This window comes from Dreissena polymorpha, chromosome 12 (assembly GCF_020536995.1).
Source record: "Dreissena polymorpha isolate Duluth1 chromosome 12, UMN_Dpol_1.0, whole genome shotgun sequence".
NCBI lineage: Eukaryota > Metazoa > Mollusca > Bivalvia > Myida > Dreissenidae > Dreissena > Dreissena polymorpha.
Genome location: NC_068366.1, coordinates 48,162,153 through 48,234,241, shown reverse-complemented (window position 1 = coordinate 48,234,241; position 72,089 = coordinate 48,162,153). Strand labels below are relative to the sequence as shown.

Below are 72,089 nucleotides of genomic sequence, written 5' to 3'. Positions count from 1 at the left end.
TCTAATCATGTCAGTAAAAATGCCACCGAAATTACCAAAGCCACTAGCCGTCGTGCTGATGAAAATGTTTCATGAACTTGGCAGTTATACCTTTTTAGTTGCAAGCGGCACTAGTCAACGAAGTCCAATAATGTATCTTGTGTTTGCTTAAAACGAACATAATTGCGCTGATGTTGGAAAATACCGCACCGAAATACCCAGATGTAAACGTACACGTGTAAGGTATTTTGTTTTCTCTATCAGCATTACATTACGCGCGACGCACGTTTTTTTAATTTGCCTAAAAGTTTCCAAACTATGATTAATAACGAAAAAATGATGTATTTTGTATTCTATTGAATACATGGGTCGATTAATATATGTTGCTTCGCTTTGTAGAAAAACATTTCGAATTACACTCCCTAATTGTCGCTCTTTCTAAAAAGGGGGATCCAAACATCGAAATTTCAGGAAAAAATTCAAAACTAGTACACTTCAATTTCCATGTGCTCACGCCCACATGGTGATAAATATTACTCACTTTTTGAGTTACCCGAACCATTTTATGACGGAACGACGGACATTTCCAAACCTTAATGACCCGTCTAAAGAAAGCATATACACATCAGGGGAGAAATGAAAGCTGTTCCAATCTTAGATAAACCATCAACAAATATTCTTATATTGATAGCCATTATGCTCAACATTAAACTAAAGGTATAAGGGAAAGATCTAGCGCGAAATAGCCGCGCCGTGCTCTTCTGGCTCCCCCTTCTTCCCCTCTGAAATTGCCAACATTGAAAGTATTACAATATTTATAAATGAAATGTATTGTTGCGACTTCTCAATGAACAATGGAAATCATTTAAGACATAGTAAGGTCAACCTTGGATTCCGCAATTCAAACATACTCGAAACTGTCACAAGACTGGTGTAGCTGTCCACGCTGCACAGTCTAGAAGCAACCTGTATCCTTTTTCGATTGAAGATCATCCCGTATGCATGTCTACATTTGGGTCACTGTTATACGGATTGGTGCCTCTAACCTGTTCACTTATGTTGTGAAATATATCCAGGACACTTCACTTTTGATTAAACGATGCTTGAGATCAAACTAACAACATGTTATATATCATGTCAATATCCGCTTCAGATATCAGCCGAGATTTATTAGTCATATCCCGTTGTGTTCTACTTTAACTATACGGCTGTACAGTCTAGAAGGCTTTTTCAATGATGTGTTAAGGAAAGCGGTTGTTGGTAAAAGTTCAACAAAACGTCACGATCTCGTGTTTTTAATCGGATGATTTATCGGCTGTGGTGACTTGATATGAGCATTTACGAATTTAGGTGAAAGGGTTATCGATTGTAAATGGTATATAAGCTCATAGTTACCAACTGCAGAGGACGTATTCATGAAACATTGATGCACTTTAAACATTTCCATGAATTAATTAAAAACGATTTTCTTATATACTTAGCATGCAAGATTGTATAAGTACGTATAATAAATTCATACGATGCGGATACTAACGACTCTCATAGCATTGATTGGAATACTTGCTGGATATGTTGGTAAGAATTTTTATTATTTTTGAGACTGAAGATTTATTGACAAGAGCATAACGTGCAGAATCTGAATAATTAATTATATAAATTCTAGTTTTATCCCATCACAAAGCCTGCATTTATGAGAAACAACACAATTGTATTTACTCAGCTTTATGTAAGGAGCAGATGAGCACAATGTTATTGTTCAGCATTGTTGTTTATTTTCGCGACGTATGGTGTTTTTGCAACCATTTTCATCATTGCAAATCATATGTTGATTCTAGTCATCAAGAGCCAGAGCTTCGTACGATTGTTACACTATGACTGCATTTTAATATCATAAAGGTGTTTTTTAAAACTTAGGTCTATAAGAGTTGTTTTAACATTATAGTCGCGCATTAGCAATCAGGACAATTTCTTTATAGTCTTAACAAACAATCATGAAAAGACTTGCATTCCATTCCGAAATATTAGTGGTCGATCACACGATTTTCTATCCTGGTAATGTGTTTAAAATTCCTTAAATCTCATTTAAAGACTATTTCAGACACTTCCTTGTGCATTTCAGCGGTTTCCACCTCGAAGTATGACGTCATCGGCCAACATATAAACAAGCATGTACACCGCCGCGTCCGGAGATTCGACTACAATATGTTCGGTTGCGGGGGTGAGTGTCGACCTTTCATGGAGTGCTTCAGCGACGCCATGTGCCGCATGATGAAGCATGATGTCCAATACGAGTGCCAGAAACATTGTTGCGCGGTGCTTTGTGTCTTGCGAACACGCACAGACGAAAGTGACACAGGCACAATCGTAAACAGTGGTGTTCATGTGTCGCAAACTGGTTCAGAGACTGGTTTGAGTTCTAGATATCCGTCTCCATCCTTAAACAATCGGATAAATATATCGACCTCGTTGAATACTACTTCGTCTCAGTCTAGCGGATATGTTGGTACCAACACTAGCGTCAACACATCAACATGGCATACGCATGGTTTATCAATGCCTCATAATACTAGCAAATCAACAAGCAACGATACCGTAACGCGAACGAATGAGACAATGTGGCACACGTGGTTCCGATCTCTCATGGAAACGTACGTTCATGAGTCAAATTTCGGCAGCATTTTTGACGATGTCTTCAATGATGTTCCAAATGTTGTTGATGGCGATGAGAATTCGCAAACAACGCATCAAACAATTGGAGGTATAGATGCCCAAAATGGGACCGATAAAGACAGCAATGACAAACCAAAGAATCCTAAGCGGGGCCATGAGAATAATAAAGGCGGAAACAACAAAGCGAGAGCTAGGAATGGGGGCCATTAAGCAAGGGGCATAATATGCCAGTCAGGAGCCTGGCAAGCTAAATGTTGCCTAATCAGTTTGTGTATGGTTCTTAGTACAGACGTGAAATTAGCTTGTGCAACCGTTCTCACTACAGCATGGTAGTCATAAAATATTATTTGTTGTATGTAAATAAATATATTGTTCAATCATTATTAACATTTTGTTCTTGCATCTAATGGAACTGTGTGTATCCGTCCATTATCATTGTTTGTTTTAATAAAATGCAAAATATAAAATGATATAATTAATGATATAGTGCATTATAATTTGCAGTATTAATGGATAATGAAATTATATTGATGATACATCTCTACATCTCCAATGCAAGAGAAACCCCCTCCAAAGGCCGATAAATACAATGCAACCAATGCTTGTGTTATGCTCTATAATGTTTACAGTAACACAAACTGAAGTATCCGTAAGTTTCTCTAATATTAAACGTACTCTTTCTTAACGCTCCGAAATGCCAAACCTCAAGGAAACAACCGGAACGATACCGGTCAGAAAGAGATTCAAGGTACAGGTTGTACACGACACTTATACTTGTTGTGCTTAAGTCAGTGGGAGGTAAATATATCAATACGATCAATAATGGGCATTTATTTAAAGAATTGTTTGATCAATTGTAATATAAATATAAATTGTATTTACATGAATTATGTATTCAGTTGTAAAACTATATATAGTACGCGCTTAAATTATATTCGTTCATATCTTGTAATTTATTCTAGAAAAATGGTGAGGATCGATTTGTTTTTAATCGTTAAAAGACAACAACTTGCAGCATTGTTACGTGGCGAACAAAATTTTAATAATGATTACAATTGTTGTTTTGTTCTTCTCTCAAATTATTGGCGTCGCTCTGGGGAGCGGCGACTAGTATGTAATGCATTTTTTTCGCTTATGGAAGGAGAAGTTACTTTAAGGGTCAACGTATATATTTTTGTTTTAAGAATATCTTGCATAGTGGTGATTTTTTGTGTAAATTAGTGTACATAAGTACTGCATTTGTGCATATTACATTTATTACAACATTTATTGCCAATAATGCAAAGCTCATTGTTTAAATTAATAACTTATCCACAACTGATCACAGGGGAAAGATCACAGGGACTGGGCAAATACGCGAAACTTTCTGGTTTTGAATAAAAACAAAACATAATCAACATATATTTATTTTGTGGTTTTTCTAATTTGCTTATTTAGTGGAGAATCAATGTAGTACGATATTTGACGACCTATCGCGCAAGCAAGTTTATTGGAAGGCGTAGTGGTACGAAAACGTACAATGTATTAGTTTATTAATAGACATATAATAACGATCGCTATACACAACTTAACCAAATAGCAGTACATAAATGATGTCAGCCGGAATAGCTAAGTTGGGAGAGCGTTGGACTGAAGTTGTTTACGCAACAATCATCTAAAGCCCCCCGGTTCAATCCCGGGTTCCGGCACGAACGGAACAGTTTGGCGGCTGACAATTTTTTCAGTCAGGTTAATAAATATAGTAAAAATTTATTTTATGTAGACATTTTAAAATCCATTTAACTACAATTAAACATTTTTATTAAAATTTATGGATACCGCGTGGTGACAACGTGAATTAAAATTTCTTACATCACTTAAATATCTTATAAAAAAATACACGTGTTTTTATATTAACAAATAGATGCAAACAACACATCTATTATCCATGTATTTTTATGGCTGTCTATCATAGGCCCTAAGTACTATCCCTAACACATATAGAGCGCGAAGCGCGACACGTATTATTGATTGTAACAATGAGTTGCGATAAAGGAAGCAGCCGCTTATCAAGGAGGAGCTGTGTCCCAGCAACCCGTTTCCCTAGAGTCAAGCATTCCTCGGAGGTTTTTTTTAAGAACCACATATAGAGAGCGAAGCGCGACACGTATTACTATCCAGGTGGTATGGGCCCTTTAGCATTATCCGACCATTACGCCTATAGTTATCTTCCTTAGAATTTGAGAAATTTTGAAATCGTTGTTCGAAGTCAAAAATTTTCATCCGATTGTTCCCAAACTTGCACAGTTTTTTTTTATCAATGAAGACCAAACCCAAACTCTATATGAGCAATATCGGACGATACGTCACGAATTATGTCTCTTTGAATTTAAAAATAAAAGTGAACAACTGCTTGGTTAGGTGATTATGTCAACATTTTTCATCAGATTCTTCCAAACTTACCGTGTCTTCATATCAATGAGCATGTTTACTTCATTCAAAATGAGAAACATCGGGACAATAATAATTTTTTCTATTAAATTTGACAAAATAAACAATTTACACTTGTTTAAAAGATTTCACAACTTTCGTCTGAATCTTTCCAAACTTGTTAAGTGTTTTTATATCAGTATTACTCGAACCCTATTGAAAATGATGAATTTAGAACTTTTACAGTGTTTTCATATCAATGCGTACTCAACCCATATCGTAAATGAGCAACGTAAGAATAAGTTCAGAATCATCTCCCCTTGAAGTTGAGAAAAATATGAAATAACGCTTACAAGATGAAGCAGATTTTTTAAAACCTACACAGTTCTGTTTCATTAATGAAAACTGCACACGGATGCCAGTAAAAAAGGGAAACCAATGTAAATAAAATGAACTATGAAATATTTGGGGCTTACAACACAAAATCATAGATAATGGTTATTTGGGAGTTACTGGTATAACACAACATCATAAATAATGATCGTTATTTGGGGGTTATAACACAAAATTATAGATAATGGTTATACCAGTATCTTTTTCTATTTTTTTTTTTAAATAATCGGACAATATAATTATATTTACAGTAGAAAAAATTCGTTCCATGTAACTTCATTGAGTGCCTTTTACACTGAAATTCCCGACGCCCTTTGATGCATTGCATCAATTCTTATCTTCTTCTTATTATGTTATTCCCATCGTAAACTGACTGTTTCCTCTTCGTTTACTAAAATGCCACCAAGTTCGTATCATAAGATTGAGAGGAGCTGTTACGTCTATTTCGGAACATTTTAAGTTACCGTTTATTCTTTTATCGTGTTTGTCTGAAATATTATAATTGCGATTAGATATCATCATCACAAGAAACACGTAATAGATATGTGTGTAAAAATTTTAAGGTCTACACTATAGAAAAAATAAATTAATTAATTAATACCCAATCACGACAATAACACCATATCACGTCTATGACTCGCGAATGCTCAGCAATTCATCAAACATTAACCGCATGAAACATATGGGCCGTGCTCTGTAAAAAGGGAGTTGAATGCATGCGCGTAAAGTTTCGTCCCAGATTAGCCTGTATAGTCCGCACAGGCTAATCATGGACGACACTTTTCGCCTATACTGAATTTTTGCTAAGAGGAGACTTTCTTGAAACGCAAAATATCATAAAAGCGGAAACGGTCGTCCCTTATTAGCCTGTGCGGACTGCACAGGCTGATCTGGGTCGACACTGTACGCACATGGATTAAACCCCTTTTCCTAGAGCACGGCCCATATACTTATGTTTAACAAAGGGTTTACGAGCAACCAAATGCATAACATTGTGCTGACAAGCTTGCATATAATAGTCAGTCTTGCTATTTATTAACCATACTGACAATATAATCGGCGTAATAACGCTCGATTCGTCATTGTCGGTTCGGGTACTTTTAAGTATACTTACATTTACCCCGGGTACGGGAAATATACTTAAACGAACCCGGGAATTTTAACGCTACATCGGTCGTTGTCAGCTTTTTTTTTTATTAAATTAATTATGTTCACATTTATGTCAAAGTTAAATGGCCTCTATCGAAACGCATACTCAAAAAGTATGTTGATGCAGTTTTTTTCTCAAAAGAGAAGTTTGTTTAAGATAAACATATCGTTTTACGGTAATCGGCGGCGCGTTTTACAACATCGGATTTTGCGCGGGAATGCAACTCGGGGACAGTCTAATATCAACCGGGTACGTTTAAGTATATTTACGATACCCGGGGTACATGTAAGTAGTACCCGAGCCGACAATGACCAATCGAGCCTTAACAACATTATGCGTGCCATCAAATGAACACTTTTCCAGTATCCGCATATGAAATTATTGTATTTAGATTGCATGTAATTACATATTTCAAATAATGTGACGTTCATTCGACTTACACGCTGAAACAATAAATGCTTATGCATCTATTTCTACTCAAAGAATATGTGTGTTTTCTATATAGAATACACGCTACTGGTTGGAAATTCTGCATTTCAGTGTAAAATGCGATTCCGTATTTAACGCTGGAAAAATTGACTTCGTACGTGTTATATATCGTATACATCCGTGACGTTCCGAGCGACATTAAGTACAACCCGTTCTATTTTATATACACTCAAGCCACTTTAGAGCATTCTTTCATAACATGTGATTTGTTTTATTTTGTGTAGATGGTTCTAATTCAATAAAATCGTTGTTATCAACAAATCCGTCGATTTGTTTCTATCGTCAGGAACTTAATAAAGTATCGCACTCGTTCGTTCCTCGCCTTGTGTTCCTCTCGCTCGGCCGGCTCGTAAATGTAACATCAAACACTCACATCGTGTGCCACAAACATCCGGACAAACCGTAGGCCGGTCATAAACCTCTATACGTCGATGTTTTGTATACGATCCACAGAGGGCAAATAACTTTGTTTACTAATGTATTCAATAATATTGCAGATCTGTTAATGACGCGAATAATTCAGCATGTTTTATCATATTTCTTGCTGTAGCATTTAGTGAAGGTAGTGAGGATTCTTAAATGAATACATTTATAAGTGTGTTTAATAATAAGAAATCCGTCACGAATTCACATATTTTAAAAAGTGAATACAATCTTAAACTATTACTTTCAATAACATTATTGTATTCACTGAATTCGGAATTAAACCTGCAACATCGTTACATCCAAACAAACACAGACCTGGCCTTATAAATGACTTCGTTCATGGTTTAACCAAGCGGGTTCACATTAAAATGTTTTATGTACTACGCGTGTTTCATCGCAGCATCTGCACATAGGTCATAGAGTAAAATGATGCCGTTCACAGGTACATTTCTACAAGTAAGTCTTCTTTATTTGAAAATAACTAAAGATACGTGTAGTATCCCTATCAGACTACCCCCTCACGTTTATATATCGACCAACGAATCATAAATGATCCAAAATCACACGATCAAAATCTTAATTTCCGATACAACCTACATTCAGATAGGTACACCTTAGGAAACGCAGCATTTATTGAACCGACAGATAAAATAAACATAATTTGCCACAACACATCAATTGGAACTAGGCATTTGGAGTTCCTGATAATCGTAGCTGATAAGTAGATGTTATCTGCTTTAAAGGGAATTGTGGCTGTGCTTATCAGGTATTCGGCACGTCGGTTACAGCTCATTTGTTCATGACGGATATAAAACAGTTTAAAGCTATGTTCGATAAACGTGTTATGGCTTTTGTATGCACGAACGCACGTTTTTGAATGAGTCTAGATGACAGAATAAAACGTGCACGAAGAATTAATGCAGCGTATTATAGAATAAACTAAGATAACGGAACTGACCATTAAACAAGTGTAAATACAATATTTCGTTCGTAGAATTTCAGACCTATTTGTATTTAAATGGTGCAAGTGTGTAACACTATAGGGGTCGAGTAATTGACTGGAAAAAATTTGACTACGGAAATCGCCATTATTTTGAAATTGCGGGATATAGCGTGTTATAATGTAACGATAACGTGTATAATTTAAGAAAGAAAGACAAGTGATGTTCGGGACTATGTGATACGCGTTCAAAATAACAACTACGAATAGTAATGTATAAATACAATTCAGGTATCACCGTTGAACAAGTAAAAACGAGTTATCGAATAACAAAAGTGTTCGTCAATAAATAGGTGTGTGCAGTGCAATTAACGGAATAATTATCGATTTATTGTCATGGCAATAAATGGAGTGAGAGGACCGCCGGGTATTCATCCTGGTCGCCTCACGGTACCGGGTCAGAAACCAAGAGCCTCGGTGTACGACAAAGAGTATAACTGTTGTCGGATAGTGCTTTTGGGAATCCCAGGGGTGGGGAAAACAGGTGAGAATATTTTGGTGTTTGATAATACAATTGTTATACATGTATAGCGAATGCCAAAAATATCTAAAACTGTTTTTAAATTTGTTTTATTACAATGCTTTTTTCTTGGTGTTTTAATTATTACGCTGTGTATACGGTTTGGTGTTACAATCAGTATTTGGGGGGGGGGCGTTTCTGTAAGGTTTTAACTAAATACAAGCAAATAATAATTTCATAATTGCGCCACGTGTAAAAAATATGTACACGGACTTTTATCACATAAATTGCATATTAAGTACAAAAACAAGAGAAGTTGAGGCTAATATAATACATGTATGCTTACCAATCATTATATTATACTTACAGTACTGCTTATAAATCAAAACAGTGTTAATTATAAAAACAAGAATGCAAAGTATGAACCGTCAGTTTCGTTAACATTAAATTATTTTTGACGAAACGCAGATGTTGGCAGGATAGTTGATGTTCGAAATTGCTTTGAGACGGAAGATAAAAACGTAATTCGGCTTGTGTCAGATCATATTATATTAGAGCATCATTTAACCACGAACTTTCAACGCATAACGAGATTAAGTATATTTGTTAAGCCACTTTCCAGAAATGAGAGGAAATTCTAAGGAATGAATTTGACGATTTTCGTCCAAGTGACCCGATTTCTTTTGTTTTTATTTTTACAGAACGTCAATATGACGATAATAGCCCTTCCGTTAAACCGCTGTACTTGGGTCTGAAAAGAATGAAAAACGGCAAATGCTTAGCGCCTTTTACGCACTTGCTAAAACAACAACGCGCAGACATTTGTTGTCTTAACAATGAAACAAAAATGACGTGATGACAGTAAAAAATTGTTAAAAAAATGACATGTTTTTGTCACATTGTCGTTAAAATCGCGGATGAAATTAAAATTATTATGAAACGCATTTACATGTTATTATTTATGAAGCTGACATGCATGTTTTTTATAACTCAAGGTATCTACCGCTAAGTTGACATGCGTGTTTTTTAAAACTCAAGGAATCTGCCGCTTCACGCATTCTTTAGAATCCAGACGATATGCTATCCTCATCGATTCTCAAGAGTATCGTCAACATTATCATTTTAGACAGGGAATTACCCAGATATGACAGATGGCATACATTCTTCCAAAGAAATAGATATATTCTGCATTCAAATAAACTAGACCAAAACACACAAAAATGGTGTTTATTCAAATTAACCTTAACGTTGGTTGCCCAATGACATGTGTCTACCTTTATTCGTACACACAGTATTTTACGATTACGCTTTATAAACATTAATGTCGACATATATATAAATGTTCGATTGTTGTTGTTTTCGTCTCTTCTTATTAAACAAAACATCGTAATTACCACAGCTTGATCATATGCACTAAATGAATGAACGTAAATACCATGTATATATAGCTGCAAGGCAGTCACCACTTTAACATAAATTACAGTCTTTAAAGGGGCCTTTTCACGTTTTGGTAAATTGACAAAATAAAAAATAAAAAAAATAATAAAAAAGTTGTTTCAGATTCGCAAATGTCCGTTTAAGTTATGATATTTGTGAGGAAATAATAATACTGAACATTTACCATGCTCTAAAATATTCATTATATGCATCTTTTGACGATTTGGAAACCTGAAAATTATAAAGCGTTTCAACGCGAAACGATTGAGTAATATAAAATAAAGTTATTTTGTTGTCGAAACTACGAGGATTGCTTATATAAGTAAAAAAATTCATCCGCACATAGCTTGTGCACGAATGGTCGAGTGGTATAATTTATCAATATAAAGCATTTAATGACAAGCTTCAATGCATGCCAAAATCTGTGAAAAGGTCCCTTTAACCTCTACGAAATAGAAACGAAAAATTGAAGAAAATTGCATCAGTACGCTTGTGAACTACAATATCTCTGAATAATTCGAGGATGTTTTTGCTTCCTATATATCGTGTTTCAACGATTGCAGTTGATAAATAATCTCATCGATATCGTTCCTTTGGTGCCTCTTTTGTGGAAGGCAAATCACGATTTACTGGGAGTTGTTATCAAAGAATCTCTGCGCCGTGATGTTATTTTTACAATTGTGTAACGTATAACAGGTGTCTTTTCATGGGGATATATCGGAAAAGTATTAATGCATATAAAGAAATAATAAAATAAATAGTGTTTGCATCATCGTTTGTAATACACATATAGTGTATTAATGTATCATTTGTTAAAGTTTGTTTTCAAACAAATTGCAATGCAAAATTTATAAAAGTATATACACGTTTAAAAGAAAATATTAATACTGCTTTCACGGCAGCAGTAAATAAAATTCCTATTTGTGACTAGTAGTAGAACGTTAGTCGATATAAAAATAACAATGTATGCAAATACGTTCATATGTAAGCACATGTTTACCATATAAGTGTAATTATTATAATTAATAGTCATAGACGTATATAACATGGGCTTTGTACCCAAAAACACTAGGTATCTAGTGCATTTATCACTGTTTCTGTTTGAAATTTTGCTCGAAAACCCTTAGTTTCATCTTACAAATAGCGTTTCCATAAAATCGTGTGCTAATCATTCTTATGATTTATTATCTGAATAATTTCACAGAAATATAACTAAACATCGTACATCGAAGCTGTGGAGTATTTGAGCTTGTCATACTAACAAAAATGTTTAGAATAGATTTTAATTGTCGATCAGTATTGAATGTATCGTTTTGAACGGTCATGCAAGTATTATGCACGGACTCAAAGTAAAAGTTGAACATGCATGAAAAGATGATGAGCACATGTATGTAGTTGAGTGCGCATTATGTCTTCTTAAACAAAATAAGTGAAACGGTTGTTTATGTTCTTAACTGACGTAACAGCAGCAGCACTATAAATAACGTATTGCATTTTGTTTATTGGAATCTTTGTATTTGTTATACAATAAATATTATTCTAACTGTGTTGATCCGCCTGGCATGTACAACAAAACAAATTTCCCCTTGATATTGCGTAGCAACAATTCAGAATAACAAACCAAGTCAATATCTGATTTGTCCATCGTCGGCTGTATACGTCATGCAATTATTATTGGAGAGACTTAACGAAGTTAAATCGTTATCCACATAAAACACATGTTTGGGTGAATTGCGTTGATTCTCTCGGTTACTGTATCACATAAGTATTTCATACTGGACTATGATACGATGTTTCAGTGATAAACAGACGAGTCTTTCGATTTCATACTCTACAAATGTAATGGAACAAATAAATATAATATAAACACATGTTATCAATACACATATGTAAAGACGGATTACTTGTATACTTTGCCGTTGATAAACAAAATGCTGTTGGCTGTGTTGTGTTACAAGCTCATGTAAAATTCGACATTACACCACCAAATAACAATCACTGAAACCAACATAAATGATTATATGATAGATGGTTATTCAAATAAGTTTTAACTCGATAGACTTAACGCATCTATTTTAGCATATATTCGTTCTTATTCTTCGAAGCTGTATGTGGAATTTTGATCATATTGCTTTTTGAGTATATTACTAGTTGTTGCACAGATCTCTATCACTTTAGAAAAATAATCTTATACGTAGGTATAAATAACGCCAACCAACTTAAGCACCAAAAGTAGTTTCAGTAAGATAATCCTGGTATTCAGCTAACGCAGTACTGCAGGGGCGGCCTCCATTTGTATGTTCAACTCATGAAAGATATGTGGCATTACTTTCATGTTTATGTCTAAACCTTTTAAAATATATCCCTTCCGTTGTCGTTCCAGTTTGTTAATATCTCGATAAGATAAACAAACTAATCGAGTTTTTATTAGCTATTGATTATTATTTATAGTTATATACTTACATATTTTACATTGCATCATATTATTTCCATCTGAAACATACCATCTGGAAAACAGAAAACTTTAGCCATGAGCGATGTACAAAGTTAAGTTTACTGTCATACGAGTTTTCACGAAAGGGGTCGACTTGCCCCATTTTAGCCAAGCCCTCGTATCCCCAGGCAACGTTTTAGTTCTCCAACAATATAGAGAATTCTGGAGTTTTGCTATTAAGGTATATCGGCCCATTTGTGCAAAAGGTACCATATGCCTTCTAATTTCAATGTCACATGGTACCTTTTTTGCACCAATGGGGCGATATAATGCTCGAACCAACTCCGAGACTTTACGCTACACATCTTATTGTGCCTGATACCAATGCTCGCATCTATAATGTCAACTGACATATTGTAACAGTGTTGTTTGAACGTTACTGTACAATTTTAAATATGATGTGATTGCACTATACGACTTTCAAAAGTCGGATATCGTATAGGACAATATATCTATGGCTCCGTTATCACTTAAACCAACCTTTATATTTAAAGTCGATATACGACAACAACACACATACTAACACTAAGATGTAACCAACAAAGCGAGAATGACTAATGTTCTTGGCACGTTTTTCTAACATCATAACGTTATACACTGTTTAAAACTCGCTTTGCTTTCATTTTAAAAACATGTGTGTGCAATATATCCATTCGTTCGTTATAGTTTATTCTGATTATGTTGCATTTCTTTGGAACATATAGCTAGTCCGTTAGAGGTTTTTTTATATCAAAAGTCCATTTTCAGTTTATTTTTAATGATACTTTCATAATCTAATTTTGACACATAATATTTGCATTTCGTTATGTTTCAGCTTTAACAGTGCGGTTCATGACTAGACGGTTTATAGGAGAATATTGTCCAACATTGGGTAAGATACCATATGCTTTCAAACCAATGTTCAAAATGTGACATAATATTTTTTTATCTAAAGTGATATATGGTATTTTGGTTTGTAATGTGGTCAGCAACCTTCACGCACAATGTCATTTTTGGTAAGTTATAATGACACATAGTACATATCATTTCTCGTCATGAATTTGTCGAAACGTTAAGTAATGAGGACTTCTTCTTTTCTAAGTTGGCTACCATGTACTTAATATAGTTTTAATTCACAATATTCTATCAAAATTTTCCATCATTATTAATATAAACAATATTATCGTAATATTACTTGAACGTATATGATCTAGAGTTATTCGGATCACCCGCGTTTGACCATGTAGCCAACACCAGGTTAGTGTTCAATATATAGAGATTATAAATATGCTATTGCCACCCGATACGACTCGAGTTAGTCTGTTCAACAGGCCTTAGGTTAACGGAGTTAGCCTGTACGGACAGGCAATGGTATTACCATCATACCATTTGGTATGGGGTTAGCCTGTAGATAACCTGGATAAAAGATCTATAAATAAATAGTTTATTTATAGATTACGAAGGAAAAGGTATTAGGGTACGGTATCTCGATCTCTCGATTATTTATTGAAAACAAAGACCTATAGCTAACAAGTTATCTATAGGTCTTTGTTGAAAATAATGAAGAAAAGCGCCTTTTTAGGTCTTAAAACAATAAAGAATGGAAATATTGGTTATAAATTTATGTTTTAATAAATGAATTTAGAACAATTTAAGATTAAATATATTGCACACTGACAGTGAATAGATTAATAATTTTGAAAACACTAGGGATTTGTTTATAGTTTAATTATATTTAAGTATGAAATACCAAAAATAATAATCAAATTATTGTAAGCAGAACAGGGTTTCATTCAATCATTTATTTATGTATTAATGTATTTATTTATGTATTAATGTATTTTTTTATGTATTTATTTATTTATTCATTCATTCACGCGTTCATTCATGCGTTTATTCATGCGTTCATGTATTTCTTTCTTACTTTCTTTATTAATTCATCTATTTATTTATTTATCTATCTATTTATCTATTTATTCCGTTTGTGCGTACGTGGGCTTGTTCATTGGTTTATTGGTTCGTTCGTTCGTTCGTAATTTCTTTCAGTCAGTCAGTCAGTCAGTCAGTCAGTCAGTCAGTCAGTCAGTCAGTCAGTCAGTCAGTCAGTCAGTCAGTCAGTCAGTCAGTCAGTCAGTCAGTCAGTCAGTCAGTCAGTCAGTCAGTCAGTCAGTCAGTCAGTCAGTCAGTCAGTCAGTCAGTCAGTCAGTCAGTCAGTCAGTCAGTCAGTCAGTCTTTTAGTCAGTCAGTCAGTCAGTCAGTCAGTCAGTCAGTCACTCAGTCACTCAGTCAGTCAGCGAGCGAGCGAGCGAGCAGGCCTGCCTGTCGGTCGGTCGTTCGTGCGCTCGTTTGTTATTTTGTTCGTTCGTTCATGCGTCCGTCAAATTGTTTGTTCGTTCGTTCGTTTGTGCGTTCGAGCTTTTCTGCGTTCGTAATCATCATCATCATCATCATCATCATCATCATCATCATCATCATCATCATCATCATCATCATCAACAACAACAACAACAACAACAACAACATCATCATCATTATCATCGTCATCATTATCATCATTTTAATTTTTTTATATTTTTTATTTCATTTCTTTATATATTTTGTATTATTTGTATTGTATTATATTAAATGCATATTATGTTAATGCTGCCACGTTATGACATATCATGCCGACAGGTGATTGATGTCGGTGTGTCATGCAACATTGTCCTGTTTATTGGACCCTTAATGCGATAAAGCCACTTGTAATAATGGTGATAACTGTTATTTCTATTGCTTAACAATACGAGACTGCGAAAACAAATGCCACAGGTTATTTATTTGACTCTTTCTTTGTTTCAATTTATATTAAAAGTATATTGATTATCTGAAGTGTGACTGTCTTTAGTTTGAAGATTTAATACGAAATTACATAAAAACTATAGTTGTTAATTTACTAAAGCAATTGACTCTTTAATATGTGTTTTTTTTTATATGAAACTACGATAATGGTAGCAAGAAGTATCCTTTTTTAACGATGCTCGGTACATATCCCGATCGTGAAAATTAAGGTTGAAATAAAACGTTATATTTAAATTTTTTACTGATTTTTTAAGTTTTAAGTCGCATATCAAACACATCAAATGTTTTATGTAGTGTATTGTATATTTACGTATGACAGTTTGAAGTCCTGCTGATATAATTTATAAATCATTAAAAAGGGAATATAATATTTCCCGTGCACTTTTATACACTTAATTATAGTATTTGCCGGAAAAGAAAACCATAGTGGAAGTATCAAGTAAATGAATGCAAAAGTGTAATCAAACTAAACACTTGTGTGCGTACATATAACTTGAACTTCATTAAGCACTGTTATATGCATCCTTATATTAGTCATATGGCATATTATGTATGAAGCATACGTCTGTTCTCAAAAATTGAACTATATGGTATTTAAGTATTTCATTTAGACGCAGTTGTCTTTCCACACATTCTAATCACCCATGTTTGACTACTCGCGTTTCTTAATTGGACAATCTAACCTGTACTTTACGACAGAAAATTTAAGTCAGACTAATATATAACGGAGCCGGTCGATGTCTGATCTATATGAATAAACTTGACGCTTAAATGGATAAGATTTAGGGATCACAACCAATTTAAGTCAGACTAATGGCCGGCCGATGTCTGATCTATATCAGATAACTTTACGCTCAAATAGATAAGAAAGGGGTCACCACAGCAGGTTGCTAATACACAGTGTAGACTTCCGCTGTTTTATTGTTGAAACATGTTTGTTTAGAAAGCATGGCCAAAATAATATGGAATCCAATTTTGAAATAAAAAATCGTCTGAAAATAGCGCCGTTGACTCGTTAATTGAAGAGTATAGATGACATCAAAGAAGTGATTTTCTAGAAACCTGGAGACAACTGAGGACGACACATACAATTAAGTAAATAATAAAACAACTAAAAAGCATCCTATGGAGGCAGATGATATCTTACTTAAAAGTCAACAGATATATTGAGGCTAAAAATCGTATTTTATAAAGGAATATAATTGCATCTCTGTCCAATTAGATGTCTTGCAAGCGATTGTTTATTTCAAATGTAGTATGTGCTGTGATAGAAACCAACTTTGCGCATAAATTATAATAACGTGCCTTGATCGTTTTCTCGTCTATGAGAGTTTAAACTTGTAATATACTGTGAAAAGCACCCATGGTACTTAACCGAAGTTATTTCTATTTAATGTTAGTAATTTACACTATTTCAATTTAGAACGTTTTTTTTTTTATAATTTTATTTTATTTTGCATGTTTGTTACAACAATATATTTAAAAAGAAAATAAATACATTTAATCAACTAAAAAAGCTAAAAGGTTGAACACAAAATAAGTAAATAAATTATTAAATACATCAAAAAATGAATGAATGAATAAATGGCTGGCATGGCTGGCTGGCTGGCTGGCTGGCTGGCTGGCTGGCTGGGGGGGAGGAAGGGAGGGAGGAAGGAAGTAAGGAATGGAGGGAGGGAGGGTGTGAGGGGGAGGGAGGGACGGAGGGAGGGACGGAGGGAGGAATGGAGGGAGGAAGGGAGGAACGGAGGGAGGAACGAGGGAGGAACGGAGGGAGGAAGGAGGGAGGAACGGAGGGAGGAACGGAGGGAGGAACGGAGGGAGGAACGAGGGACGGAGGGAGGGACGGAGGGAGGGACGGAGGGAGGGACGGAGGGAGGGGACGGAGGGAGGGACGGAGGGAGGGACGGAGGGAGGGACGGAGGGAGGGACGGAGGGAGGGACGGAGGGAGGGACGGAGGGAGGTAGAGAGAGAGGGAGGGAGGGAGGAGGGAGGAAACGGAGGGAGGAACGGAGGCAGGGACGGGAGAGAGGGACGGAGGGAGGGACGGAGGGAGGGACGGAGGGAGGGGACGGAGGGAGGGAAGGAGGGAGGGACGGAGGGAGGAGACGGAGGGAGGGAGGAGGGAGGAGTAGAGAGGGAGGGAGAGGGAGGGAGGAAAGGGGAAGGGAGGAAGGAAGGAAGGAAGGAAGGAAGGAAGGAAGGAAGAAGAAGGAAGGAAGGAAGGAAGGAAGGAAGGAAAGGGAAGGGAAGGAAGGAAGGAAGGGAAGGAAGGAAGGAAGAAGGAAGAAAGGAAGGAAGGAAGGAAGGAAGGAAGGAAGGAAGGAAGGAAGGAAGGAAAAGGAAGGAAGGAGGAAGGAAGGAAGGAAGGAAGGAAGGAAGGGAAGGGAGGGAGGGGAGGGAGGGACGGAAGGGAGGGAAGGGAGGGAGGGAGGGAGGGGACGGGGGGAAGGGAGGGAGGGAGGAGGGAAGGAGGGAGGGAGAGAGGGAGGGAGGAACGGAGGCAGGGACGGAGGGAGGGACGGAGAAGAGAGGGACGGAGGGAGGGACGGAGGGAGGGAGGAGGGAGGGACGGAGGGAGGGACGGAGGGAGGGACGGAGGGATGGACGGAGGGAGGGACGGAGGGATGGAATGAGGGAGGGACGGAGGGAGGGACGGAGGGAGGGACGGAGGGAGGGAGGGAGGGAGGGAGGAGGAGAGGAAGGAAGGAAGGAAGGAAGGAAGGAAGGAAGGAAGGAAGGAAGGAAGGAAGGAGGAGGAGGAAGGAAGGAAGGAAGGAAGGAAGGAAGGAAGGAAGGGAGGGAGGAAGGGAGGGAGGAAGGGAGGATGGAAGGGAGGGAGGGAGGGAGGGAGGGAGGTAGGGAGGGAGGGAGGGAGGGAGGGAGGGAGGGAGGGAGGGAGGGAGGGAGGGAGGGAGGGAGGGAGGGAGGGAGGGAGGGAGGGAGGGAGGGAGGGAGGGAGGGAGGGAGGGAGGGAGGGAGGGAGGGAGGGAGGGAGGGAGGGAGGGAGGGAGGGAGGAGGAAGGAAGGGAGGGAAGGAAGGAAGGAAGGATGGAAGGAAGGAAGGAAGGATGGAAGAAAGTTGGATCGATCGATGGATGGATGGATGGATGGATGGATAGATGGATGGAAGAACAAACGAACGAACTCATTAACAAACGAACGAACCAATGAACAAACGCACGAACGCACAAAGTAACGAAAAAAAACGGACGGACGAAGGGATGGAAAGATTAATGAATGAATGAACGCATAAATAATTAAATAAAACAAAAAACAAAACAAAAATGTTTAAAACATAAATACATATATGAATGAATAAATGCATGAACGAACGAACGAATGAATGATCGAACGAACGAACGAACGAACAAACGAAAAAAAGAATTAAACAAAGACCAAAATCAAAAAAGAACGAAATAACAAAAGAACAAACAAACGAACAAACAAACGAACGATCCAAGGAACGAACCAAAGAACGAACGAACCAACCAACCAACAAACAATAAACAAACGCACGAACGCACAAACGAACAAACAAACGGATGGACGAACTGACGGACGGATGGAAGGATAAATGAATGAATTAATTAATAATTAGATAAATAGATGGGTAATTTATTTTAAAAAAAATAATTAAATAAAATTACGTTCATACTTTTTGTTTGTTATTATTTTTTCTATTGCATACTTAAATATAATTTAACTACATGTATCAACAAATGCATAGTGTTTTTCAATATATTGAATCTATTGTACATTTCACATGTATTACAAATAAACCACGAGGTAACAAGATAGATTCACTTTAGCATTTATTATATTCAATCTTAAAATGTTCTAAATTCCTTGAATAAAATAAATATTTGCATTCCATATTTAACATTTTTTTTTAAAGTTCAAGACCTAAAAGGGCGTTTTTCTTCATTATTTTCAATAAATACTCGAGAGATCGAGATACCGTGACCTAATCCCTTTTCCTTCGTTATCTATAAATAAACTATTTATTTATAGATCTTTGATCCAGGTTATCTACAGGCTAACCCCATACCAAATGGTATGATGGTAATACCATTGTCTGTCCGTACAGGCTAACTCCGTTAACCTAAGGCCTGTTGAACAGACTAACTCGAGTCGTATCGGGTGCTATTGCCGTTGTGTACTTAAAATTTCCCGACGAGTTGAAGAGAGGTTGACAAAGCTCGGCTTGCCGAGCCGTGTAAGCCATTCTGAGACGAGTTGGATATATTCAAGCACACAATGGTTAAAGTACGGTATTTTCTTTGCCCTTAATTATTTATATTTATAAATCTTTGTTGATTAAACTATTAGCGTTTAATTGTTTAAAGTAATAGCCAAAACAGAATCGAAAATATTAGTTGAATGGAACCTTGCTTTATCCCCCCCCCCGATATTGTTAATTTGTGTCTGTAAGCAACTCTTCGTTTGACTCAGTTTTACTAACTGGCATAAACAATTCAAAACTCTACCGGCTAAAAATTGTGAATGAATGAAAATCACCGTGTTTATTATCGTATAGTTTTATTAGCTTTTATGATGAGTTGGCAAGCTGCATGCGATATATACTATACATTTTTTCATCTCCATCTTCCTTTTTCATTTTACAACAGTTGATGTAAGCAGACAATTCTTTGTGGATAGACATTTATTGACCAACTAACAAAAGATCGACCCATTCAGCAAAAATAATTACCATTCAAATTCTATGTTAATTTGTGTCGAAAAGTAAAAGAACAATGCACAACAATTATAATATTAAAAACTCTTTTTTAGTCGCTGCAACTGATCTCAATCCGTAGATTCTTCAGCAATAACACATGCTTTTAAAAACCGCGCTATTCGAGTGCATTCTATATTAAGAAAGGAATCTACAATCCAATCTCACCGGTTAAAGTCGAGTCATACATTCCAGAATTTGTATTCACATTTAATATAAATAATGAAATAATCAAGCACAAATACCCAATTACTGCATATATTAAAACAAAGACCTAGAATACATTCTTGGTCTTTGATTAATACAACTGCTTAAAAAAATTCAGAGACTATGTTATCCTAAAACTGAGTGAATGATGCAATCCAGTGACGTTATGTCAACAGACAAGCGCGCGCACTTAGGCGATGTGTTATGCATCTAGTTAAAACTCAGTAGAAACGCTGTATATGAATACTAACTGACGGCATTTTGTCTTATACGTAACATAAAGTTTATTTCCAGAGACCATCCATCGGTGTCAGTGTCACGTGGACAATGAGGACACGAGAACAGAGATTTTAGACACAGCAGGGCAGGTGATGACCATGGTTTTAAAAATACAAATGTCAAGTACTAGTAAACAGACCCTGAGGCCCCCCTCCCCCCTCACGCCCCCAGCTGGCTGTTGAGTTATGAATGGGCCTACTGCAAATGTTTCTCGCATGAAAGGGCCAACATTACACTTTCTCTCCATACAAAAAAGCAGATGTATCTTTATCGTCCCTGATAATCAAGGGGATAAGCCTTACTTTACTCGCCAGTGGAGATAAGCCCCTATGCAATGATTTCTTATAGCCTTGTACATACATTCCTGATCAACCCCTTGTGATCATGAATGCTTCATCTATCAATGGTTGATGTAAAACTTATTTTAATTGGCAAAAGAAAGAGAAACAGCGAACGGTAGCAATGATATTGGAGGTCGTAGGTCTGAAAATGGCTGACGTTAATAATTTGTGAAAAGCAAATAATGTTGGAAGCAAATAGATTACAATCGTCATTAATTTTAACCGGAAAGTGTTGTTTTGTCTAAGTCCAATACCCATAACTTCGCCAAAAATCAATGGACCGGAACGAAACTCATGCTTTATCTGTAAGTCATGTAGGTAGACTCACACAACAATTATCAGGTCAAAATCTTAATACGTTTTGAAAAGTTCGGAAAATGAAATGTCAGACGGACGGACAGTCCGACTGCATTATGCCACCCCTACCGGGGGCATAAAAATTAACTCAATATCTGAAATAGTTACGTAAACAAAAACTCCGGAAAACTGTTATAATAGAGAACAATGTAAGTCCAAGGCCCATAACTTCGCCAAAAAATCAATTGCCAGGAAAACATTCACACGTCATCAGAATTTCATGATGTTAGACTCACATTCCAAAAATCAGTTAAATATCTGAAAGCGTTGCGAAAACTCCAAAAACAGTTATCATAAAGAAAATGTTAAGTATAATATAATGTCGGAGTTCTAGACGATTTTGATGGTGTATCAGTGTAAAAGAGAAAATGCTAAAATGGCAGTTTTTTTTAAGCATTTAAAATCACCTTGAAAGTGCCAAATTAAAAAAAAATGCGCGAGGTGACCCGTCCCGCACCCTCTCCGGTTGCCCCCTTCCCAGTCAAAAATTCCTTGGTCCGGCCCTGGAAAATAAGTCATGTCAAGTACTAGTAAGTACATAACTAAGCAAAAACATGTAATTGGTGTACAGATTTGAAACATGTAATTGGTGTACAGATTTGAGTACAGATTTGAGTTTGTATATACATGTATATTTTCATGTGTCGTACAAAAAAAAATGAATGTGTATAAAGTTTCTTAAATAATCGAACAATATGTTATCAAAAAATCATCGTCGCAAAACATTTACGAAAATACCTTATACTTGTTAAATATAAGTGTTCAATACAACATAACATACACTATACATACCCATAACATACTATTAAACAGAATGTTTCATGTTTACAGATGTGCGCCGATGGGGGCTGGGTCTGGAAAGACTACTACGCTTTCTGGGGTGACTGCTACCTCTTCATATATTCCATCAACGACAGGCAAAGCTTCGAGCAAATAATGAACTTTAAGAGACATGTCGAGAACATTCGACAAGCGCCCGTATTCGGCCTTCTTGTAGGTAACAAAGCGGACTTGCTTCACGATAGACAAGTGCCGGAAGTTGAGGGCATTGAACTTGCGGACGAAATCGGTTGTCGCTTTTACGAAATCTCCGCCGCCGACTGGACTCAGGTGGATAAGATTGTAGATCTGTTCCACGATGCGGTCCGCGAGTACCGGCGATCACGTGGAATGCGCATGCGTCGCCCAAGTTCCTCCACACGCTTTCGTCAGGCAATACAAAAGGTGATAACAGGTAAAGGGGGAACGACAAGGCGATCACCGTCTACTACTACTTGACAGCATAACGAATTCGTCTAAACTGTGGAAAAAAATCGACTAAACACGTTGGCGTCTGAAATCGAAGTTAAAAAAATAATAAAATTAATAATATAAATGTGAATACATAGTTGTACACACGTGTACACCGAACGGGTATATATTTGCAATTAACAACATGTTCTTCAGAATCATGTGTATTTTGCATGTATATGTCGTTTCAAAATCAATAATGGGTTTGGTTGTTTTGAATTTAGTCGCATAAACGTACGGCTACGAGAGTACAGATAGTGTGCAAGTATATGAAATTGAGAATATTGATTGGATATGTGATACATGCACACCAAAGAAATATATACAGTCCACTCTCGTTATCTCGAAGTCGGCGGGAACAAGAAAAAATATCGAGATAACGAGAGTTCGAGATATCCGATTAGGCGTTTTCAAAGAAAAAATAAATACCTGCTAAGTGGTCTAACTAAAGCCGTCACCGTGTGGCATAATACTCTCGGCCTGATATACATGTATACGCGTTTTTACGAGGCACGGTTAATTTTGCTATTTAAATGCTTAAAATGACGTTTTAAGTATTACATAATTGCATGAACACATGCGGTTATAATTTTTCTAAACTGTCGAGTAAACATCTGGTAATGTTGCTATTTATAGTTATGATGCAATTGACGTCCAATCAAGACGAGGGTTTTCTATCTGAACATGCGTAAATCACGTTCCGGAATACTGAAGTGTACATGTACATTTTGTAGTTTATAATGCAAAGTTCAATCGATTATTAGTACAGGGTCAAATAAAAATGAAAAGCCATTTTGAGTCTTGACTTTATTATATATTAAAAACAATTAGTCCTTCGGCCTTCCGTCAGGCAGTGTATTAATTGCAGTTAATTCATGTTAAAGTGACAGTTAAAGTGACAGGCCTTACTCAAGTGTTAATGGCTAACGACATTACACACGTGTGATCATTGATGCAATCAACGGATCAATTTCCTACCGCACAGTATCGGGAGCAGCCGGGCGAAGCGAGACGGCAAAGTATCAAAGAAAAAATTTCTCACCTTTTGCCGACACTGGGACAGTTATTCGCACTTCGAGATAAACCACAGTAAATACATGTAAAATTGGGACTCGGGACAAAATTTTATATCGACATATCGAATTATTCGACATAACGAAAATCGAGATATGCGATGTTTATTTATATAGATAAAGAAGGAAAAAAGTTGGGACATTTAGCTTTCTTCGACATATCGAGAATATCGAGATATCCGATGTCGACATAACGAGAGTGGACTGTATTAAATTGGCTGCGCATCTTAGATTTAAATTTGGTGAAATACTGTACACCGACAATAAAGCTATTAAGACCACGTTTTGTAAGCCTCTTCGGTAATCGGAGTTTGTGTTTTTACAAGACAATCGCGCATGGAACATGATCAATATTTTTGCAATAATGATAGCATTTCTTACATAACATTTAACATTAAACTACTAAAACATTTAAATGGGAGAAATTCTTGCTTATTTACTCAGGTATTGGGCCTTGGGGCCCTCCCCCCTCACCGTTCAGCTGATTGTCGAGTAAGGATTTTTTATGATGGGCCTAGTGAATTATGAAAACGTTTAAAAATATCATTAATTATAACAGCTATTTTCACGCGCTTTATATGCATCTTGAACTTTCAAGGACAACCGGATAACCGTGTGAGTGAAAATAAATGTCGATGAACTAATGTTTTACTTTGTATTGAGTATCAGTGAGTATACCTTAAATCTACGCCAATCTTTTCTACAAGCTGTTCTAATTATCTTTAAATAATTATTGAACAGAGTGTAAAGCGACATGCTATAAATCTTCTGTCTGTAAAATTTCGACACGCACATAATTTTGTATTAATATCAGTATTGTTTCATTGAGCAATACAATAAAAAAACACATACGTTAACAACAACCATTAATTAAAACAAGGCAACAGCAACAAACTTTTCAAATGTTATCAATTTACTTCGTTTTGTTGTCTTCATTAATATTATGAAAAGAAAGTAAAGTTGGAAGATATCTCGATAACATTATGAATAATTCACCATCAAATGGCCCCACAATATACGTTGTGCATAACACGTTTCAATTGTATTAATCATTTGACTCAGAGCCTTCTTTGCATCTGGTTACTGTGGTTATTGTGGTTAACGAGTACCGGTGCATGCTAATATTAAATCACGTAAAATTCTACGCAACACTGCTATGGGTTTTTATCAAACGACGGAACACATAAGAACTGCTAATTTATGAATGGACATTAACATATACAAAGTGAAGTAACAAACATATTATTAAACACGTTGTTTTACATATACCTGTTAATACTTTTAAGAGAAAAATAGTGCGTTGCTTGCGTGATTATAATTTTGAAATGCGAAACCACTTACGAATAACGTTGACATCAAACAAACATGCTATGACGATTTAATATCTTGCAATGCAATGGTTCGATATTGAATGAACTGATGTTCACGTTCAGTGTATTCAAACAATGAAAAAAATCTGCTGTTGTTTATGATATTAGATACGCTTTATGTATAATAACTAAAACAGCTCTTGTCATGTACGTATGCAATCGAATAAAACATTGACCTTCTTGAACAGTCTATATGTTTCTGACACGAAACCTGTTGATAACCTAGTTACCAAATTAGTTTCGGGTTAAGAGAGTTTATTCGATGCCGAACAATGATAGTGCTCATTAACTTTTTATTCTAATCCATGCCACTTTATATTTATTAATTCAAGCAGGAACAAAATACACGTCGTTCATGTAACTAATTTATCAACCAAAATGAAATAGTTGACTGAAATCAACAGTTTCTATTTAATAATAGTTATAATAAAACGCGATGTCACACAGCATTAAAATGACGTTCATGCATATTTTACAAAACTATGTCAACGCCATAGTAACCTGTTTATATATATATATATATATATATATATATATATATATATATATATATATATATATATATATATATATATATATCCCTTTAAAAGAGAACAAATATCATATTGCACACATATGTAATTCAAAATGCAATGACATCACATTTCAAACCATGTCAGCTAAATCTGAAAAAAATCCGCTGATTAGTTGTATTATTGATAACGTACTACTGCATCCAGAGGAACTCATTGGATTCCTTTAAATATCCATAGAACATTTATTGTAAGTACCATTTATGTTATCTAATAACCAAGCGGATTATCTTACGAAAGTTAAATTGGTATAAACACATAGTCATGTCATGGCATATTGCAATGAGAACACACAGCATGATACCTTCATTAACATAAATCAACTGCCTGTAAAATGGTCATGCAGATTTCGTTATATCAATATAATGGACAAAAGAGTGCAAGAAACACATTTGAGTGTTTTTGCTGATGATAACTTTGGTGGCATGTTACAATGCTTGCAATATAAATAAGTGAAACTCCAGCTGCTGGAGCAGTATTGCATCGCTTGCAAAGTTATTTAATGGCAATGTTTTAAACTTATCTTTTTCTGTTCACTGTAGATCACAGTGCCAACATGATTTGTTATCGATGATTCATTTAGCGTTTGGTGTGGTTTACTAATAAGGTATTTAACTAATTTTATTGTGCCGCATTTCTTTTTTGTGTTAATGAAGATTTTCAATAATTTACCACAGTTTGACTTAGACAAATATTTCTCGTATGAATTACTTAAACATCAGTGCTTATGAAGACAGCACATACAATTTTATATTCATCTACACATTTATATAATATCCTGTAATGAACGTGTTTTTTTAATTGTAGTTGACTGAAAGTAAACAAACAAACTAACGTCTGTTTATATATGTTTAAAGAAATGGAAGACATATGACTATCTATGTATTTAAAGTAAAGGGTAAACAATAAAGGGGATAGTGAATCACTATGCACGTAAACGGGAACATGTATATAACAGACAACGAGGAATGCTATATTGCATTCTGTAAAAAGGTGCCGAGAGAAAAGCACTGATGTCTGTTCAAAAACATGCCAGCCGGAACATATGATACCACTAGTCCACATGGCCTAATTAGGTTATAATTATTTTTAAATGAATAAAACATACGTTTGTTTGCAGATACAAGAGAGTTTAATCATACTTTGACTTTCAAAACACATTTTAAAGACGCTTATTATTTTTATTTAACAAGCAGAATAATGACGTACCATTACACCTGCCAATCATTATGTTGAAGTAATTGCTTTATAATTGCCACAACGAAGTTTTTTAACTTAGGGAATTCCAATCCGAAAATTCGAGCAATTTCATATGTTTATTTATATAATTTGTTTACAAGCCATATTTTAAATCATTTGTAACAATCATGGTTTCTTACAAACGATAATGCCACCAAAACTGTTCGAAAGCGCTCTTTGTTCTTATGAACATCTGGGATATCGTGGTAAAGCCTAGAAACAAAACACATTCATTCAAGAACAAAAGATTGAGTGTCGGGTTGTGTTTTTAGCAAAGAAGTCTAATTAAAATGACATAACACTATTATATTGAAACACTTACGGTATGTTATGAAGGATTGCACTATTATATTGAAACACTTACGGTATGTTATGAAGGATTGCAACAAATCGCTCATAATGCACAGCTTTTATGAGTGCATTTTATTAGGTACTGGTGAGATTTCTTCCTCAAACTTTAAGGCAAGTTCATGTTGAAATAAAAATCAAGAGTAACGCTTTACTTTTGCGTTTCATTTATTAAATAAACATTTGTTTCACAAATGGCGTAACAAGTTTATTCCAAGAAGAGCCACTTACAACTTGTGCAATAAAACATTCAGAGCGGATGTTTTGAAAATTGATGACCAAGCAAAAGGGAATACAAAGCTACAATTCACCAATTGCGTTTTCTTTCCCATGAACAAGAGGATTGCAGAGCAGTTCGGAAACGTCATGTACACGCGGTTGTTAATTTAGACAAACATTTTTATTTTTGAAATTAATTATAAAATAATACATATAAAAATCACATCTAACTGATTTGAACGCTATATGACAGTAAAACACAGAATCCGCCATATGCATTCTTGTTGGTCGGAGATAATAGAGAAATAAAACACAATTAAACAAAAAAAACTTGTCAAAATTTATTGCCTCTTTGGAACTGAAGTAAGTGCTAAGGAAGATGGTCGATTTGTCATAATCATACATTTATGACCTGTACGAAGTCGCACGTTTGCCTGATAATCCAGTCACCAAATATGTGTTGAGGAGTGTACTCACGAACCCAAATTTTGAGATACAAAAACTACCAAACTGAGATGGCCTGTCCTAATCTATTGCAAAAATGTTCTGTCATAAGTTCCAGCAATATTGACCATTTGCATGCTGGGAAATTTGGCGTCTGCTAAAATGTCGTCTGCTGACTTTCTAAAATTAGCATTTTCTTCGATTTTTTTTTCAAACAATTCTATCAGAATAGCAAACAGTTTGGATCCTGATGAGACGCCACGTTTTGTGGCGTCTCATCTGAATCCAAACTGTATGCAAAGGTCTTCAAAATTCGGTTCCAGCACTGAAAGAGTTAATGACTTTCAAGACGACACCAGCGATTTCATATGGCAATGCATTGACTAGGAACAGCTTTTAGACAATCTTGGTAGAATGAGTATGCTCTTATGCGTAAGTTCAATTTCCGTTTTCGCATAAGGATTGGGTGTATATGTTTATTTAAAATAAATATATGTATTCGCTTCCTGATTTGTTTTCAAATTAGCAAATAAGTAATTATGAGAAATACGAAGAAGCCGATCAAATATACATCACACTGTGACATGTAAATAACCATAATTGTAACATGATATTAATATTCACATATTAACATAGAATTTGAGTTATGTGGCAGTCAGTTAACTTACTTTTGTAGATTTAAGCAGTTTACCTATACAAAAGACAGCTACAGACAACTACTTTTTTTTAAAATACGAAGATGTTATGGCTTTTTATAAACCATCGCATCTCGTATTTTTCAATCAAAGCATACACCTTATCCATCTGTCGATTTATGTAGATTTATTGTTTTGTGTAATCTTAATTTTAAAATAGTACATCGTTTTATTGGCTCGATACTGCTTAAAGATTTTGGTGTTGTTTAACCATTTTCTACACGTAAGGTGCGTGAAAATTTTATATTTCAGTCATTTGACTTATTTTGTATTACTCGTGTATATTTTATTATACCAAACTTGTATGCGCAATTCTTTGCTATGGTTAAGTCTAACACGTTAACACTGAAATGACAACATAAATATGACCATAAAGACATAAGAATGTCAATTTTTGTTTTACTAAATAAATACAAAAATCGTCAACCATCGCGGGCAGTGTTCTTCCTACATGTATCTGCTCTCTTCTCACAACCTTTTACTATCTTCATACGTCGACGCATAGGCCTTTACGCGGCGATCTTTTCTATTACAAAGGATTAACAGTTTTGGGAAGATTTAGACTTGATTGAAACGAGGATTAATAATTTGACTCTGATAGCAGCCAATAACTCGTGAAGTGTCTTTATTATAGTAGCAAGCATAGCTTTATAATATGTTTGTTTCCATTTACGCCAAAACCCTTCCATTATGAAAATTTGACTGTTCAAAGTGCACAAGCATCGAGTTGGCATGAATGAATAGTAGCCCATTCTAGTCATCGAGTTGGCATGAAAAAAAACACACTTGCAACCCCCAGCGACACGGACCAATTGCGTAATATTTCGCATAACCGAAAGCGCCATTATAATCGTTTTTATTGGCATAGTGAATATATATAAACAAAGACATATTTTTAAACCGCTATTAGCAAATACTAACCAAAATCGTATTGGTAACGTCTGGCAATTTGGAATTGAGAATCCTACTCCGTGAACTCGACACACCCGAAAACGGACCCCTTGAACGTTGTAAATATAACAATAGGCTTAACACTTTAAATCTATTGTTGATATGTTTTAAAACTCCGTTGGTATTTAAGATATGCATGTTGTCTTATTTCTCGAACAGGATAAGCGAACAGTTATCTCCATTCTCTAACTCATATACTTAGTTTTGTTGCAGGTGTTTTCAATAAACGTATTTCACATGAAGATAAACAATTCATTATCAGGTCTTGTACTTTTCAGAAACATCTTTGAAGAGGCTCATAAATCTAAATTGTTTGTGTTTCAGTTATCAAACAGACACACCGATAAGGAAACATACTTTCTGATCACTAGCATACAGAATAACTTATCTAAGCATAAGGGAGGTACAAAAAAAGTATAATGCTTTATTTACATGTATATTATGGTTAAAGTCAGGGGCGGGTTAGTCTATTGAGGATGATTTAAAAGAACACTGGTGAAAGCTCAACATGCATTCACTTTAAGAACTAATACAGGCATGTAAACTACTAATATACCGTTGGCCATGTTACAGCATTCCACTCGAAGATACTTTAAATACAAGAAGTTTCTGTTGTGTTCGTGATAATAGAACTCGTTTGTATTTATTGATATGATATTGTGTTTCCATGGCAAGTTGGGTAGTAGTTCTTCAAAGACATAATGTAATGTGTTTGTTTACAAATAAATGAACATATTTTGGATTGTGTCTGCGTTAAGAGGTCATAGATCTTTTGGACAGTTGACCTCGATTAGTCGCGATATACCCCTGTTGACTTCATATTAAAAATGACCCCGCGACGCCGCATGTCTTAAAAGGTCCTTGCAATATTTTTATGTTTAGGTTTATGTTTTACATGGTTACAATTAACAATATGTATTAACAAACCAGGTGTGCATTTGCATGCATTGAATTTATAAACAGTAACATTCTTAAAGCCATATAAATATTTCACATATGTAACCTATTACCAAAGCGGAAACCATGATTTTGATACATTCTATGGCATAAAAATATACAAAGAGTGTTGCTTGTTTTCGGATAATTTACGCGGTAAGTTATACAAGATATGAGAGACAATTTATTTTTTTCGAGCGCTTGTACAAGGAAAATCAGATAATTATTTTCCATTTACAGAGATTATATAACGCGTTACGGCGTCGAAAACTAATTATCTAGTCATTAAAACTTATTTACTGTATGAAACTGTAAATGAAACGTGGATTAATACAGCGATATGGTTAAGGCAACCCCGTGCAATAGGATTGGGACCGTCATGTATTTGGGCTGTATTTTCTCTAGATGATTATACTTGTAACAACACACCTTTAATGCGTCCATGCTTTTGTTATGGTACAATAAATCAGTTTCGTACAAATTGGACACGATGCTTTCGTTTCTCTTTTGGTTTTATTTTGGTATAACTACATATGTTTCTTTTTCCTTGCGGCACCGTGTGATTGCATAACCTCATTGATAAGCGGCTGCTTCCTTTATCAATACTCATTATTACAATTAATAATACGTGTCGCGCTTCGCGCTCTATAGCGCCTTTATTCGTAACTAGGTGATTGCTAGGATAGTGAAACAAAGAAGTTTTGTTTTATACAAAACCAGAAACTTTCACCGGTTTGCGTATTTGCCCAGTCCCTGTGATCTTTTATTATTGCCCAGTCCCTGTGATCAGTTATTAATAAGAATTAGCTTTGCATTATTGGCAATAAATATTGTAGTAAATGTAATAGGCACAAATGCAGTACTTATTTACACTAATTTACACAAAAAATCACCACTATGCAAGATATTCTGGCAACAAAAATATATACATTGATCCGTAAAATAACTTCTCCTCCCATAAGCGAAAAAAAACCCATTACGTACTAGTCGCCGCACTTCAGTGCGTCGCCAATAAAATTATTCAGGTTTCAATCAATTTGGCTTGTGGTACCTTGGTGTATAGTGCGGTAGAAATGTTTGGCAGTAATTCCGGTCGTGTGTTTGTCATATATAATATAAAGAGCACGACATAGAAGACTTTAAATTTGCAGGTGGCTTTTTACCATGATAAGGTCTGTATGACATCAAGAATGTTGACTTTAAAAGGGTAAGTATATGTCTGTATCAAAACAAACTATGTTGCGTCCCGAGGCTTGGGTTTGAAGCGTTTGGTAATTGCTTGTTACTAAATTTTCGGGAGGTTTATTTTGCACAGTATATTACTAGACTACAACACTGACATTAGTTTCACAAATCAGGAATTTACTCTTCACTATGTGGGTTAAACAAGACCAGTAAATTTTAATGCGGAATGATATATAAAAAAGTGATGGCAGGTGAATAAATAGTGTTTAGGTCAACACTGCGGATTATGTCTTAAATTGGTTAGTGGCATGTTTTTCATATATAAAAACACAAACTGTTTGGTCAGAAGTCTGTTATTACTTGTGTTGAGTATGCATGATGTTGCGATAAAAACTAAATCAAATATTGTCCAGCGATACAAAGTCTAAACAACAAGCGAAAAGTGATGTCCTTGATAAGCCTGTGTGGACTGCACAAATATGCACTTAACGTACATGGATTTAGCCCAGTTTTTCCAAAACGAGCCTTCAATGATCTTTCAGGTAAAAAAAGCCGCATTCATCATACGTATTCAATAAACAACTGTCGATACTAGCAATTTTTGTGAGAATTCGAATTTATAGGTTATCTCCGGCAAACGCCCATTAATTAATTTATGGTCTGAAACATATTTTAAAACTTAGATGCGAAGCTTAGAGATTCTCACAATGCGAATATTTCATAAGCCATCCTTTCAGACTTGCAGGACTGTTAAGTGCGTGGTATGTGATAACTTTTTGTCCATTATAGGTCAGCTAACTTGTTTAGCTTAAACCGTTTAAATCACATGTATTTGATATGCTGGCAGTATGCTGGAACTAGCATGCACTGGTGCTACTTTCTTTGTTTTACTTTCTTTTAATCTGATTTTCGTGAAACGAAAACATTATCTTTAGGAGGCCGGTAATAGGCCGGTTCAAAGGCGGTAAAATACCACGAGGTCTTTAAAACATATTTGATAATTGCAATTGCATGACCATGAAACAAGATTGACCATGGTCACCAACGCGGCAATAAACCATAGTAAGACCAAATAGCACAATTCAAAATCATGTGAAATATAAACAATAAGAACTAAAATATTTTAAATAGTTAAATCCGTTCTTGTTTTAGTGTTATAGTGTATTTAAAGTAATTAATAAATAATAGTTTAATTGTATTATGGCGAGGAGCTTAGCATGTCTCTTAACATCTGGCGCTTCGGTGTGCGGTAAAAATGCCAGAGGTAAAAATGCCATAGGTAAAAATGCCAGAGGTAAAAATGACAAAGGTAAAGTGATAAAAATGCCATTGGTAAAAATGCCAAAGGTAAAAATACCATAGGTAAGAATGCCAGATGTTATACAGTTATACAGAGTTTTGAGCAATATATTTTAAGGATATTGAGTATTGTACCATTTTCTTTGATGAATCGGTCATTAAAGACAACGTGTTAAATTCGTTGTAAAAGCTATTGGATTTTTATCTATGTAATGAGATCTTTGGATTTTAAACTAAGAGCCGATAATATTTTTAAAGTTAATTTTCTTCCAACAACTAAAATTTTGTACATTATATCTAACTGCATTTTTTTTATATCAAATGCGGATTTTAAAAATTTACTTAATTTTGTTAAAACAGAAAGAGCTTTCTCTTACATCATACATTCTCGCAAAAGTCATGTATTTGTACAAAATGCATCAACATTTTGTTGGTGTTATTTTGATGCATGTGTATTGTGTATTTATTATTATTATTGTTTGACGTTAAGCGGTATGTCGCAAATAAACTCGCTGTTCTGTAAACTTATTGTAACTTATTGTGATCCAATCAAAGTCAGGGGAAGTCTACACTGTGTATTAGCAACCTGCTGTGCCGATCCCTATCTTATTAGCTCAATACACAGGCACCTGGCTACTGTACTGGAAAAATTGGATTTATCATGTGATGTGAATATCAGTTAATAACTGTTGATACATGTCTATATATTCTAACCATAGCATACGCAATTGCATAATTGAGAACTAATATTATCACTTTTAATTGAATTTTCAGTATTCTGTTCTTGACATAGAGGCAGCCTAATTAAAGACAACGCAAAGTGTGAAAGTGGAGATTATAGCGGGATCATATGGTGCTTGAATTCAGTGGAATTGTTCACTTTTTGATAAAAGCAACAAACTTGGTACATTTGTAGATAAAAGTATTTTATTCATTTTTAGCTATGGACCCATCTCCAATTTTCAAGATAGCCGCCATTTTCAAGATGGCCGCTAAGATGGCCGCCAAAATTTAGGAAATTACATGTTTCTGCCATATCTGATTAAAATATTCTGTTTTTGGCATTGAAATTAGCTGTTTTATGTTATAAATTAATTAAAATATGTTTCTACATGAAAAAATGAATTAAATATTGCAAATAAGTCAAAATGGCTTCCAAAGTGGCCGCTTAAAGTACCAAAAATAGGATTTTCCTACTCCAATCTATAATTTCAATATTCATTGAACGTATGTTATATAAGCAAGTGTTTTCCTTTTTTGTATTTACAGATATCTTCATTTGTATTATATTCTCAACATATTGTTTCAGTCCTTAAATAAAGAAATAACTGCATTCAACGAGTTCACTCTTCCAGACCTTAAAGCTGCCTTAAAATCTAACCGCAGTCACATCCTCCACCGCATATGGTGCTTGTATTCAGTGGAATTGTTCACTTTTAGATAAAAGCAACAAACTTTGATCCTTGGTAGTTTAAAGTATTTAAGACAAAAAAGGCTATGGACCCAATTCATATTTTTCAAAATTGCCGCCATTTTCAAAATGGCCGCCAACCTATCAAAAAAAGGAGAAAATACCGAGGTGCTAATTTTTTGTTACGATCTTTTACAAATCAAATGAAATATTACAAAACTATATTTCTAATTATGCTGATAATCAAAGATCTTTGCAAGAAAAACATATATTATAAGTATTTTGTTAATTTTGTACTTTTTGTAAGGTCAAAAGGTCATTTGGGGGGGGGAATTATGCTTTTTTGGCAAATATTCATTTACTTTAATAATAAATAAATCCATAAAGCTGATTTTCATGGTCCGAGAGCGCAGGTGTTTATTGCAATTGCTGAGGCCATTTTTGTGTATATTTGAAAAGAAAATTGTATATCCTTCTAGAAAACCTATTTCTCAAGTTTCACAGCCGTGCATATCAATGATTTTTTGGGTAAAATCACTCAAAATCTAAAGTTTTCCCTCTGATTTCTGGAATTATTAAATAAATAGACATTTTCAGTCATGGGAACCCAGGGTTTCAGTTTTTGGGTATTAAATAGGTATCAAAAACCTTTCTTATAATTCAGTAAAACAAATAATTTTCCATGTATTTTTTTTAAAGGGAAAAACCACCACATTTCGCATTTTATTTTTGCAAATTCGACCATTTTTCAAATTTTAATTCTGCGAAATCTTTTACAAAGTTAACAATTTCCAACATAATTGCCTAAACATTGTTTTAAAACACACATATGGCCTCCTTGTTTCATTCCAACAACGACTTTTTTTATCAACATCTACTAGTGATTTTGGGTGGAAATGAATAAAATCACACACAAAACTGTTGATTTCTGGAATAATTTGATTAAATTAGATTAATAAGACATGTGATTATTATAATAATCAAATATTGTTCGCATATATACAATTGCATATAAGATCACTCTAAACAAACAATGCAAATCAGATCACTCTAAACAAACAATGAAATGACAGCAGTGTTATTATAGGTCAAAACCACTATTTGTTACAGTTTATGTAGGGTAAAACACACTAAATTTAACTAGTTTAGTCCATTTTTCAGGTTTTAGTTCCTCGAATTTTTACTCAACTGAAATAATTTTCAAAATAGTAGTCTAACTATTGTATTAAAAACACACAAAATGGTTTCCTGATTTAATTGAAACATGAACATTTTTGAATGACGACTTTTAGTGAGATTTCAGGAACAATATACGAAATCAAAAACAAAACTGCTGATTTCTGGAATAATTTGATATAGTTAGATTTATAACACATGTGATCACGATAATAATAACAACTGTTCGTCTTTGTACATATGCGAATAACATTCAAATATATCAAATTATTCCAGAAATCTGCAGTTTTGTGTTTGATTTCGTATATTGTTCCTGAAATCTCACTAAAAGTCGTCATTCAAAAATGTTCATGTTTCATTTAAATCAGGAGACCCTTTTGTGTGTTCTTAATACAATAGTTAGACTACTATTTTGAAAATTATTTCAGTTGAGTAAAAATTCGAGGAACTATATATGCGAACAATATTTGATTTTTATAATGATCACATGTCTTATAAATCTTATTAAATCAAATTATTCTAGAACTCAACAATTTTGTGTGTGATTTTATTCATTTCCACCCAAAATCACTAATAGATGTTGATAAAAGGTCGTTGTTGGAATGAAACAAGGAGACCATATGTGTGTTTTTAAAACACTTTAAACTACCAATGATTAAAGTGTGTTGCTTTTATCGACAAGTGAACAATTCCACTGAATACCATGTGGTGGAGGATGTGACCGCGGTTAGATTTTAAGGCAGCTGTAAGGTCTGGAAGTGTGAACTCGTTGAATGCAGTTATTTCTTTATTTAAGGGTTGACACAATATGTTGAGCATATTATACAAATGAAGATATCTGTTAATACAAAAAAAGAGAAAAACACTTGCTTACATAACATACATTCAATGAGTTATGAAATTATAGATTTGAGGTGGAAAATCCTATTTTTTTTGTTCTTTAGGCGGCCATTTTGGAAGCCATTTTGACTTATATGCAATATTTAATTCATTTTTTGTCATGTTGAAACATTTTTATTAATTAATAACATAAAACAGCTAATTTTAAAGCCAAAAACAGAATATTTTAATCAAATATGGCAGTAACATGTACTTTCCTAAATTTTGGCGGCCATCTTGGAAAATTATCGCATGACACCGGTTGTAATGCAAGTAGTTATTTTTCTCTGCAATTATCAGGTACTTGAGGGAATTCTTGTGCTCGCTGGTTTCTAATTGTTCTTTTGCAGATATCCGCGGATTGAAGTGATGCAAGCGTTTCCTGGTCGACATCTACAAGACTGGAGGTATAAACAACGCCTGGTTTGTCATGGCCCTGCTGCGCCTTTTCTTTCATGTTTGCCCTGACTTTAGCGACTTCAACTTTTAATTTGTTAGGTGGATGGTCATGCTCATTTGTTCGATGACAGGTTGTCATCTGAATGTCTGAACGGAGAGACCCCCGACAGCCCAATGTGCGATTGGTACATACCCAAAAGATGGAAGAGTTAGACGAAGATTTCTTGGTATACAAATAATGTTCATGGCACAGTTTATGTTTTCCTTTATTTGAGGGTATGAGTTCCATTTCCAATCAAGCACTTAAAATCCGTGTATACACTTAATTGTTATATCCGGTAAAACAAGAACTTAATTCGAACTACACTGACCGTAATTTACTTGATTTTTACGTATTATGTTCCATCTCTAATCAAGCACTTTAAATCATTTAAGCACAAACAATGTAATAATCCAAGGACTTAAATCGCAATACACTGAAGATAACTGAATGCATATTCATGTATCGTTTTCTCCTTATATGCACAGATGAGACTGACTTGTGAATTGTCCGGGGCCATTGGTGTAGTGTCAAACTGTCAGGAATAGCAACATGTTTTTACTACAATTACACAAGACAAAATGGGTACCCCTTATTTAGCTGTTTATTTCGATTTTGGGCGCTTTATTTGAGTAGTGTCAAACTGTGATGAATAACACCTTGTTGTTTTTACTACAATTACACAAGACAAAATGGGTACCCCTTATTTAGCTGTTTGTTGCGAGTTTGGGCGCTTTATTTGAGTAGTGTCAAACTGTGATGAATAACACCTTGTTGTTTTTATTACAATTACAGCAGAAAAGATGGGTAACACTTATTTGACTGTTGGTTGTGATAGTGGTTTATCACATTCAGAAACTGGCCATTTAACAGTTGAACAAAGTTAATTGTGTTTAAAAATTGCATCTATTAAAGAGTTTCTAAAAAACAATTATCAATTATAAATCAAATAAGTTTAGTTTCAAACCCTTAATTATTCAGTTAGAACAAAGTCAATTGCATTAAAAATACTTGTATAAACGAGTTTCTAAAAACAAGTTATTAATTACAAATCAAAGAAGAAAAATCACACGTTTTTTCTCAATTATTTTTGTTTGATGATTTGAGCACACTAAATCATAATAAATTAACAATAACCTTGTTTATCACATTGCTTAAATAATTTATTGTCCCTAAATATCAAAAGATTCCATTACATCATCACAAATCCAATAGCTTTTACATTGAATTTAACAAATTTCCTTTAATGACCGATTCATCAAAGAAACAAAAAATCCCAACATATAAACAGAATGAATAAAGCACAAAACAACAAAATGACAGTCTTAATTTATAAGTGAGACAAGAAGAACAAGTTCAATTAAAAAAATGTTCCCGTACAATACTCAATATCCTTAAAAAAATTGCTCAAAACTCTGTAATTCTGTATAACATCTGGCATTTTTACCTATGGCATTTTTACCTATGGCATTTTTACCTCTGGCATTTTTACCTACATTCGGCGCTTCTACTATTTAACCCATTTATGCCCAGCGTGTAGAAAAAAGGCCTTGGCAAACAGCGTAGAACCAGATGAGAAGCCGCTTGATGCGGCGTCTCATCTGGGCCTGCGCTGTTTGCTTAAAGGAATTTCTGTAAGAAATATTCTAATTAGACAAATAAGTATACTAGACATCCCTAATTTTGGAAATAAATTGATCCAATTTAGAATTATGGGAGAGTCCACTAGGCATAAATGGGTTAATAACAACTGATTGATGATAAAATCATAGGGAGATCACTTGTAGCTGTTACCTGTTAGTTGTCCCCGACTTCCCAGCCTGCAGCCCCATCTGGCAGTCTGTGCGCACATCAAGACGCTTACTGCTTTGTGCGCTTCCCATTTCTTTTAACTCATTTATGCCTAGTGGACTCTCCCATCCTTCTAAATTGGATCAATTTATTTCCAAACTTAGGGATGTTTAGTATATTTGTTTCTATATTAAGAATATTTCTTACATAAATTCCTTTAGGCAAACAGCGCAGACCCTGATGAGACGCCGCATCATGCGGCGTCTCATCTGGGTCTACGCTGTTTGCCAAGGCCTTTTTTTCGAGACGCTAGGCATAAATGGGTTAATTAGCGGGATTTGAAATCTCTTTCGGGAAAAGACAAATATTGCACGTGAATGCATTTTTTTATTCCATTATTTATCTATTGTGTGCAGAAACGCATTGAGTAAAATTATCTTGGCCCGAAACATTCACATTGATCGCATTGTCTTTGACATAAATTTGATTGTTTTCAAGACTACTCATCATATTATTTATTCATTTATTATGTGGCATATGTTATTGTAGGGTTATGATCTATGTTCCATAATGCGAATTTTTAGAGGCTATATAGTTGTGCACATGCGCGCGTATCCGTATTTGAATTGCAAACCCCTTTTTTCATAACCAGTAGTTAGTCTATAAAAATATATATCTCTTTTCTTAATATATTTCTTTGATTTTTTTGTTAAACGCAATAATTTCTTTGAATGGGTGGATATAAAAACAATAATAGTGAAATAACAACCTCACAAAATGTTATTAACAATAAAGCATTCGCTATGTGTGTGAATTCAAATGACTTGTACCAGTCGGATTGTATTAATGAAAATACCACACTGTCGCATTGGCTTATGATGTAAGATTGGACATGGCTCTCTATAGGTTAGGCATGTCTTTACAACACATACCGGGCCATTTAGACTGTTATCAGTCCTGCATAACCATTTTATTATTTGTATAGAGATAACTCTCTCCTACTTTTTGTACTGTACTTATACTAAAGAGTTACGTTTTCTTATCTTATTCAGCCAGAAGAAAAAAGGAGCTTTGATATTGTATTGCAATACATCTCAAGAAGTAATTGTGAAATCAGAAAAAAAATATCAGTCTGTTGACAGACCAAGGGCCATTAAGCAACTAACTGTTTTGAACGTAGAATACTAAACTCACTTTAGGGTGGCTGAATACCCCAAAGCAAAATCGACGCATAGGCCTTTACGCGGCGATCTTTTCTATTATAAAGGATTAACAGTTTTGGGAAGATTTAGACTTGATTGACACGAGGATTATTAATTTGACTCTGATAGCAGCCAATACCTCGTGAAGTGTCTTTATTATAGTAGCAAGCATAGCTTTATAATATGTTTGTTTCCATTTACGCCAAAACCCTTCCATTATGAAAATTTGACTGTTCAAAGTGCACAAGCATCGAGTTGGCATGAATGAATAGTAGCCCATTCTAGTCATCGAGTTGGCATGAAAAAAAAACACATTTGCAACCCCCAGCGACACGGACCAATTGCGTAATATTTCGCATAACCGAAAGCGCCATTATAATCGTTTTATTGGCTTAGTTAATATATAAAGAAAGACATATTTTTAAACCGCTATTAGCAAATACTAACCAAAATCGTATTGGTAACGTCTGGCTATTTGGAATTGAGAATCCTACTCCGTGAACTCGACACACCCGAAAACGGACCCCTTGAACGTTGCAAATATAACAATAGGCTTAACACTTTAAATCTATTGTTGATATGTTTTAAAACTCCGTTGGTATTTAAGATATGCATGTTGTCTTATTTCTCGAACAGGATAAGCGAACAGTTATCTCCATTCTCTAACTCATATACTTAGTTTAGTTGCAGGTGTTTTCAATAAACGTATTTCACATGAAGATAAACACTTCATTATCAGGTCTTGTACTTTTCAGGAACATCTTTGAAGAGGCTCATAAATCTAAATAGTTTGTGTTCCATTTATCAAACAGACACACAGATAAGGAAACATACCTTCTGATCACTAACATACAGAATTACTTATCTAAGCATAAGGGAGGTACAAAAAAAGTATAATGCTTTATTTACATGTATATTATGGTTAAAGTCAGGGGCGGGTTAGTCTATTGAGGATGATTTAAAAGAACACTGGTGAAAGCTCAACATGCATTCACTTTAAGAACTAATACAGGCATGTAAACTACTAATATACCGTTGGCCATGTTACAGCATTCCACTCGAAGAACTTTAAATACAAGAAGTTTCTGTTGTGTTCGTGATAATAGAACTCGTTTGTATTTATTGATATGATATTGTGTTTCCATGGCAAGTTGGGTAGTAGTTCTTCAAAAACATAGTGTAATGTGTTTGTTTTCAAATAAATACACATATTTTGGATTGTGTCTCCGTTAAGAGGTCATAGTTCTTTTGGACAGTTGACCTCGATTAGTCGCGATATACCCCTGTTGACTTCATATTTAAAATGACCCCGCGACGCCGCATGTCTTAAAAGGTCCTTGCAATATTTTTATGTTAAGGTTTATGTTTTACATGGTTACAATTAACAATATGCATTAACAAACCAGGTGTGCATTGAATTTATAAACAGTAACATTCTTAAAGCCATATAAATATTTCACATATATAACCTATTACCAAAGCATAAACCATGATTTTGATACAGTTTATGGAATAAAAATATACAAAGAGTGTTGCTTGTTTTCGGATAATTTACGCGGTAAGCCATACAAGATATGGGAGACAATTTATTTTTTACGAGCGCTTGTACAAGGAAAATCAGATTATTATTTTCCATTTACAGAGATTATATAACGCGTTAAGGCGTCAAAAACTAATTATCTAGTCATTAAAACTTATTAACTGTATGAAACTGTAAATGAAACGTGGATTAATACAGCGATATGGTTAAGGCAACCCCGTGCAATAGGACTGGGACCGTCATGTATTTTGGGATGTATTTTCTCTAGATGATTATACTTGTAACAACACACCTTTAATGCGTCCATGCTTATGTTATGGTACAATACCTCAGTTTCGTACAAATTGGACACTATGCTTTCGTTTCTCTTTTGGTTTTATTTTGGTAGAACTAAATATGTTTCTTTTTCCTTGCGGCACCGTGTGATTACATATCCTCAATGATAAGCGGCTGCTTCCTTTATCAAGACTCATTATTACAATTAATAATACGTGTCGCGCTTCGCGCTCTATAACGCCTTTATTCGTAACAAGGTAGTTGCTAGGATAGTGGAACAAAGAAGTTTTGTTTTAATACAAAACCAGAAACTTTCACCGGTCCGCGTATTTGCCCAGTCCCTGTGATCTTTTATTATTGCCCAGTCCCTGTGATCAGTTATTAATTAAAAGAATTAGCTTTGCATTATTGGCAATAAATATTGTTTAGTAAATGTAATAGGCACAAATGCAGTACTTATTTACACTAATTTGCACAAAAAATCACCACTATGCAAGATATTCTGACAACAAAAATATATACATTGATCCGTAAAATAACTTCTCCTCCCATAAGCGAAACAAAAACCTATTACATACTAGTCGCCGCACTTCAGTGCGACGCCAATAAAATTATTCAGGTATCAATTAATTTGGCTTGTGGTGCCTTGGTGTATAGTGCGGTAGAATTGTTTGGCAGTAATTCCGGTCGTGTGTTTGTCATATATAATATAAAGAGCACGACATTGAAGGCTTTATATTTGCAGGTGGCTTTTTACCATGATAAGGTCTGTATGATATCAAGAATGTTGACTTAAAAAGGGTAAGTATATGTCTGTATCAAAACAAATTATGTTGCGTCCCGAGGCTTGGGTTTAAAGCGTTTGGTAATTGCTTGTTACTAAATTTTCGGGAGGTTTATTTTGCACAGTATATTACTAGACTACAACACTGACATTAGTTTCACAAATCAGGAATTTACTCTTCAGTATGTAGGTTAAACAAGACCAGTACATTTTAATGCGGAATGATATATTAAAAACTGATGGCAGGGGAATAAATAGTGTTTCGGTCAACACTGTGGATTATGTCTTAACTTGGTTAGTGGCATGTTTTTCATATATAAATACACAAACTGTTTGGTCAGAAGTCTGTTATAACGTGTGTTGAGTATGCATGATGTTGCGATAAAAACTAAATCAAATATTGTCCACGGATACCAAGTCTAAACAACAAGCGAAAAGTGTTGTCCTTGATAAGCCTGTGTGGACTGCACAAATATGCACTTAACGTACATGGATTTAGCCCAGTTTTTCCAAAACGAGCCTCCAATGATCTTTCAGGTAAAAAAAGCCGCATTCATCATACGTATTCAATAAACAACTGTCGATACTAGCAATTTTGGAAAGAATTCGAATTTATAGGTTATCTCCGGCAAACGCCCATTAATTAATTTATGGTCGGAAACATATTTTAAAACTAAGGTGTGAAGCTTAGAGATTCTCACAATGCGAACATTTCATAAGCCATCCTTTCAGACTTGCAGGACTGTTAAGTGCGTGGTATGTGATAACTTTTTGTCCATTATAGGTCAGCTAACTTGTTTAGCTTAAACCTTTTAAATCACATGTATTTAATATGCTGGCATTCTGCTGGAACTAGCATGCACTGGTGCTACTTTCTTTGTTTTACTTTCTTTTAATCTGATTTTAGTGAAACGAAAACATTATCTTTAGGAGGCCGGTTATAGACCGGTTCAAAGGCGGTAATATACCACGAGGTCTATAATACATATTTGACAATTGCAATTGCATGACCATGAAACAAGATTGACCATGGTCACCAACGCGGCAATAAATCATAGTAAGACCAAATAGCACAATTCAAAATCATGGGAAATATAAACAATAAGAACTAAAATATTTTAAATAGTTAAATCCGTTCTTGTTTTAATGTTAAAGTGTATTTAAAGTAATTAATAAATAATATTTTAATTGTATAATGGCGAGGAGCTTAGCATGTCTCTTAACATCTGGCGCTTCTACCATTTAACCCATGTATGCCCAGCGTGTAGAAAAAAGGCCTAGGCAAACAGCGTAGACCCAGATGAGACGCCGCTTGATGCGGCGTCTCATCTGGGCCTGCGCTGTTTGCTTAAAGGAATTTCTGTAAGAAATATTCTAAATATACAAATAAGTATACTAGACATCCCTAATTTTGGAAATAAATTGATACAATTTAGAAAGATGAGTGAGTCCACTAGTCATAAATGGGTTAATTACAACTGATTGATGATAAAATCCTAGGGAGATCACTTGTAGGTGTTATCTGTTAGTTGTCCCGGACTTCCCAGCCTGCAGCCCCATCTGGCAGTCTGTGAGCACGTCAAGACGCTTACTGCTTTCGCGCTTCACATTTCTTTTAACTCATTTATGCCTAGTGGACTCTCCCATCCTTCTAAATTGGATCAATTTATTTCCAAACTTAGGGATGTTTAGTATATTTGTTTCTATATTAAGAATATTTCTTACATAAATTCCTGTAGGCAAACAGCGCAGACCCTGATGAGACGCCGCAACATGCGGCGTCTCATCTGGGTCTACGCTGTTTGCCAAGGCCTTTTTTCGAGACGCTAGGCATAAATGGGTTAATTAGCGCGATTTGAAATCTCTTTCGGGAAAAGACAAATATTGCACGTGAATGCATTTTTTTATTCCATTATTTATCTATTGTGTGCAGAAACGCATTGGGTAAAATTATCTTGGCCCGAACCATTCACATTGATCGCATTGTCTTTGACATGAATTTGATTGTTTTCAAGACTACTCATCATATTATTTATTAATTAATTATGTGACATATGTTATTGTAGGGATATTATCTATGTTCCATAATGCGCATTTTTAGAGGCTATATAGTTGTGCACATGCGCGTATCCGTATTTGAATTGAAAACCCCTTTTTCATATCCAGTAGTTAGTCTATAAAAATATATATATCTTTTCTTCATATATTTCTTTGATTTTTTGTTAAACGCAATAATTTCTTTAAATGGCTGGATATAAAAACAATAATAGTGAAATAACAACCTCTCAAAATGTTAGTAACAATAAAGCATTCGCTATGTGTGTGAATTCAAATGACTTGTACCAGTCGGATTGTATTAATGAAAATACCACATTGTCGCATTGGCTTATGATGTAAGATTGGAAATGGCTCTCTATAGGTTAGATATGTCTTTACAACACATACCGGGCCATTAAGACTGTTAACAGTCCTGCATTATCATTTTATCATTTTTATAGAGACAACTCTCTCCTACTTCTTGTACTGTACTTATACTATAAAGTGTTACGTTTTCTTATCTAATTCAGCCAGAAGAAAAAAGGAGCTTTGATATTGTATTGCAATACATCTCAAGAAGGAATTGTGAAATTAGTTTTTTTTATCAGTCTGTTGACAGACCACGAGCCATTAAGCGGCTAACTGTTTTGAACGTAGAATACTAAACTCACTTTAGGGTGGCTGAATACCCCAAAGCAAAAGGCTGTATGCCATGAAGAGAAAGTACGCCGTAAAATAGCTCAGCTAAATACTATACGCAGAGAATAAACCATGCGTCTGACCTATGCAAATAATTTATAATTCGCCATATTGGATCTTCGTTCCATTTTAATAATATCAACCACGTTTTTGTGGCATTCATATTGTACAATAGAGCATACATTTGTGTGAACTACTGTCCAAAAGAGACTTTGGAGTACCGTAGCGCATCTAAACACCGAAAAGAAAATACGGTTCTCGACGTGGTGTTCCTTATCAATTGAATGACAATTTGATTCTTCGAGTTTTAAGAAATATATTTTTATGAAACACCATTATTATATTTTTGGTGTGCGAAATAAAAAAAAGCCGATTTTCACCCAACACTAACGACTGTGCTGATTATAGTCTGCTAAGGATGACATTAGGATTACATTTATTTGGTGTACGGCGAGTCAATGTTGCAGGACCTGGGTAGGGTAGTTTATCGAGGAAAACAACATACATTTGAATCTATATTTATTTACACCGAAATATGAACATCATCAAATTAGACAAACTACACAAACTGAGACTACACATTGAACACTACAAATGCAAGCAATTCATAAAAACCAAAGTTGTACATTAAACATTATACAATAAAAGATACATATAAAATAATGCATACATACAACATAAACAACATCCATAATTTGGAGTGTCTATAACTGGCTTAGACAATACATCTTTTTATGAAACGAATGTCTTGGTAAAGTATGAATCTGGTTTACAAATGTATATATTGAATTCAACATCACTTCAAGCCCTGGAAATACAATTAATTACTTTTAATTCCGATAGTACTAGGTACACATGAAAAATATTGTTTGTTTATGTAACTACCTTAAAATTTACTTGAGAGACACCCATGCGTTCACGTTTAAAAACACTATTAAATTAATACTTCCGAATACCACTATGTGGCTTAAAACCATATCGGCACACTTAATTTCAATAGCCTGATGTGTTTTAAAATATGCAGTAATCATGGTTCCCACATGACGAAAAGTATTACATATTCACATGTAAATAGCATGAATTATTTTAAAGGGGCCTTTTCACGGTTTGGTAAATTGACACAATTTAAAAAAAAATGTTTCAGATTCGCACATTTTCGTTTTAGTTATGATATTTGAGAGGAAACAGTTATACTGAACATTTACCATGCTCTAAAATAGCCATTATATGCATCTTTTGACGATTTAAAAACCTGAAAATTACAAAACGTTGCAACGCGAAACGATTGAATAACTTGGAGAGTTCTGTTGTTGTCGTTCTATTTTGTGAAACTACGAGGATTGCTTATATAAAGTTTAAAATACATCAGTCAGTGTATGAGCACGGTCGATTCGAGTGGACTAAATGGGAGACTTTTTACACCCGGACTCCAGGGGTCAGTGGTTCGAGCCCTGTTGAGGGTTTCACTTTTTATCTTTTAAATTTTATTCTTGATTTTTTTACTGGAGATTTTTAGATCCAATTTTAAAATATATCAACATAAAGCATTTAATGACAAACTTCAATACATGCCAAAATCTGTGAAAAGGCCCCTTTAACGCGAAGATTTCATGCTACGCGCTATTAAAGTACGTCTTAGTGCGCTCTGAGCCCAATGACCTAATGGAAACGAAATAGTCTAAAGACCGACCATCAGACAAACCAACCGACGGACGTCTGCAAAGCAATATACAACAGCTTCTTAAACAAAATATGTTTATGCTTCAATATAACACTTTAACTTCACTGACATGACTCGGACATAATTGACCAAGAACATATTTCAGCAAAAAGAACACACATTGTGTACTGTAGTTCATCTGATACCAATCTCTTCATGTTAAGACATTAAATGTTGTTGTGTTAAAATTATAAAAAGGTTGACATTTAATAAAGCATATATCAAATGGTCATGCAACTGGGCAGAGGAAATAACCATAGGAAGCTTTATAGTAAACCTGTTTAGCACTGTACGCCGCCTAGCAAGTACAATCAAACAACACTACAAACTACGCGTGTTATGTTTTTAATAGGACTTTCATCGTGATTTTGGTAAACCAATCAATGTATGTACCTTGATGACATAAATAGCTTGATTAAATATAATCGGGACGAATATTATCCGTCTCACTGACAGACGGACCTACAGATTCATGGACGAAGGGTGTGAAAAGCAAAATCCAAATGTTAATATTTGCATCGTACTTGAAGCGAAGCTTTTCCTCAAGAACGCTGTTCTTGTGTACAATTAATAAACATGTTTTTCTTTGATTCTGTTGATACAACACTAAAGTATAGAAACATTAATTAAGTTTAATTCACTTGCCAATTTATCAATTTGATTGTACTTCATAATGAGCATAATTTTTGCTCTATCGTACCTTTTCACTCGCTTATGGCGTTTTCCAAGCTTTGCCAAAATACGTTTTGTGGAAAATGCTCGTCATTTGGAAAATCTAACACTGTTGCATCTTGAAGAAGTCTGCTTATTTCCTTTGGAAGAAACCTCAAAGGAATATCTTCCAGGTACACAATTACGCATACGGGGCGTTTTGTCTGTATTCCTTCCATAATTGCAATGTTCATTTCGAATTTACACCATTTGTCTTTGATGAAATGCCTGCTGAGTAGTAAAATTGTTTTTCTGCTTGCGCTGATTGCTTCCAAGATGTTCAATGCATTGACCTCCCCCAGCGGAAAGTCGCGGTCTCGAATATTTAGCCGCATTTTGCGTTCAACTTCAAGCCTATCATGCAAAGCCATAATAGTGTGACTGCTATCATTATCAGAATAGGCTACATGTGCATCATACTGAAACAGTTGTTGCCTTAAGTTCGTTTTCCGATCTCGATTCTTAACGAAGCTATGTACCGATACAAGATATGCCAGCGATATCTAAAGATAATTACCGCTATATTTAATACCAAATATAGGGTTATTATAGCCGTTAGTACTATAATTAAGGCTAAGTACTTGAAACACTCCGTTTCTAAAGCTTGCACTGTGTTTGTATTAATCAAAGATTGGCTAGAATTGCTGAAGTAACAATTATAATCATCTTTGCCTGTTACAGAAACAGTTGTATTTAAAAGCCAGTTCAAGAACTCTATATTATCACAGCTACAAATAAGTTTATTGTTTTCTAAATTTACTACAACTAAATGCTTGGATGCAATTATTGATAGATATGAGCGTACGGTCTGAGACAATGTTTGGATTCGATTATTTCGAAGATTCAGGACTGACACATTGTTTAGAGTATGAAGAATCAAATCAAAAGTATCAAGGTAATTTTCTGAGAGATCAATCGTTTTAATTGCGACGCATTTAGAGAAAATATGTTTGTTTAAGCTGTAAATCCTATTCTTTGAAAGAATAATGGTCTCCAAATTTTTTAAAGGTGCAAACATATCTGCAGCTTTTGACGAGTTTAGCCCGAATCCAAGAAGATTGTTTTGCATATCAAGATATTTTAAAGATGGAGTGTTCTTAAACAAAGAGTAAGAAAGTGTTTCTATGAAGCTGTTAGACATGTTAAGAAACATTAAATGAAATAAATTCGTCAGTTGGTTGTCAGTAAATTTTGAGATATAATTACAAGAAATGTCAATATATTCAACAAAGTTTGTTCTTCCAAAATCCGGAAGGATTAACATTTTTCTAGTTCCAGTAAATATGAATTTACGAATACTGAGCTTGCGGTGATTTAAGTATACTTCTGAGTCATGTTCCGAATTTTCTATTGTGATATTAAGAAGACTTAAAACCGTAAACTGATCTCCACAATCTAGCACTTCTATGTTGGGGTTTAAAAACAACACATTTTCAACGAACCATTCGCTATAATATAACATGTTTCGTCGAAGACTTAGTACTTTCAGTGTAGAGTGATTTGAAAATACGAAACCGTAGCCGTCTGGCGTTACGATACTATTTAAATCCATATGTAATTCCATAAGATTTAAATGACTTATGTACAAAAAGTCTTCGCTCTTTAACTTGATACCAGTTTGATGCGATACCCCGTTTAATTTGAGAATTTTAATTTTACTGTTTATCAAAGCCTTAGCAACGGGACCTAAAACTTGTTTCATGCCCAAAAGATGATTGCCTGAAATGTCAAAGTATACCAAGGACTTAAGATTTGCAAGAGCTACCGGTGAAAGCAATTTGATCTTGCACTGTTTCATCACGAGATTTTGCAGTTTGGACAAACCATCAAATGCATCATCTTCTAAAACGTCAATGTCACATCTTGACGGTTCTCCTTTTATCAGCAGTGTTGACAGATTTGTATACAGAAAATTCTTGTCGAAAGTAATGTTTTTAAATCCATCGATGGAAAGAAAAAGTAGATTTCTCAATGATCGAAATGTTTCGCCATTGAGTTTTGAGCCCGAATCAATAAGGTTGACATTTCCGTGTAGTGTAAGTACTCGCAGGTTAGTCAGGTGATCTAGCGTTCCTGTTGGAATACAATAATGCAACACAATCAAGCTGTTGTGGTCCAAGTATAATTCCGTAAGATTTGTAAGATCATTAAATGCGGTATCATCAAGATGAATTATAAGATTAAACGATAAGCTCAACACGTTTAAATGTGTCAAGCCAACGAAATTTTCAAATGACACAATTTCGATACCGTTATCACTATAATCAAGCACCAAAGTATTTGAGCGTATGGACTCGAAAGCAGTTGATAAATCTCTGTGAGCGCAATCCACATACATGTCATTATTAAGCTGCGTACAATTGCACGTGTGGCAGTAGTCAGGAATATCTGTCCCCGAGATCGCCATTTGCCCTTCAACCGCTTTCCATTTTACTGAATCTAGCCACTGTAACTCAATATCATCGTAGATATCAACAAACTTCCGGAGATTTCCATTTGCTGACCTATTTTCATATTTTGGTGTTGCTGATATCCTATTTATTTTAGAGTTGACGATAACAACACATGATAAATACGTTATAAACAAACCCATTTTAACTTCATTTAGTGTACACATTGCACGTTTGCGAACAAGATCAATGTCAGAAGGTCCTAATAATTAACCTTCTTAATGCCAAACCAACGCTTCGCTATAACAGTGTTGATTTCTTGCCTGAAATAACACATTGGATAATGGTAAAGAGGTCGAGCAATTGTATCATCTTGGTGCAAGTTCGTTAAATAAATCTTAAATAATAATAATGATGATGGTAATCATTATAATGATAGTGTTCATGATAATAATACTTATAATTATAATCATCGTCATCATCGGCATCATCGTAATCATCATCATCATCATCATCATCACCATCATCATCATCATCATCATCATCATCATAATTATCACCAACACCACCACCATCATCAGCATCATCATCATCATCATTATTCTATCAACAATAAAAATAGTATTATCACTTTTTAAAATTAAAATATTAATAATAATTCTCATAAAAATAATTCAAATATGCTCACTTGAAATGACACAGAGCCCACATACATTGTATGATGCATTTGTTTAACATCCAGTACTTTATTCAATTGTATCAGCAATGAGGCTGCTCGATAAACAATGATATAATGTCCGATCGCACTTGACAAAATTGTCGTTGTATGAACGAATCTTGCATATGTATTTCCTCTTTAAAGCATTTCTCATCCATGCAACGCCCACAAGTATATGCATTAATCTAAAGCGTTAAATGTGATTCATGTACTCGAAGTTACTTTACTTCACAAACACCATGAGGCATAAACAAAAGTGGTTTGTTTTCAACACACTGACTACACTGACCAGCCTGATAGACCTTTATTTTTGGCAGACTCTACACGTTTGTTTTTATATTTCAGGATGAATATTCGATCTTGTTTGCTAAATTTTATCATATTCACTTAAATAACTATTGAATTTACGATTAAATGTTTGCATCATGCGATCATATTCGTTTAATTGAATTAACTAAAGAATACAGATTTTACAAATTTATGAATGTCACTGTTAATCCTTATTAAATAGGAAAATAAATGGTTTGTCGTAAAAAGTAAATAAAATAAATGTATCCGATATATAAATCCAATATTTTAGATATTATTTGACACTCACAATATGTTTATTTTTGCGAAGCAGACTCTATTGAAACGTTGTCCTTGTAAAAGTAAGGATCCTTTGCGCAATACGCAGCGGAAGAATATATGACGGACGGCTTTTAACTAATTTCAATATTAATTAATGTTAACTGTTTACATGCGAATAAAACTGAATTATAAGAACTACGTGATAGTTATCCCTTATTAAAGATTTACTATTATGAAAGGCGAGCAACCACAGAATAAACTATTGTTCGTATTTTTAACAAAAAAGCTACAAAGAAAAGAAAGTATCGCGAGTTCCTGATGTTATCGCTTAGCTTTAGATAAATCGATATCAAATATTCGACAGAAACTATCATGAAGTGCGCAGACGTCACATGTGCTTATTGCTTTTTTGTTTGTATAGTGCACACAGTGTATATCATGTTACGTGACAGAATTGCAGTAGTTGACAGTACAGCGGAATGCTTTTAAACACAAAATACTATATGCTTGCCTTGACTTGAATCACATTAATGTTAGGGTGCCATTCAGCCAAAGCAATATGATTTAAATGCATGTGAAATTATAAACGATTCGTTCCGTCGTTTGTCAAAAAAAGATAATAAATAGAAAATTATACATCAGTAATTTAATAATTAGTTAGACATCGTTTTGTATACTTACAAAAGTAAATATTTCTCTACTGCATCATGTACATAAGTATCGCTCGATTGGTCATTGTCGGCTCGGGTACTACTTACATGTACCCCGGGTACTCTTAAGTATACTTATATGTACCCCGGGTATGGTAAATATACTTTAACGTACCGGGGAATTTTAACGCTAAATCGGTCGTTGTAGTCTATTTTTTTAAATTTTATTATGTTAATATTTATGTAAATTTTCTGTTAAATTATCGGACCTCATATTCAAAAAGCATGTTGATGCAGTTAAAAAAAGAAGTTTGTTTAAGATAAACAATGTCGTTTTACGGTAATCGGTAGCGCGTTTTACGACATCGGATTCTGGGCGGGAATCCAACTCGGGTACAGTCTAATATCGACCGGGTACGTTTAAGCATACTAGTATTTACCGTACATGGAGTACATGTAAGTATGCTCAAGAGTACCCGGGGTACATGTTAGTAGTACCCGAGCCGACAATGACCAATCGAGCATAAGTAACATCGCATAATAGCAGAATGCATATTCTAACAAATTTAAAGAAGTTTGCTTCGTTGCTTTAGATTATCTTATACAACATAATACGATCTTAATGTGTGTCTTGTATAAAGTTGTTATTCGTGTACGTGTTTTTTTTGTTCTGGTCTAAAATTAAATTCGTTAATCTTTTGTCTGATATAAAACTTCGAACTTGAACGTAATTTGGACATGTGATTTTGTAGTTCCCCGCGAAAATCAAAGAAATTAGTTTCCAACCAATAATATTGCTTTAACAGTATATCAAATGACATGGCCTGATGAGCCAATAACAAATGCGCCGATCTTTATGCTGAGTACACACTTTCATCATGCAGAGTGTTTTCTGAAATATAGAAGAAGGTTAAACTGCATGTCAACTACGTTGATCACTGCATATCAACGCGGCGAGAACTCTGCGCCCGCGTTTTGCTGGTTAGTATTTTTTTATCTTCATCCATATACGTTTATCTTCCAAACAAGACAAATAAATGATATTCTGACGTATAATACATATACAAAATATAAAATTAAAAAAAAATCAGAGGACCTTTAGATATGTTAACTTAACAATAATTTAACTCAGGAAAAAAAGGACAGACTCGTTTTATCATCTAGTATTTCACGACACAGAACATAACACGCAGAACTAAACATTAATGATAATAATCACTAAACATACTCGCATCGTCGTGCATCTAACAAATGTGTGAGCAAACAACAGTCAATTACTCGTAACACAAGTAATGTAGCATTAAAGCTATGAATGTAAAAAATAGTACTCCAATCAATAATTTGTTTGTGCTTAATTTCTTCACGAATGATTTGTCTTTAGCACGCTCTCCTTTGATTTCAACAGAAACAAACTGAAATAAATGGAAACAACATGTTATGGCATGCAGAAAACCAAATATATTTCTATTATGACAGTCACTTTAAATATGGATTAATTATGAGTTATAAACAATGCGTACACACATTTAATGTACACACACTTAATGTACACACACTTAATGTACACACATTTAATGTACACACACTTAATGTACACACACTTAATGTACACACACTTAATGTACACACACTTAATGTACACACACTTAATGTACACACATTTAATGTACACACACTTAATGTACACACACTTAATGTACACACACTTAATGTACACACACTTAATGTACACACACTTAATGTACACACACTTAATGTACACACACTTAATGTACACACACTTAATGTACACACACTTAATGTACACACATTTAATGTACACACACTTAATGTACACACACTTAATGTACACACACTTAATGTACACACATTTAATGTACACACACTTAATGTACACACACTTAATGTACACACACTTAATGTACACACACTTAATGTACACACACTTAATGTACACACACTTAATGTACACACACTTAATGTACACACATTTAATGTACACACACTTAATGTACACACACTTAATGTACACACACTTAATGTACACACACTTAATGTACACACATTTAATGTACACACACTTAATGACGAATTCTGTGTAAATGTAATGACCATTTTTAAAATCTACATTTATCAAAACCTATGTATCGAGAGTTCGTTAGCATACCTGAGTCAAGTTCCAATGATGTCTGTTTGCAATCACAAGAGCACGTGGTCTCAGAATATCGGTCTGCTTTCCGACGTAGAACGTCTCAAAGGCACGTAGCATCTGCGGTGAAAAAGGCCCACATAAACTTTTGTTAATCTACATTATTTTATGCAAAGAGTATGAAAACATATATTTGAATACTACTATAGCACTTTTTTTTTTTTTTTTTTTTTATTCAATATCATACATACAATGTAAACATGTATATGATCATACAACATAGTGATTGTACAAAGCAATATAGTTCAGACATGTTATACAAGATATGCTAATATATATTTATTTTTTTTTGAGAGAAAAGAAAAGAACAACAGAGGAATAGTTATGAAATATGATGAATTGTATAAAGTTGAAAGAAAAGATACTGGACTTGTGTGTTTTGTTGTATATTCACAATGATCTTGTCTGACTGAAAAAATAAGAATAAAAACAAGAGTGCCAAACTGTCACAAGATACGCCCGTTCGAAGGTTTTGGACACCATGCTCAATGCTTGAAATGCACTAAGTGACCTCAAGACCTAGTTATTGACTTGGCATGACCCATATTTGAACTTGACCTAGATATCATTTAGATGTAACATCTGACTAAATTTGGTGAAGATCAGATGAAAACTACTTCAATTAGAGAGCGGACACCATGCTAAATGCTTTAAATGCACCATGTGACCTCGTTTTTGACCGGGCATGACCCATATTCGAACTTGACCTACATATCATCTAGACACAACTTGTAACCAAATTAGGTGAAGATCAGATGAAAACTACTTCAATTAGAGAGCGGACACCATGCTAAATGCTTGAAATGCACTAAGTAACCTCGTGACCTAGTTTTTGACCCGGCATGACCCATATTTAAACCTGACCTACATATCATATAGACACAACTTTTGACCAAATTTGGTGAAGATCGGGTGAAAACTACTTCATTTAGAGAGCGGACACCATGAAATCCTTGAAATGCACTAAGTGACCCCATGACCTAGTTTTTGACCCGGCATGACCCATATTCCAACTTGGCCTAGATATTGTCAAGACTCAACTTCTGAGCAAGTTTGGTGAAGATCGGATGAAAACTATTTGAATTAGAGTCCGGACAAAGTGGCGCCGTTGAAAATGCACTAATTGACCCTTTGACCTAGTTTTTGACCCGGCATGACCCATATTCGAACTTGGCCTATATATCAACTAGATGCAACTGCTGACCAAGTTTGGTGAAGATCGGATGAATACAATTTGAAATAGAGTCCGGACAAAGTGGCCCCTTTGAAAATGCACTTATTGACCCTATGACCTAGTTTTTGACCCGGCATGACCCATATTCGAACTTGGCCTAGATATCAACTAGATGCAACTGCTGACCAAGTTTGGTGAAGATAGGATGAAAACTATTTGAATTAGAGTCCGGACAAAGTGGCGCCGTTGAAAATGCACTAATTGACCCTTTGACCTAGTTTTTGACCCGGAATGACCCATATTCGAACTTGGCCTATATATCAACTAGATGCAACTGCTGACCAAGTTTGGTGAAGATCGGATGAATACAATTTGAAATAGAGTCCGGACAAAGTGGCCCCTTTGAAAATGCACTTATTGACCCTATGACCTAGTTTTTGACCCGGCATGACCCATATTCGAACTTGGCCTAGATATCAACTAGATGCAACTGCTGACCAAGTTTGGTGAAGATCGGATGAATACAATTTGAATTAGAGTCCGGACAAAGTGATGCCTTCCGCCCGCCGCCCGCCGCCCGCCGCCAAGGGGTTTCACATAATACGTCCCGTATTTTATACGGGCGTATAAAAAATAAACAAACTATTTTAGAGAGATAGACTAACATTAGAGTGAAATGTATATAAGTGGACAAAACATTATGAGAATTTAATCCGATTCCATTTTTGTTCAAAGATGTGTAATGTGTCATTACTGAGGGCTATTTCTTTCTCAATTTGAATTTTTAGTTTAAGACTATGGACAAAACAATTAAAATTTGGTACTTGTTTTTTGTACTTCATGTTTAAGATAAAATATTTCATTAATATAACCATAAAATTCACAATATTATTACAGTCTATTGATTTCAATGAGTTAATTCCGAAACTTACATTTAAGAAAGATAGCACTTTTTAGTCAGTGTTTGTCCGTCGTCAGGTGTCGTGTATCGTGCTTGGTCATAGCTTGCAGCTACTACCGAAACCTCTGTTGTTAGGTGATGGTAGGCAAAACGCGATCAGAATGATTATTTTTAACGGGTGTAAACTTGGTCACCGGATCAAATACTAGAAAAAAGACTAACAAAGGTACTTCGTCTCTCATGTTTTTCTACATACATACACAGGAAATATGCTTCCGCTGGTAAATGGCAAGTTTTAACCCAAGGTGAATGACTGGAACAAACTCGGTAGAGGTCTACTATGCAATACCATATGCCAAACTACAAAATAGCCAATCTCTCAGCTTTGCCGTTTTTGAGAACGGTATGTTTAATCTTTTATAGATTATATGACGCATAGGTCGTGGACATTTTACACGCCAGATGTATGATTTTAAATTAAGTAGAGGACCACTTTACAATCTGACAAACCAAGTATTAAAATCATGAAAAGTGTGGTTTCTTGAAGAATTATTATTAAAATCTACATGTATTTCAGCTTTTGTGATCTACATATGAAACGGGCGTGAACGATATGAACAACTTGGAAATGACGGTCGCCCAAGGTCACTTTAATTCCTGTTAAGTTTTTTAAACCTGCCCTGGGCGGTCAAAAAATAAGTCGGTAAAAGAAAAAAAAGATAATGAACGCAGGGACGGACTTATTGGCTAATGCCGGACAACACGGTATACTAAGAGCCATCATTGAGCACTGTGATCAGGTGACTGAGTTACCACGCTAAAGGCCACACTCATTATTCAGTCTAGAAAAAAAACATGTCGGAATATTAAAGTTGACTGACAGTCGTCTAAAAGCCAAGTGCGAATAATAGCCAAGTGTTGTTAAAATATTGATCATCGGATCAATTTTTATAAGTATCTTGTTGCAATTATATAGACACCACATTGATAAAGCACATAATGTTAACCCCGACAACACCTTCGCAAAAGCTTAGAAAATAAGGTCACCCGATTAAAATCGTTTCATCGCTCTCCTTGTATATACAAAAAATGTTTAAATTATGCCTAAGATGCAAATTAATTGATAGGTTTCCGGAATCACATTTTAAACAAGAGATTGCCAAGCGATATTTTCCCCTACCGGGGCAACCACAATTTTTGCCGAAGGAACAAAATGAATTGACGTGCATAATCCCCATATTGCCATCTGTCCATGTTTCAAGTTAAAATTATCGCAGGATCCAGAAAAGTGTGACGGACTGACAGACTGACACACAGAGCGCAAACCATAAGTCCCCTCCGGTTTCACAGGTAGGGGACAATAAAGACTTATTTAGCAAAATAGCGTTTATTTTTTATCTGAGAACCACGAAGAACAGATGTTAAATATGTTTTATGTAATATCATATATCGATGACATACAATATTTGCAAAAATAACGCATTTAGGATCAAATTCGGACACGCCTAAGTTTAAAATGATAAAGACTTCATAAAGAATCTGTTCAAATCGTGCGCTAGATGTCAAAACAAGACACGCTGGCTGCGGGGTAAATATACTATTATGACCTCTTTATTACATTGTAAATATCATTAACCATACAAGTAAACGCCAGTTGAATGATTTATTCATGTTATACGACAATTTCCAAGTAAGGCCTTTTCCAATTCCATAGTTATTATATCGATTTCTCAATAAGGCAACAAATAATTTATCCCATAAATGGTTCACAACCCCAAACCACAAAAACAAACTTGTTTTATTAATTTAAATGAAATTACCGGTATAAACTCTAAAAAAGTGTAGTGATTTTGTTCGATCCCATTTAATAATTTGATTTTAAAGACTTGCTCTTTAGTTTGAGATGCTTTAGTCTCAAAAAGCGTTGCATACCTGATGAGCACAGCGGTCATGTGGCATCAACCCGATTGCGGTCCCCAGTCCCGGGCACAACACTGACCGAATGGGTTTGGGCGCTGTACGGTTGAATTTTTGTACTGAAATATGAAAACATTTAACCTCCAAATGTATCAACCGAACTTAAACTTATTAATTTAGGACAAGTGAACTTACAACACATAGCGCACACGATTTAAGACACACTATACAACAGTTGGCGGAACGGTCCTTAAGTGGATGCAAAACATTTCGGGTCGTGGCTGGTTTTATCTAACATGTAGACGATATAAATACGTATTTTGTAACAATACTTTCTAACGCCCAGTAAAACCATATAAAACCAGTGCACCTGCTAAAATGACTGCTCGAAAAGCCAAGTATGCGTTAGGTGTGTCCGATACGTCCAAAGGTACCCGCATGGTAGGCGCAGATATCAGGTATCTGATTGGCTGACCTTCGTTGAACTGTGACCAAACAACGTCGCTGTTGTTTTCAACGCTTGTGATAATGGCCGCCTGGCCCTATGACAAAACAAAAATAGTTTAGTATTGAATGGTTACCAATATGGTTAATGCATGAAGTTGGTGATTGTATTTGGCCATTGTTATTTTCAGGAACAATACAACAAACTTCTAAATATAATTGCTTCAAACTATGATTGGTAAATTAAACTTTAGAAAGAAATATGAAGGTATGATAATTTCGGCTTCTTTCAATAAAAATTCATCACATGCTGTAGCACCTTAACCATAATAAATGCATGCAAAGCAGTTATAAAATAGAGGTAACATAAAGTTAATAATGATCGTAAAATATTTATCGTAATATTAATCTATCTTATATATTTATTATATGTATTTATATACAGTATATAAATGACAAACACTTTGACTTGAAAGGTTACATACCACCAAAACTTCGCCATCAAATTCGGATCTTATTTTCTCCTGTAAGCGTTTTTGCCTAAAATAAACGTGCAATTATATTGGTTATCAGCATTATGATAAAAGCAACAACATCATCATCATCATATTCTTCGTCTTCATCATCCTTATCATCATCATGATTGCATTATCATAATCACATTTACTGCAATCTTGATCATCTTTATCATCACCATGGCCATATATAGCATCGTTAACAATACAAATTATTGTTACAATTCAAAAACAGTGTGCATGCTGTACCATTCTTTCAAACTCACATCTGCCATCCGAAGTGTAGAGAATACGCCATGTCTATACCACCATCCATAAATCCAAAGCTGTTGGCGGGAGAAACCTGTTTAATGAAAGACCCACAGCCGTATACGTGTGTTTTATCTAACGTCAGGCATCATATACAGCGAATAGGTATGCGTATGCGTTGATGCTAACTTTATAGAAAACTGATTGCATCTGAAGTACTTATATTTATATAAAATTAACTGGCCTGAGGAGCTTTTCATTCGAATGAGATTTATTTTTCAATTATCTGTCATCTAGGACACAATTTAATGACTCACAATGGCATCGGCAGCGGGTCCGTCTTTGAAAATATCTCCATGGTATACCTGCAATATAAATTGAGTTCACATATTCATACAGTTTATATATTTTTTTGTTTGTGTACATATTATTATTGGCAAAATTAAATGGAGACAACTGCAGCGCTTCAAATACCGTACTACTAGAAGCGGTTGTTTCGGTTAGTTGAAACCTTTTTATTGTAGTTGGATTGTTTAATGCCTTTGACCTGTTGAGACACTCTTGACTCCGTTTCATGAAATTATCATTACAGTCTAATTTCACGAAGTAACACTAAGCGTTGACTGGATCTGATGAAATCGGAAAGTAATAATGGTAGGATGACCGTAAAATAGCCAATAAAATCAATAAGTTTTTGTTTACTCGGAAAATATAATAATTAAAGGTCATTATCTAGCAAGATATTTCATTGTTTGAAAACCAGACACCTGCAATTTAACTGAAAGGTATACTTTATGTGACTTTTCTGTTGGATGTCTTCAGATTGTAACAGCGTCAAATAGTTTGGCGATATGATGATGTCTTCAGATTGTTACAGCGTCAAATAGTTTAGCGAGATGTTGATGTCTCCAGATTGTAACAGCGTCAAATAGTTTAGCGATATGTTGATGTCTCCAGATTGTAACAGCGTCAAATAGTTTAGCGATATGTTGATGTCTTCAGATTGTAACAGCGTCAAATAGTTTAGCGATATGTTGATGTCTTCAGATTGTAACAGCGTCAAATAGTTTAGCGAACATTAGGATTTGCTGTTTTTTTTATTTTTACGTTTGGTTTCCTTGCTTAAAAGTCCTTTATCATAGAAAGATGACTTTTGAAGCTCTCCGATTGTAGAGATCGAACCGGTGTTTTCATGATCCCTTAGATAACACCATAGCTACTACGTCAGTGCTGCTTTTATTTGGCTTGGCAACACATTACAACACATTAATATTTTCCTTCTTGTATTCCAGCCGATAGCTTATCTAATCAAAGTTTCTGTTCTATTAATAAACATCTAACATTTCTTCAAATATTTAACTTGGGTGGACTTGATAAATAAAAAAAAATGCATAATCGTTATATTTTTACTTTTAAACCGATGCCTTTAAGAAGACTAAGTGAACATGGTGCCAGATGGCATAGCACTTAAAAGGTACGACCACCAACAAGTAACGTTCGGGTTCTCTGTTGTTTTATAAAAGCTTACCACTCCATTAAAGTGTATGCGTCTATTTAAATGTTAACATTATCGAGTAACACATCGATGGAAAAAATAACTGAGTGTGTAAAAGATATTTGCTTGCAGGGTAATATGTTATCATTAAAGTTTGATAATAAATATATCATGAGCGCTTCCCTGAGTGAAAATTTGTAAAAATTACGGATACTGAGAGTATATTTTCCGATAATACGGGCAATAATAGTGAGATAATACGGGAATACAATATCTTAAAAAATGTATTAGTACAATAAATAGCCAAACCCATTTAATCCAAATAATGTGTTTGATTTCAATGAAATACCATTATATATTTTATTGAAGTAAGACATTTACACATTCTCACTTGCTCAAACTAACCAGGAAATATTTAATTTATATTCATATCCTGTTATTTATTTTGTTCTTGTTGACTTTATTTCACAACTCTATTTCAAATGATTTGAAATTTGAACTAGTGACCCGAAAATCAATAGGGGTCATCTGCCAGTCATAATCAATGTACCTATAAAGTTTCATGATCCTAGTCGTAAGCATTCTTGAGTTATCATCCGGAAACCATTTTACTAATTCGAGTCACTGTGACCTTGACCTTTGACCTAGTGACCTGAAAATCTATAGGGGTTATCTGCCAGTCATGATCAATGCACCTATGGAGTTTCATGAACCTAGGCCTAAGCATTCTTGAGTTATCATCCGGAAACCATTTTACTATTTCGAGTCACTGTGACCTTGTCCTTTGATCAAGTGACCTGAAAATCAATAGGGGTCATCTGCCAGTCATGACCAATGGACCTATGAAGTTTCATGATCCTAGGCCTAAGCGTTCTTGAGTTATCATCCGGAAACCATCTGGTGGACGGACCGACCGACATGTGCAAAACAATATGCCCCCTCGTCTTCGAAGGGGGGGGGGGGCATAAAAAGGAATCCCTCACAGGCTTATGTGAACAATATTTGAACTTATTTCTCCAATAATAGTCGATGCTTCATAACTTTTCAATATCAATATATAGAAACTTAAGAAAGACACAAGCGATCTAACAAAAGAACACGTCCTACGTTAGAGTTTATATCATACATAATGTAAAACTAGTGATGTTGTATCACATTTAAAACTACAAAGAACGGAGTTATCATAACATTAATAAAAAGTCATATTTAAACAATATGTGTTTGTGAAACAATATGTCCCAATATATTTGACCTTAGACCTTGAAGGATGACCTTGACCTTTCTCCACTAAAAATGTGCAGCTCCATGAGATACACATGCATGCCAAATGTCAAGTTGCTATCTTCAATATTGCAAAAGTGTACATTAAATAAGCGATTTTGACCCATATATTTGACCTTTGACCTTGAAGGATGACCTTGACATTTAGCCACTCAAAATGTGCAGCTCCATGGGATACACATGCATGCCAAACATGAATTTGCTATCTTCAATATTGCAAAAGTTATGGCAAATGGTTAAAGTTTGACGCAAACAAACAAACAAACACACAAACCAACAGACAGGGCAAAAACAATATGTCCCCCACTATAGTGGTGGGGGACATAAAAAAACGTCATTACCTGCACACATTCGGGTATGTACTGCTTAAACGCTACATTCCAAGCAGACACCATTGAGTCTTGAATGTCACAAAATTTATATATGACACTGACTTCTTCCAAATCTTTGACCTCTTCTCCCACGACCTCTGTCTTTTTTCCCATGACAGTGACGACTTCTCTCATGACATTGACTTCATCTTTCATTCCACTGACCTTCTTGTGCCTGACTTTAGACCTTGAGGAAGCGCTATTGTATTGGGTTTTCTCCATCGTTTACTGCTAATCAAATCTAAAACAATAATGATATTTTTAACCATAAAGTTGTGTCATGTCTGCATACGCATCGCGGTACCAGCATCACATATAAAGCAATTTCCAAAATGGCAAAAGCACAGCCATTTTTCAAAGATTTTGTTGAAAAAAATGTGTTTTACGCAGAGAAATCAGTTAAGCAACTTAATAAAAAGTACTACAAATACTAAATGAATAACACACCAGAAGCACAGCTTGTTTAGTCAGTGTAGTCAATGTAATGGACATTTTACAAGAATTAAAAGAACATGAACAAAAACACGACACACAAGAACGTAAGGGCTCGTTTCGATACATTCCATTACTTAATGGGCATTTTCTATTAAAATAAGAATGGTAATATAATTCCGTCTTTCTTACTTTCCTGAAAATATTTCAACAGGCGTTTAGGGTTAATGAGAGTAATAATCAGGAAATTATAAAGCTGCAAACTATTGAGGCCGCGGAGTTTTTTTTTAACAATAATTCATGCATTGTTTGCTTGTTTTATTCTCATTCTAACTCTTCCTGTGCTGAATTGTTTTATAAGGTTATATATCCCATTGCTGACTTGTTTAGGCCTTATTATGCTAAATGTACCTACTTCACTTGCATTACATGTTGCATTGGTTTTAACTGTCCAATTGATACACAATTTGCCATGTGAACTGGTCACACATTTTGTTTGACGATAATCATACCGTATACCAGTGCTCCAGCTAGGATTTGAAAAGGGCAGGGGGGGGCTTTTTTGTCAAAAGGGCACTTTCGACGCGCAGTATTTTGTGAAAAGGGCACATTCTACGCGCAGTATTTTGTTAAAAGGGCACGTTCGAGCGCGCGGGTGTTTCTGGAATGCTTTCTATTGCATGTTCATTTATATGTTATAAATAATTGTATTATTCCCATTATTATTAAACCATCCAAATATAATGTCTACAATGAGGATTAAACTAATTACAATGTAATAAGAGATTTATGAATTATCATATGTAAAAAAAAAAAAATTGACGGGGGGGGGCAGGGCGGAGGTTCGGGGGGCAGGGCGGAGGTTCGGGAGGGCAGGGCGCGGCGCCCTTCGATTTAGGCCTAGCTGGAGCACTGGCCGTACATTTGATTGATCGGCTGCCATGGTTACCATAGAAACAACGATAAAAACCAGTTTTTTCTGTTTAAATCATCTTTATAACACTTTACATTGTCAGTTTCAATCTTATTCTAACAGGACACCTATCTATACATCCACATATCATTCGTACTTTTGTTAAGGTCGGATATTGATAATACATATTAAAGAAATTTCATAATATAGAAGACATAGTGAACAGATTCTACACCAAAAAATGCCTGGTTATGCTAAATTGACCTACTTCACTTGCATAACATGTAACATTAGTTTTAACTGTCCAAATAATACACAATTTGCCATGTGAACTGGTCACACATTTTGTTTGGCACTAATCATACCGTATACACATTTGATTGATCGGTTGCCATGGTTACCATAGAAACAACGATAAAAACCAGTTTTTTTCTGTTTAAATCATCTTTATAACACTTTACATTGTCAGTTTCAATCTTATTTCTAACAGGACATCTATATATACATCCACATATCATTCGTACTTTTGTTAAGGTCGGATATTGATAATACATATTAAAGAAATTTCATAATATAGAAGACATAGTGAACAGATTTTACACCAAAAAATGTACAAAGAACAAGATACTAACAGTAACTTTATAGCTTAACTTTCTTTTCAGAAATAAACCATGGTCTGTACTTCAAATGTAGTTTTAAAGTCTTTATTCAAATTTGAGCATATCAATAATATTATGAAAAACACAATTAGTTATTCCCATAGCAACGGAACATGTTCTATTTTGACATATCCATTAAAAATGTGGATTTTATAATACATTTTAGTAAACGCTTAAGACTGTTTTTTACAAAAATGTTATGACAAACTTACATTTCATAAAACACTGTTAAATTTAACAATATTATATATATTAAGATGTTATATAAATATTTGCATATAAATATATATATGAGTTGCGTTGTGAGAAAACTGGGATTAATGCATGTGCTTAAAGTGTCATCCCAGATTAGCCTGTGCAGTCTGCACAGGCTAATCAGGGACGACAATTTCTGCCTTGACTTGATTTTTGGTAAGGAGGAACTTCCTTGAAACTTTGAAACTAAAAATACCATACAAGTGGAAAGTGTCGTCCCTGATTAGCCTGTGCAAAGGCTAATCTGGGATGAAACTTTACGCACATGCATTAAGCCCAGTTTTATCAGAATTTATATGCTTATATTTAAATAAAATCTAATTTCAAGCAAAAAGGCTGAATACATTATAAAATGTAGTCTGAAGGGGCAGCCTGGTTATACTTACCTGCTATTATATCAACAAAATTTCATTAACTTTTGCATTATGAAAGGACACCAAATAATTAATCATGAAAAATAAAACATACAATTGTAATGGCAACATTTTACTTCCAACACACACTTTGGGAGCTTTGTAATAATCTATAATATTACTAGCATTTGGCTTTTAAGTTTAATAGCACTTGTTTGTGCAGTAAAAATGTATCCATGTGTCACATCAACACATCTACTCAAAACTACAATTTAAAAGTATGACGATCACAGTACTACTTTAATGATATAATTTGCATAAGACTCATCTATAGTTAATAGCATAATTTGCAATACAAATAGATATCATGACCATTCAATACATAAACTTTTGGTACATTTATTTATAAAATATACTTTTCTAGGTTTATTAACAGACAGGGAGCTGCTTTGATGCATCAGTGAGCTACTCTTCAGCTTGTAACCTTTTATAGGCCAGTATGTAATCCTGGATGGTGTGGTAAAGCTCAAAACAAGGGACTATACACAGTGACACATCACACTGTCTACATTTATATGCAGTTTCGTGACCTGGTCTTTGTTTTTTGGGAAGGCCCTGACTGGCAAGCATCTGTGCAACTGCAGGATTGCACACAACACATTGCAGAGACTTTGACTTTCTGTCATTGGGGATCTTGGAAGGGAAATGTCTGGCTGTTAGTCTTTCCAGAAACTGTGTCCTAGGACGTCCTGATACAGGGGTGACCAAAGCTTCAAGGGGATGAGACTCAATAAGTTGTGTTACAAGTTTTTTACGGAAAGACGAATGTGACATTGGGTGGATAAAGTTATGCTTGTATGCTATGTAAGAATTAAGAACAGTGAGACTAAAAACATGAAAGAAAACCTTTTCCACCATTTCATTGTTCTAATGTTTGACCTGGAATTTGCAACCATCTGATCAGCTCTGTCAACACCACCCATAAATTTGTCATAAGCTATGACCATCTTGGGCTTGCTAATAAATTCTTGTGTAACTGGATTTTTCTTTCCTGTATACATTTTTTCTGATGTCAATGTGGTGGAAAGCAAAAAGACTGGTTTTGAATCAAGGTATTTTGTAATTGACAGTTGACCAGTGTGTTGTGAAAACGTGTCACCTCTGTTAGGCAAGTGTTTTTCTCTAACAGAGGCTGGTATTCCTTTTCGGTTTGATCTAACAGTACCCAATGAATGTATCCATCAGCTTATAGTCGCCGATGTGTATTTCAGTCTGAATTCTAAGTTTGATGTAGTTAACTTCAGAAGTGGATGTCCTCCCGTCTGGTTACTTGTTTATGAATGATTCAAGAAACTAAGGATAGGAATCAAGTTGATGAAAGTTTTCATGCAGTGCTTTAAGATTGACACATGGTTGCATAGAGAAGCCTTGTGCATATTTCAGATCGTGCTGGTATGTTGATCTTGCACAAAGTTACTGTTAAGTTCTCTAGTTTCCTAAACTTAAAATAAAAATATCCATTGACAAAACAAATTATCGTGGAGAATTTATCAGTTCATAGTGTTTTTAGAAATATGAACTTCGTAACGTTGAATCCGATGGTGACTTTCAAACGATTACTGACAAGAATTGATGTTGATGTTGTGCTTCATTGATGTTGTGCGCCCAAAGCCCCATCTTATTTTGGAATTGTGTGAAAGTATGACAATAATATAATTGTTCACATACTGAGATCAAATAATAAAACAATTTACAACACGAACTATAAAGAATCTATTTTTAACTCCAGTTGTTGTCCCAAAATAGGATTCGATCCCCACTCTTAATATGTAGGAGCGTTCTCCAGATCTTCAAGATAGAAGTTAATGGGAGCAAGCTGTCTTTTCCAATCACATCCATGTTATTGTCAAAAAGAAATGGTAAGTTTTTTAATTGATTGCAGAAAACTTACTCTTGCCGGACAGCTACTCTCCAACATATTGGGGCGGTGGCAGCAACGCCTGCGGCTACGGTTCCGACGCCTGGATGTGATCAATGAAACACAATTAGTGCCTATACTTATGTAAAGTCCGGTTAGTTTTGACTGTATTATACTCATCGAGAAGGTATAAAGATTTCAATATATCAAATAATTTCATTAAGAAAACTGTACGTGATCAATGAATACGAACAAAAACTAATAAATTGTAATCGAAAACTTATCACAAATGTTTACATGACATGCGTTTCGATCACTGTGCGATATTGATGTAAAACTTAATAGCAAGAGTTTTTATTGTCGATAGTTTATAAATTATATGACAGTCTGTAACTGTTTTGTCTATTCACAAACAATATTCTTTAATATCACAATACAATATGATAAACATTTACTGCATTTTTATTGATTTTGTCATGCAATCGTCTAAAATGTCGATTTACTCTGTTAAATTTGGCTATATCCACATACCTTGAGAATGGTCCGAGTTGTTTATGTTTAATTCAGCACGTTAGTATCGAACGCCACCAATTTAAATCGATATATAGCTTATTACGTTTATATCTATTTGAGTATTTATTGATATTTCTTATTGAAGCCTTTACTATACTTAAATCGGGACGTTAATTGATTCATTTCTTGTGGATATAAATAAATAAATAGCAAACAGAAAGTGGTTAACAACATAAACACAGACGGGTTAATCTACCTTAGTCCAGATATGTTTTGGTTGAAGAGAACAGTTTTTACCAGTCTACGCATTTTACCTCTGATACAGAGTTATTTTTAGAAATGAGTATTATACGGCCAAAACCAATCTCTAAGCGTCTATTTCCCTACCTTTATTCAAAGGCCTATCAATATACATTGATAGGTCTTTGCTTTATTTTAGCGGTTTAAGAGACTAGTAATGGATTGATGTGTGGAATTCAAGTATTTATTAATAAATATTGTTTTGTAACACGTTTAAAATACATAGTGTTGTTGTTTGTTTGTATTGTCAACCTGATTTTAAAGTAATAAAGAAGGCAGATGAGCTCGATTGGTCATTGTCGGCTTGGGTACTACTTACATGTACCCAGGGTACTCTTAAGTGTACTTAAATGTACCCCGGGTACATGCTAGATACTACAACGAATTCAGCCAATTTAGACCGTGCCAGAGTTGTATCCCCGCCGAAAATCCGATGTCGTAAACACAGATGGTTAGCGTGTGTCTATGATATTAATTAGCAAAAACATGATTGTAATATAACATAATCAAATAATAACAAAAAAATAAACTTTTCAGAAAAAAGTTCACTATCAAATATATATATATATACTATGGTTCCCAAATGAAATCTTGGGTTCTCATGAAAACCTAGGTTATCAGAAAGAACGACGCGAAAAGCTGTCGAGAACCTAGGTTCTTGTGAAAACCTTTGATATCAAACGCGAACTTAAATTCTCAGAATGAGAACCTAGGTTCTCATGAAAACCTAGTTTCTCATGAGAACCTAGGTTCTATGTGTCTTTGAGAACCTAGGTTCTCATGAAAAACCTAGTTTCTCATGAGAACCTAGGTTCTCTAGCGTAAACTAATGTTTTCAAATGAGAACCTATATAGGTTCTCATGAAAACCTAGGTTCTCATGAAAAACCCGGTTTCTTGGGATTTCAGAAACCTAGATTCTCATGAGAACCTAGGTTCTCGTGAAAAACCTAGTTTCTCACGAGAACCTAGTTTCTCGGGATTATGCGTCGAACCGCTTGCCGTAATTAACCTCCAGTTGTCTCCGATTTCTTGGTACACGCTGGCGGCATATGTGTAGAATGATAAGAAATAGACGTGAAAGAGTGAATGTTACTCCCCAAGAACATTTTTTGAACAATGTTCAGACAACGCTAATTAATATTCAACGAAACTTGTAGGAAACTTCTTGAGGAATGAAATTAGTAAAGTAATCGGTCGACATTGGTCTGAACACGTTAATACAAAAATAAACTGTTCACGAAATACATCTTTAAATGTAAATATTATTTTGAGAATAAAAATTGAAACAAATTCAGATCAATCGTTACATAATTCATTGTTACAGCATTAAATGAGTTTCAGATATTCAGTTCCCTTGTTCGGGCCCCAAACGACAGTACGGTACAGTTTTCTATTTTAAGTATTGAATAATATGTGTCTTGTATTCCAAACGAGCAAGTTTACGCCGTCCAACGCGTAATTCTGGAAACCTAGGTTCTGATGAGAACCTAGATTTTCATGAGAACCTATGGTTCCCAAATGAAAACCACGGATTTAGCATTAAAGACGCGTAATTCTGAAAAACCTAGGTTCTCATGAGAACCTAGGTTCACACGAGAACTATGGTTCCGAAACGAAAACCACGGATATGACTGGCAGTTCGACGCCTAATCCTAATAAACTAGGTTTTTCATGAGAACCTACGTTCTCATTCTAAGAACCTAGGTTCTTACCAGAACCTTGGTTTTCAAATGAGAACCTAGGTTCTCATGAAAATCTAGGTTCTTATTTGAAAACTTGGGATCTGGAAGCCATGTGCAATCTTCAAGCGAGAACCTAGGTTCTCATTTTGAGAACCTAGGTTCTCATGAGAACCCTAGTTTCTTGGGATTATGCGTCGAACCGCTTGCCATAAACCTGGTCTTATTCAACGCAGAAATAAATATCCTTTCAGGTAAGGTACATATCTTGTAATATTTTTACAAATGCTTGGTCATATTTTAAGAAATAACACGATACACAACTCGCGTGACCTACTCGTCACCGATCTGACCCGATCTAAGACTGAATCTTCATGGAGTAAAGGGCATTTTCCCTGCAAAGTTCACGAACCTCGGTACCAAAATTTAATAAAACGTTTTAAAAAATACATTCTTCATATCCTTGCCGTTACATTATGCATCTTAACTAACTGTCCATCAATGTATGAAACCTTTGTTTACATACATTTCCACTTGCCGACATTTTAAACACACGTGTGATTTCATTGGTCCAATGCGAAGGTGTGTCTTTTAACCTGAAGATTTCATTCATGAATCTGATAGTTGACGAGTAGGTCACGAGCTATATCATAACTAACAAAAGCTATGGAAACCAAACACTATGTTGAAGCTTCTTACCTAAAATGTCCAATTGCAACCGATAAGACATATGTAGCTTGCAATTGTTATACATCCCAATTTTCACACCGACAACATTTCAGCATGTCGTCGACACTCACAGCAGCAATTCTGCAGGATATTCTGCAATATCTATAATTCGCGAGGAAATACATTTTTACAGCGTCGGAATCATTCCGGTTAGGTTTAGTTTCGTGGTGTTTATCCCAACTTTTCTTTTGCAACTCTCTTAACAAATACCGAACATGCTTCATGGCCAAGCGCCACACGTCTTATTTCCCGAATGTTCCCGAAGAAAGCAGTAGTTTATCGGCTTTGCCTATGGGCTTGTGTAAAAATACATGTCATAATCCCGAAAAATGATTATAGTTCCAGAATCTAGGTAATCAAATTTTGGTGAATTAGGGTCCCACAATTGGTTGTAGTGTCTCACGGGTTCATTATAACTAAATAAAAAAACATTGGAAAGACAAAGTAAGTCCCACAAAGCAGGAAATACTTACTATTTGAAAAATACTATTTAACGCTATTAAATCATGTCAGCTTTAATCGGCAAACGTCATATATTTATACGAATGATGTTTTTAAGTCATTCAAATTGCATTAGAATTGGTAAAACTGGCGGAAGTGAATGCACCAATCACTTATAATTTACACTATCAAAACATTGAGTAATGTAGGGTAAGTATTATAAAATAAGTTTGACTTTTCCGGTGTTATTTGCGCTAGGTTGTGATTCATATGACGCAAAAGTCTCAGTAGATTAATTTGACAAAACGGAGCTACCATCTTCATCTTGTTTTCATATCTGACATAGGACATAAATAAATTGTTCTTTCAAGTCCGAATTTTGTATTTCATAGACGTTTTTCGCAACTCAAAGTAGTCCGAAATTTAAATGACAGACACTTTGTTTTCTTTTTGAACATCAGCTCATATGTGAACAATACAGAACAAATTTATACTAGTACGTTGACAAAATTCCAATTTGAAAATTTCAAACATTTAATTATTGTATAACTTATTTATTATTCGTTCGTATTGTTATCAGTAGTTAATACATTCAAATTTGAATAACTTATTTCTCATCTTAAAGTTTAACTATGTTGTTATGAAAATGCATTATGTCACAGGATGGCATGTTGTCTCATCGTTTGAATATCAATCGAAGATAATGTCAATTAAAGACGATTATCTAAATAAAAAGCAAATTAATTTATGGATGAGTTAGACTTGCGTCTCTTTAAAGACAGAATGCATTCGGCAGTCAATAATTGATGCATAACATTAAGACAGCACAATAAAATATTGGCAGCCTAAAGAAATTTAATTAACATACGATACATTAAAATGTATTTTATAAATAAACACGATTGAAATAAAGTAGTCATCATATATCTAAGTAAGACATCCCTCTTGATTTTACAATACATGTTTATGTGCAGTTTTATACATAATGTCAATGAATGTCGCAAAGCTCTATTTGCAGAACAAAATTATTTTGAACGCATTAATGGTGGTATTCCAATAAGTGTTCTGATAGCATGCT

General features: G+C 34.9%; 4 protein-coding genes across 4 annotated transcripts; 2 read left to right on the top strand and 2 right to left on the bottom strand.

Annotated features, from left to right (window-relative positions):
* The first annotated feature begins 1,166 nt into the window (after positions 1 to 1,166).
* LOC127853313 (uncharacterized) lies at positions 1,167 to 3,032 on the top strand. The gene is made up of 2 exons (XM_052387729.1): positions 1,167 to 1,554; positions 2,099 to 3,032. Exons 1-2 carry the CDS (start codon positions 1,500 to 1,502, stop codon positions 2,857 to 2,859), a joined length of 816 nt encoding a protein of 271 aa, XP_052243689.1. The 5' UTR covers positions 1,167 to 1,499; the 3' UTR covers positions 2,860 to 3,032.
* Positions 3,033 to 8,161: 5,129 nt separating this feature from the next.
* LOC127853558 (ras-related and estrogen-regulated growth inhibitor-like) lies at positions 8,162 to 23,256 on the top strand. The gene is made up of 4 exons (XM_052388151.1): positions 8,162 to 9,000; positions 13,722 to 13,778; positions 20,965 to 21,038; positions 22,479 to 23,256. The coding sequence occupies exons 1-4, from the start codon at positions 8,853 to 8,855 to the stop codon at positions 22,923 to 22,925; spliced, it is 726 nt and encodes a 241-aa protein (XP_052244111.1). The 5' UTR covers positions 8,162 to 8,852; the 3' UTR covers positions 22,926 to 23,256.
* Positions 23,257 to 48,234: 24,978 nt separating this feature from the next.
* Positions 48,235 to 52,090, bottom strand: LOC127853390 (toll-like receptor 4). The gene is made up of 2 exons (XM_052387904.1): positions 51,012 to 52,090; positions 48,235 to 50,646 (listed from the first exon to the last, which is right to left on the bottom strand). Exon 2 carries the CDS (start codon positions 50,548 to 50,550, stop codon positions 48,370 to 48,372), a length of 2,181 nt encoding a protein of 726 aa, XP_052243864.1. The 5' UTR covers positions 50,551 to 50,646; positions 51,012 to 52,090; the 3' UTR covers positions 48,235 to 48,369.
* Positions 52,091 to 53,396: 1,306 nt separating this feature from the next.
* On the bottom strand, positions 53,397 to 68,135 carry LOC127853391 (uncharacterized). Its single transcript, XM_052387905.1, has 10 exons — positions 67,879 to 68,135; positions 67,381 to 67,450; positions 62,788 to 63,058; positions 59,988 to 60,035; positions 59,688 to 59,764; positions 59,392 to 59,446; positions 58,833 to 59,004; positions 58,478 to 58,581; positions 54,429 to 54,530; positions 53,397 to 53,673 (listed from the first exon to the last, which is right to left on the bottom strand). The coding sequence occupies exons 3-10, from the start codon at positions 63,037 to 63,039 to the stop codon at positions 53,536 to 53,538; spliced, it is 948 nt and encodes a 315-aa protein (XP_052243865.1). The 5' UTR covers positions 63,040 to 63,058; positions 67,381 to 67,450; positions 67,879 to 68,135; the 3' UTR covers positions 53,397 to 53,535.
* Between the last annotated feature and the right edge of the window lie 3,954 nt (positions 68,136 to 72,089).

Excerpts from the sequence above, each read along its gene's own strand:
- LOC127853313 (XM_052387729.1), top strand. The coding sequence starts at position 1,500 with ATGCGGATACTAACGACTCTCATAGCATTGATTGGAATACTTGCTGGA. Across the intron at positions 1,555-2,098 it reads AATACTTGCTGGATATGTTG|CGGTTTCCACCTCGAAGTAT; the intron begins GTAAGAATTTTT and ends TGTGCATTTCAG.
- LOC127853558 (XM_052388151.1), top strand. The coding sequence starts at position 8,853 with ATGGCAATAAATGGAGTGAGAGGACCGCCGGGTATTCATCCTGGTCGC. Across the intron at positions 9,001-13,721 it reads CCCAGGGGTGGGGAAAACAG|CTTTAACAGTGCGGTTCATG; the intron begins GTGAGAATATTT and ends GTTATGTTTCAG. Across the intron at positions 21,039-22,478 it reads TTTTAGACACAGCAGGGCAG|ATGTGCGCCGATGGGGGCTG; the intron begins GTGATGACCATG and ends TCATGTTTACAG.
- LOC127853390 (XM_052387904.1), bottom strand. The coding sequence starts at position 50,550 with ATGTGTACACTAAATGAAGTTAAAATGGGTTTGTTTATAACGTATTTA.
- LOC127853391 (XM_052387905.1), bottom strand. The coding sequence starts at position 63,039 with ATGGAGAAAACCCAATACAATAGCGCTTCCTCAAGGTCTAAAGTCAGG. Across the intron at positions 59,765-59,987 it reads GACCCGCTGCCGATGCCATT|GTTTCTCCCGCCAACAGCTT; the intron begins GTGAGTCATTAA and ends TTCATTAAACAG. Across the intron at positions 53,674-54,428 it reads ATCATTGGAACTTGACTCAG|TTTGTTTCTGTTGAAATCAA; the intron begins GTATGCTAACGA and ends CATTTATTTCAG.